Here is a 72,089-nt window from a genome sequence, read left to right on the forward strand (position 1 = left end):
GTAAACTCGCCTGAAAGACCCAACTCAATTTAATAATCACCATTTTAATAATTGCATCTGTGCACATCGAAAGGTTACCCGTCATCTGATGTGCAATCTATCATTCGAGAAGATGATAATTGCATTTAAAGCAGCCGTCCGTTAATCTGTCGTTCAATTTTTCTGGCGATTTTAGAGCGGATGCACCGCATCCCCGTTTTTAAGTAGAGAGAAATAAACGGATATTTTACTGAAAACAGTAACGCGGATAATCGAGAGCACAATATTAGTGAATCTAATATATAATTTTGAAAAAGACTTTGTATATATGTATGTATATATGCATATATGTAATATTGGTTGGGAATTCGTAAATAACACATTTGATTTTTTTTTTATTCATAGGCGCCGATTCGATTTTTTTTCGATTCAAAGAATTCGAAGGCCCGGGGACGAAGTCTTGAGGGGGCGAAGGTGTCAGGGCGAAGGCGCCGGGGGTCTGCTGGATTCTGATATACATATAATTTCGAAAGAGACTTAGGGGGCGGAGCTCTAGGGGGCGCAGGCGCCGGATTCTGCTATACAAATAAAACCAAACCTCCCCTCACCACTAAACCACCACCTCAACTCAATTTTTTACTTTATCTACACATGTACATACATAGTAGCAATAGATGAAGTTTTGTGATCATTCGAAAATTCCAACTCGAGATTTTGACTGATTCGCACTCAGAATCGATCACTGATCACTAATTTTTTTCCTCGGTTAAAAAAGTTAAAATTTTTTTGATCACGATTCTTTTCACGCCCCCATGTATGAACGTATCAAGCTGAACATTTATATTTGTATTCTTCATGTACTAACTTAGAGCTGACAAGGTTTTGGTCATAATCCGTAAACCAGAAGTAGTACTTATTTTTAACCCTCCCTCACCGAAGTAGGGTATGCAAGTGCCCCAATTTTTACGTTTTTCGTAATAACTATGTGGTTTTCAAATCTATCCACCCTATATTTCTTGTATTTATAGAATGAGCTATTTATTTATACCTTTATTTTAACCTTTCCTCCCCTGTGATATGTATTTACTACAACTCGACTCTAATAATGGGAATATCGATATGAAATGTAATAGATACGAGGTTCAGAATTTTTGTATTCCTCCGTAATATAATTACGAATTACGACAATGTGTACAAAATACATATCATCGGAGCGCGCGGATGTTTTTGGCACCGTAAGGGAAAGGTTAATAGATATTGTATGATTTAAAAAAGGGGTACATCGTAAAAAAATACATTTATACATTTCTACGTTACAAAGTATGATTTAAAGTTCTGTTCGCTTGCATATTCTTGTTGAGCGATGAATCAATGCGAGAGAAAGAGACAGCTATATTTTCGTAAGCTATTGCTTTCATCGCTTTCGGCGCGTGGCTATTGAGTCATGCAGTCGCCTGTTGGCCTTACCTATGTGCATTTGCGTGTTGATGCTTGTCGTTTTAATACAAACATAGTAAAAAACATGCTATAGGACTGAAACTTTTTTAAGTTGATGTATAAAATGATTAATAAGATATATATTGAACCCATTTGTATTGAGAAAATCTGTATTTTGATTAAAAATACCGGGGTCTTACTCGACCCCGGTTCGGGAGACTCAATCCTTCAAAGGTTAAAACAATATTTTATTTTGACCTTTTTTGATAGTTCCCAAAAATTGGGGCGAGACATTTGCATTGCCTTCATGAACACAAAAAGACAACTTACACAGTTTTTCCGTATTAATATTAATTGTGCATTATTATAATTAATTGTAATCAGACTTGGACATGTGCAGTGTCATTTTTCTTATATTCAAGGTATTGAATTGCGCAATGTTGATGGTTTTGGAATACTGAATGGGGAAAATCGATAGTGGTGTCATGTCGAATGTATTCGATGCCCTTTTAAGCGATGTTTCGGTATAGGCGAGTTGAGAATTCGTGGAAGGTCTTTCAAACTACGTTCAATTCGAATTCGAATGTTGACACTATTTGCCTCCATGTGTGTACAACGCTTAATCCGTGCATTTTTAAACCGAATTTTTATTTATCTTGGCAATTATCTTTTCTACTATCTTACTACTGTGCACACAGTAAAAATAAATAAGAAAGTTGTATTTCATTAAACATTTTAAATAGCGATCAAAAATTACTGTGATATGGAATCACGAAGACAGTTTAACGTTCAGTTTATTCCCATTCGAAATTCGGTCCACTTAATTGAGACATATTTCTTATATGGAATAATTAAACAGATTTCAATTCATCAAAAGAGGGTGTATTCAATTGTATCGTATAAAAAAAAACCTGGTAAATTGAATCTGGATAGCCATTATTTGGGACATATTATCTAGGATGATACTATTTATATTAAGATGTGTATATATCCTTTAAACCTTTCAAAAATATTCCTATCTATAGTATTTCCTTATATAAATTCAAGACTGCCATCAGGAGAGTCTTAATTGATTGATCCATTTCTATTTCTATTTCTATTATATATTCTTTATCCAATTATATTATATAACTTTATGTTTCATTATGCTATTTAGTCATATTTTAGTTTCATTTTTTTGTCTATATATACTAGATATATTATGTATATTGTAAAAATCTATAATAGGGCTCAGATGTTGTTTTATTATATTTATTCATTATTTTTATGAATTTCTACATCGGAGGCCTGTTGATTTTTTAATAAATAATATACCATATATCTCAAAGAGAGCTTGACTAATTGATTAATTTATTTATCTAATATATAATTTCGAAAGACACTTTGTATGCATGTATGTATGTATGTAAATTTTGGTTCGTAGAATCCGTAACGTTAAAAAATCAAATTTTCTATGACGACGATAACGATTTCGATTTCGATTCCGTTTTTGATTTCGATCCCTTTTTCAGTTCCGGATCCGGATTCCTTTTTCAGTTCCGGATCCCGATTCCTGTTTCAGTTTAGGATCCCGATTCCTGTTTCAGTTCCGGATTCAGATTCAATGCCGATTCCCTTATCAAATATATAATTTCGAAAGAGACTTTGTATGTAAGTATGTATGTAAATATATAGTTTTGGTTCGTAACATCGGAAACAAATCAGTTTCTATGACCATTCGATATATATTTTTTTCGTTTCAAATAAATTTAATAAAAATATAAATGAATATTTACTATTAGATTCGCCATGTTTAACCTGTTTATATTACAAATACTGAGCGAAGCCGGGTAAAACAACTAGTATATTTGTATATATAAAAATACCATTAGTTTCTGATTGGGCTGTCGTTGAATATAATTATTTTCGATTCAAATAAATTTAATAAAAAAACAAATGCATGTTTACTAGATTATTATTAGATTAGTCATGTTTTAACGGTTTATATTACAAATACCGAGCGAAGCCGGGTACAACCACTGGTTTAGTATAATTTAAACTTAGTCATCGTTCAAATGTGTCTGTTCGATATACTCAAATTTTCATGTGACTTCAATGCCAATGCGAATACACGATGTGAAGAATTCTTCAACGGTTATCAAGTGTCAGGTTGCGGAGTAAAATGAGCCTTTTGATACACAATCACAGTTCATATTGAAGGTCGTATTATGAATTCTTATGCTTGTGAATATCCACGTTATCACGCGCTAGGTGGGTAAGCCGTCGTACAACGGCTCATGCTTGAACGTATTCATTTCTCGGTGATGATTGCTTGCATTGAACATTTTTTAGATGTTGGACGCGAAGCTATAAATAATTGATCATCTTTGCCAACAATTTTCAGTTTTTTATAGAACACGCCTACCGAGATTAAAATGTGATGACGTCAGAATGCAACTCATTCATGCTAAATAATTTCACAATTTTTTTTAAATTGATCCGTCACAAGTGTGAAGAATCCGAACTCGTCATCAGAAATTCCTTATAGAATTCGCAAATATCAGTAATCAACACATAAATATTTGAAAAAAGGCCAACTTGCATTCTCAAGCTTCCAATTGTGTATTGTTGTGTTCGTAGAGAGCACTACGAAACAGCGCCACTGTGGCGGTAGTAAGCACATTATTGATTTTGTTTAATTTTCTTTGAAACTATTCAACGAATCTATTGATAACTGGTTTACCTCGATAAAATAAACGAATTTTTGTTATTAATCCACAAGAATAGTTGAAATATGATTTTTCTAAGTGGAATTTTATTTAACTCTCATATAAAGACAATTTAATATATTATTCCTATTAATTCAATTCAGATACGTGTAAATACTAGTACGAGATTTTAGCTCGCAATTTTACCAATTTAAAATTCAGTACACTTCCAACTAACCCTTTTAAACGAAAAGAAAAAATAGTGTGGCCAGAACACTATCCCAATAAACATATTTCAATAGAAAATACTCAATATAAAATATTATTAACCGTGGGAAAAAATACCAAGTGAAAATACGTAATTTCGACTTTTGATTTGAACTGGACGACTACTTAGAGAGATTTGAAAGCTAAAAATAACTACAAATGAAAGATAAAATACCCGACTATAGATTCCAATATTCATTTTGAACAGTAAATTGACAGATTTTGAGACATCGACCGAACAACACGAAGATATAGAAAAATCGCGCAATTTAAAAAACACATATATCTCCGAATCTCGAGCCAATCAAATTTTTTTATTACCAGATTCGTATTTACTGAGCATAGATCTATAAGAAAAGTTATATGTATCTCGTATCTGAACCATTTTTTGTGTCGAACAGTGTAACGATTAAACAATCAAATAGAGTTGTTGAGGATTTACAAGCCAGTAGTGTTAATTGCATCTTTTCTAATGTTTTTTTTTATATTTTGAATGTCTTCAGGAAAATATTCAATTATAATATGTTAAAATTAAAACGATCAAACAGGACTTGCTCATTGAGACTTGATACTTCTTTGAAGCTGAAAATTTCCATGAAAATACTCTATATACATACACGTAGAATTCAATTCGAAGGGACACGTGGCACATGCTAATGAGACTCGTTTAGCGCTTTAAGCCATGCTTATAACTCTCTGCCATTTGGTTATGGCATTATGCAGCATACCAAATTACAAGCATACACTCGACTCATTTAAGGTCCTCTTTCGTCCTGGATCCTGTACCTGTGTACCTATCTACAGCACAATGTACGTATATCATTATGTAATGGCTGCGGTATATTTTTTAATAAATAAATAAATATATATAAAGGTACAGGTACATAAATATATTTAATTATCTATCCGAAGTCGATATCAACCCTTTAATACTTTGAATGTTGACCAACGCCGATAGGCGTTGTATATTGTGCATGTACAAAGTAAACAAAATAACTACCTGATAAGCCAGCGGTTTCCAAACCGGGAGGCGCGGACTATTGCCAGGGTAGGCGCCAAAACTTTTTAATAAAAAAATAATACATACCATAATATCTACAAATAAATAAAACTTCATATCGTAGCTTAACAGTAAAAATTCAATACATGAATTTTTATTTTTATTTTTCTTTCATTTTTATATATACATTTAATTAGCAACCTTTCTCGAAGAAAACCAACACGAAGAGGCACATTTGTGGATGAACGATAATTTTATTGTTATATTTGCCTATTTGGTTGAAATTTTTGGAAAATTGAGCGGTTTAAATAAATCAATGCAGGGATCACAAATACATCCACTTGTTCAAAAAGACAAAGTAAAAGCTTTCATTAAAAAATTAAAGTTGTGGAAATCAAATTTACAAAAGAATGAGTTGGATATGTTTTCAATTTCCAAAGATTTCTGGGCCACAGCCAATATTGAAGCAAGTAAAAATCTTTTTACTGACCACTTGGATGGTTTAGTGCTGCATTTTTCCAATTATTTCAAAGACCTTGATTTCTCAAAGTTTTTGTGGATACAGAATCCATTTAACTACAATGAAGAAGACGAATTCGAGCTGACAACCATCGAAAAAGAAAAATTGATAGAATTATCATGCGATAGCTCACTAAAACAAAAGTTTCGAAATGAAACCATAATTAAATTTTGGATGAATCTTAGTGGAGAGTATGAATCTTTGTATCAAGTGCTTCTACCATTTGTAACGTCTTATTTATGCGAAACGGGCTTTTCGGCACTAGCTGCAATGAAAACCAAATATCAAGCCAGGTTAACTTTGTGCCAATAAACAACAACATCCTTCGCATTAAATTTTGAGCTAAGCCTTTAAAGGTAGCATTAAAAAAATGCATTGAATATGGGTCGCGTAATCCGTGTCATTCATTTGTCAACGTTTATAAGCCAGCAGTGTGGCTTAATGGTAGCGTGTATATTTAGCACCAAGTGATCAGTGGATTCGATCAGTGCTGGTTTTAGGAGGGGGCTGGGTCGGGCGGCGCACGAGGGCGCCAAATAAGTTAGGGCGCCGAAAGATGCACCAAAGGCGCTTTAAATTTTAAAATTAGAGCGCCAAAAGCCATTCAAAATTTTAGATTAGAGCGCCAAAGGCGTTCTTTCTAAGGGTGTTTAGAAAAAATTGCCGGGTGTACGGCCGGCACTGGGTTTGATCCGCCATACTGCTGGTTAGATTTGGGGGTATTTGTGACTCCAAATCGATCGTTTCTTATCAGAGTTTTGATGCCAATTTTATCTGATCATTGTTGAAACGATTCCTCAAAATTGGCAAAAAATCATCTTTCCTGTTGTCACAAATCTTCTGTATTTATTGTGTGTATAATTTGTAAAATGTATGTACAAAATATAAATCCATAGATGTCTCAATGGATTAATTCTGTAATTAATTAATTGTTATTTCGTGTTCTTCAGCTTCTGAAAATACAGTCATTTATGTAATAATAAAATGCTGCATTGTTTGTTATTACTTGCACGGGAAGGTGCATTGGGGTCTTCCTGTCAAGCCTTCCTGGTATATATGCATATGTATATGTAAAAATAAAATAAAATAAAAAATAAAGACTGGTTTACACCGGAATTTCCGAATTTATAACCATAGCAGAATTACCCGATGGAAATCCCTAACTGCCGAGTATTTTAAATTGTGGCTTGGCATTTAGATTGTGAGAATTACATTTTAAAAACAATGAAGAAGGTGGATCTAGTTTTGGAGAAATACATTCATTAATAGACTTCTTTTTTTTATTTTATATTGTTGCAAGATATATTAAAGAGTCTAAAAACACACCTTTACAAAACTCGAAATTCTCGGCGGTAGTTATCTAGGGTTTGTTTGGATTAGCTACAATTTTTATACCTGCTTTCTATTGGATGTCTAAATAATTCTAGTTGGAAATTTTCAGCGTGGCAGTCTTTCAACATCAAAGACGTCAGCACTCAAAGGGTTAATTATCTCCAATCGATTTCAATACTCGCATTTAAAGACCGATTGAATGAATTCTGATTGCTTGCAAACCATCATTCGGTAATTATCCGAGCGACCAAATTCAAAATGGCCGCCATTGACTCAGTCTTCTTTCTACCGGGCATTGTGATGAAAATGATTGCCATTTTTCACGTTTAGATTGACAACAGTGGCGACGAACCTTCGGCACGCGAGCACGTGCTCCATTTATCTATACACATACACACGCACACAATTGTGATCGTTGACAGCTCGGTCATTAGCGTCACGTCCATTCACCAGCCCTACATAATTATGATGACCAGCTCGGAGCTCCGAGTTCAAGGATCTGACCTCCGTCCGAGGCGCCGTCTATATAATCATCTCTGTATAGCAAACTTCAATCGTGAAGGCTTCAATCATACTCCATGTGCGGAATGAGACTAAAAAAACTCGATCGTATTCAAAACGATTCGTTTCACATTGGCCACATTCGAGTATAAAATAGTAAATAAGCCTGTTTTGCCGCATCTACACCATGGGCCATACTCTTGAACGCCAGTGCCTGGTGTATGTGCTGTGGCGTTGAAAAGGAATGATTTCTGGGAACCTTTAGTGCCCAAGATGGTGCTTTTGTTCAATGCTAATTGACAGTTTTGGCGTTAGTATATCGTATCATTTCATGTGGCCATGACTACTATATACCCTATAGCGTTTCTCATATGAGTATTATCTTGGATACATTTCGAAATCAATTATGTCAACCCCACGTGTGCTATGAAACCGACTTGTTTGTATCAAAACAATTCCCCTTCAAAAACAACCAATTTCATTGTATTTGAATGGAATTGTCTGATATGGGACGCCATTTTTAAATTAAAACAAAGACACCGAATGGCGTCAATGAAAGAAATCTTCTGCTATGGGACGCCATTTTTAATTTAATATAAAGACACCAAATGGCGTGAATGAAAGAATTCTTCCGCTATAGGACGCCATTTTTAAATTAAAACAAAGAGACCAAATGGCGTCAATGAATTTAATCTTCTGCCATTTTGAAATTAAAACAAAAACACCAAATGGCGTTGTGGCGGCTCGCTATATGACATGGTCGAGTTCGATCACCTTCCTGCGAGTTGGGACCAACTCGCCCGTGTTCAGAGTTGCTACCTGACTCCGCCTTCGGCTACCATAATAAAAGCACGTGCATCAACATGCCAGTCGTCTCATTCGTTCATCCCCTATAGCGTCAATGAATGAAATCTTCTGCTATGGGACGCCATTTTTAATTTAATATAAAGACACCAAATGGCGTGAATGAAAGAATTCTTCTGCTATGGGACGCCATTTATAAATTAAAACAAAGAGACCAAATGGCGTCAATGAATTTAATCTTCTGCCATTTTGAAATTAAAACAAAAACACCAAATGACGTTGTGGCGGCTCGCTATATGACATGGTCGAGTTCGATCACCTTCCTGCGAGTTGGGACCAACTCGCCCGTGTTCAGAGTTGCTACCTGACTCCGCCTTCGGCTACCATAATAAAAGCACGTGCATCAACATGCCAGTCGTCTCATTCGTTCATCCCCTATAGCGTCAATGAATGAAATCTTCTGCTATGGGACGCCATTTTTAATTTAATATAAAGACACCAAATGGCGTGAATGAAAGAATTCTTCTGCTATGGGACGCCATTTTTAATTTAATATAAAGACACCAAATGGCGTGAATGAAAGAGTTCTTCTGCTATGGGACGCCATTTTTAAATTAAAACAAAGAGACCAAATGGCGTCAATGAACTTAATCTTCTGCCATTTTGAAATTAAAACAAAAACACCAAATGGCGTTGTGGCGGTTCGCTCTTTGACATGGTCGAGTTCGATCACCTACCTGCGAGTTGGGACCAACTCGCCCGTGTTCAGAGTTGCTACCTGACTTTGCCTTCGGCTACCATAATAAAAGCACGTGCATCAACATGCCAGTCGTCTCATTCGTTCATCCCCTATAGCGTCAATGAATGAAATCTTCTGCTATGGGACGCCATTTTTAATTTAATATAAAGACACCAAATGGCGTGAATGAAAGAATTATTCTGCTATGGGACGCCATTTATAAATTAAAACAAAGAGACCAAATGGCGTCAATGCATTTAATCTTCTGCTATGGGCCGCCATTTTTAAATTAAAACCAAGAAACCAAATGGCGTCAATACAATATGAGCGAGATTAAGAAGTCAATACAATGGATAGAATTATAATGTTTCTATTGTCTTCCTGCACTTTTAGAAAACCAAATACAATATGGGGGAGATAAATATATGTAGTTTAGCGAAATAGATATATACTTTATCGGTTTACCACTATCTTACTAAAGAAAAAGACACGTTCAAAGTAAATTTGTAAAACATAAAGCCCGCCGTATTAACGTCCAATAAGTTCTTCCGCTTTTATGATACAGTGATATTTGGGGAGTAAGCACAGAAAACCTCCACTACTAAAAAACCACTTTGTAGTGAATTGTAATGGTTTTGAAAATAAACAGAGACCTCAGTCACTCGGCAAGGCCCACTCAAGTGTGTCAAATTAGCATGTAATTCGAGGTAATGACCATAAGTGGAGCACACGTTTTTGTCGAATGCAGGTGATGCAAGCCTGGTCACTCAATTAATCGGTGTCACCTTACCCGGTGACCTTTGAAGACCAGCCAGGACCGTAGTCTACCATCTTCTGAAACTCGTAGTACAGTTTGCGGTGCACACCTGAGGTCAATGCTGTATTGCAAAGCCATGACTCAATGTCAAGTCACTGTTACCCATAATACCTAATTCCGCTAAAGATACATTTTTCAGCTTTACAAATCGATGTATAATCTAGTATCAACACACATGTAGCTACAAAACAATTCTCATATCACAAATCATCAGTACTGTGAAGGTAAATACCGGGATTCATTAACTGACATAATATTTAGCGACGTATTCTTTGTGAATTTGTAAATTAGGGATTGGATTTGAATTAGCCACATTTACCGTGTGACTGTAATCTATGATCGGGCCTGACATTGCGACCATCTTGAAAATTGGGCCCATGTGTTGTCTTAAGTGTGACTTAAATGCATGATTGGGCCTAATAAGGCAACAGTTTAGTTGTTGAATCAGTTTGAAAATCAACAACTAAACTGTTTGGTTGGGCCTGATTATTCTGTTGATTTATTTTATTTTATTTATTTTATTTTATTTTAAAAAATCAATACCACAGAGACTTGACAGGTTGCCCCAAAGCGTCAATGTGATTTTAATACAAATAATTTATGAACTGGGTTGTGTAAATTTTCATCTGATCAGCAGCCAAATCGAAGATTGATTCCAATATGTTATCTAAACTGACTGTTTGTAGAAGTAGGCTTACTTAGGTATTCAATGTTTTAAAAATTGAAAAACATTGCCCTTCAGAACCGACGAGCACAAAAAAGTTATATAATAGCCGTAATGACGGTCAAAGATGATACTTCGCCGTCGGAATCAAATCCGTAACCACATTCGCATGTTTTTTTACACATTATAAATCATCACGATATGATTGATGATCGAAATGATTAATCGATGTATCTCATTGTGAGAAAACAAGATGGCGACATCTAGCGATTAAAATACCAAAAATTAATGCAAAAAATAAGCCAATGACCCTTCAAATTTAATAAACGGCAACGTAATTTTAAAGACCGACTCGAACTAACCAGAATATATGCACAAAGTTTAGAATAAAATGTTATTCGTTAACATTTTCTAGCAAAATTGTAAACTTTGTACTTTTGTTATGCATAAAAAATGAATTCTTTAAAACAAAATTTTATATTTTCAGCAGAATATATTATCATACCCGTTTTTTTTTTTATTATTCATAATTACAAAATATACATGTAAAAAAAATCATATATGTACAAATAAAAATAACTAACCATAAATTAAACAAAAAAAAACCACTAAATTACAACCGTTAACAGACTACGTTAAATTGTCGACACCTAAATTACACAAACGTATGTACAATATCGAAAAAAAGTAGAACTACAACATATGAGCCGTCAATCTGCATCCAAATCATATACACACATGTATATTCAAGTCTTTACAGAAGTAATCGACACCAACTGTAGGACGAGGCCGCATACAATAGCAAAAAATGTGTGAAAAAAGTCTACAAATGTGCACACTTACAATTTAAAAATATCAAAATCATCATAACCAAATCACCATACAAAGGCCTCGTCTCAAAGAAGGTGAGATTCCACACACCGAGGAATGTTCACAAATACAAAACAAGTCGTACAGATTTATTTATAATAAAAACTAAACTGCCGGTGGTGCCGACTATTGACTATCGACAGACTCTTTCAAGTCTTTTTCAGTCGGTCCGACTGTCGGTTCCGCGTTCAAAGTGACATCGCTGAAGTTTGCCGTCTCGTCTAAGACTTCGACACGCGGCGTTTTAGCATCGGTGTCAATTTGTATCGGTTCGGGGTTAGGAGCATTTGGCAGTGCAGGCACACCAGACGGATTCGGACTCCTTATGATTTTGAAGTAATTGACAGGCACGAGACCCGAAGTCTTCTGGTCGACGCTCGCCAACAGCCAACCAGAGTTCCACAGGTTACCCTGCACGGTCTGAGGGGCGATCGTCAAGATCTGATTGGCGCGGAATCCAATCTCCTGATCTGAAGACGGATGGAAGTCGTACTGAGCCAGAGCCTGCATTGGATTCTGCCACGTCGACGGATCGTTCACTGAAAAGTTTCAACTGATTAATTATACGAACTGCAATGCTATCGTTACAATGTGGATGAACAAACTGACTGTTTCCTTGAATCGTCGCGTTGATTGAACCGAGCATTTTGACGATGATGTACGGTACGGCTGCGATTACTGCAATGAAGAGAGCAGCAGGCCAAGAGCTGCCGCGAGGAGCGTTGCCGGCTTCCGTCGACGATGAACCTTGACCTTTAGTGTCCATGCTAGCTTCGGCCCAAGCCTTCAAAAACGCAACATTATAATATATTTTATAATATTTTATAATTTAAGAATAGATACACTCCATATGATTGTCGGAATATACTTTGAATTCGTCTTCGGTTCTTATGCCAAGGAGTACTAGTAGTTTTTTGATCAGCCAGTTGATCCCTCGGAAGACGGCGAAAGCTGACCAGAATTGAGCAAATAGAGTTCGAAGACGACCAAAGTTTTCGGCTACGCCTAAAATTTTATGGTATGTTAATGAATATTTAGAAGGGTGCGATTTAACTGCACATTGAGAAAAATACTTTGTATCTTAAAAAAAATGTTTGTGCATTAAAAATTTGCATTATTTTCGGTGCATTAAACAGTCTCGGATTGTGCATCGAATAAAATAGTTTGGCATTATAAAGTGACCATTAAAAAATATGAAACGATCATTCGAAAAAATAGATTTTAGCATTAGAATGGATACAAAAAGTGGCAACGTTGCAGTCTTCCGCTATTGACAACTGTCAACTGTCAAAAGTGTTTACTTTTGTTTACGTATGAATATGAATAATCATGTCATATTGAAGCCAAGGTCGTGCCGAAGAGTAAAAAAGACGGAATCCAGTAAAGAGAAGCGTTGGTCGTTGTCGGTTCGTATTTCTGTATTCGCGACGTTGCCAATCTGTCATTTTAATACACATTTCATCCGCTTTTTAAGTAGCAAATATCTGTATTCATCACTTAGATATGCACACAAACTTTTTTAATGTACAACAATTTTTTTAAATGCACATTTATTTTACAAAATGGACGTTTAAATTGTTCCCTTTTTAGAATCAGATTTTGAAATGTTGTTAAAAGATAAAAAGTGTAGTTTTATAGATCAATACAGATATGCATATCGATTTTTGATAATGTTTAATAATGATTAATTTTAGTTGTTTTTTACTACACATAAATGTCTATTGTGATTATTGTATTAGAAATAAGCATGTCATTAAATGTGATAAATTATATATGATAATAAGAAGTTTTAGAATTTAGTATTCCAATGATCATTCATTTAAAAGAAATGTAATTGATGTAGAAAAGTACATGTACAATAATGATTGTTTTTGTGAATCTCAGCTTTGGTAAAACTCATAAATTAAATAGCCTATATATGAATGTCAGATAAAGATAAATAAGAGGCTTATAAAAAAAAATCTACTTTTGACTGATCTACTACATATAATAAAAAAATCTAAATTAAACGATATATGCTAAGAGACTCAAACATGATGAAATCATAGCAATTAAACCTTCATACCATGTATAAACCTTACCCAAAATAGCCCTGAAAGAACTAGTCATAGCGAAGAATGTATTCTCGAGCATCATAGCTATACTTCCGACGGCTCCGACGACGCTTTCAATCGATTGAAAAGTCGGGCGTGATCTCTCCTCAGCCATTTGAATGAAACTAAAATTAAAAACAATTAATTATACAAATCGTTAAAGAATTGTATCAAATACGTACACGAAAATATTCAAACCGGCTTTCGACATCTCCATGCATTCCATTCATCCTGTTGAACCCACCCCCATACATCCCACCAAATCCTTGACTGCCGTAGCCCCCATACCCCGTACCGTAGCCACCAAGTCCACCCATGCCACCATAGCTACCCATACCACCATAGCTGCCCATACCACCCATACCACCCATACCACCATAGCCCATACTCGGTTGCATATATCCCCCGTAGTTAGACGTGCGGCTTGGATACGGCCTCGGCGGGAGCGCAGGTGGGAGAGCGGGCTGTATCGAAGCCGGGGGCACGATTCGATTTTCTATGGTTGGCCCGGGGTTGGAGAATCTCGACGGCTCGTTGTACGTTTCAGATCGACCGCTAACTCCGGCCGCCTCCCAGGGTTTCAGCGGAGCCGTCATGGTGCAGGTGTAGGATTAAACGAGTGGATGGAGTCTGGAAGTACATTGAATGATGTGATCAGTTCAGTGTTGATTGAATTTTGAGGTTATGTTTGGTAGAGAATTTCGAATTGCGTAAAATGCGATTCATTCGTGTTGGGTCTTTTTTCAGGTACAATAAATATCGATTTGTGAACCGTTTGAGTATTGAAAATGGTAATAAATGCTCAATTACGTGGAATAAATTACAGCTGTTGTAGAACTGTCAAATCGCTTCCGTCTGGTCAAAGTTCACGAAATTGACGTTTGATCTGAAGCATTTTCTATTGAACTTTGGTCGTAGCAAATTTTTCAACTGGCCATTTCTAAATGGTTTCAATGAATTTTCTATAATAATCTAATAATGGTTCGGTGATTATTCCGCAAAAGCGATCTCGCGCACGTCACAAATCTCGATCACGGAACATCTGGTACCTAAAAACTCCATCATGCGAAATATTGTACTAACGAAAACTCAAGTGCCAGATATTCCGTATTCGCGCCAGATTTTTGTGGCAACGATTTGCCCAATAAAGGTCTGTTCATACTTAGCAGCACTGCACGACTCCGTTTCAAATATGTCATTTTATTACATTTCTATTCATATCTACCTACACGTCGCGGTCACGTCACGTTTACAGCAATTTGGCCGAGTGCAAGGCAAAATCGGCTTACTTATACATTAGAGGCCATGACGATACGGTGCAATATTGCTTACGTCGTATTGTCGAGTACTTGCAATATGAATGCATACACGTGCATTCGTAGCTACGCGTCAGAATACAAGTCAGCAAAAATGTTTCGACGTTTATCGAACGAAAAATTATGTATAATCGCGCTGTTGTTGGAAGAAGAAGCTCAAGAAGGCAATAAAAAAGCACGGAGGCGTTTTGATGTGCATCCCATGTTAAAAAATAGAAAAACCGAAGGAGAGTTTTGGACACTAATTTAATTTTTTTTTAAATATTTCCGCCAAAACCATGTCGAAAGATTGAACAGCTGTCAACTGTCACTATCGATAATTGGTCCAAAACAGCAAAGCGGCAGACTCATGGCACGTAATTCGCGTGTATATTTCCACGATGGCCAAAAAAAACGGATACGATACGTTGACGGATGTTGCTGTAAGGTATGAACAGAAAATATCGGGTACTGCTGTAAGCCTGCCGTGGCGTAAACGTGACGGTTGGTATGAATATACCCATACAAAATGTACCAAAGAATACTTCTCGTACGGCCGGATACCTGCTGAAGTCGGTACGTGCTGACTAGGTATGAACAGACCTTAATCCGTTTACCTCTAATAATATCATACAAAAACTGTAAATAAAAATAGTCTGACAACCATTACATGTTTTATTCTTCTTAAATTGTTAAATAAACCCAGAGGCGTGATGAAACGGTTTCCAATTATTTTCTAGCCTTGATGATTATATTATACGAATATGTATAGCTAAAAAAGTGACACTTGAGAAGGGGAGATTTATTTATTAAAGGGAGATGCTGTCTACGGGTGACCGTCACCGCACCGACAGTCAAAAAATCGAAAATGTTCGTTTATCATGCATACATATGAAAAACGGTTAGTATATATATCAGTGGCGTGTGGTAAAACTATCTCTCCCCCCCCCCTCACGTCGTACATTCTCACTTAATTTGCGCGAACAGGATACAAGAGGAACAGGCTTTTCCTTTACACACATTAAACGAAGCTGTATTAATAAAAGAGAGATAATTTCACCGCATGCCACTGATATATATTATATATACATAGTACCGTTTACCATGCACCCTTTTTTTTGCTCTTTCGACTTAAGATCTTTCGATTTTCGATCTTTGCCTTTCGATATTTGCTTTTTCGATCTTTTGACTTTCGGTGCCGTACCGTGACCCATCTTTTATATCCTTGGTGATTATCCCATTCACTACTGACCAATAAATAGCAATACATACATTAATTTACTGTCAACTGATGTTAATGTGTTATTTTAACAATGATCCCCCTACCTGTACACTACAAGCAGGACATACGACATACAACAAACCATTATAAAAATTCTGTTTTATAGTACACTAGTTGTTTTACCCGGCTTCACATATTATTTGTAATATAAACAGCTTAAACATGGCGAATCTAATAGTAAATATTCATTTGTTTTTTTTTATTTATTTATTTGAATCGAAAAAAAAAATATCGAATCGTCATAGAAACTTTGTTTTGTTTTCGAAGTTCCCAACCAAAAATACTTACATACAAACTTATAAAGTCTCTTTCGAAATTGTATATTAAGATAAACCCAAATACAATATAAAATTGGAGCGATTTTTTTATCACATCAAAGTAGGTAATGTTAGAAAATGACAAAAACAAAAAAATTACCAAGTGACTTTATTTTCAATTTATACAATTTCTAATTCTCTGGTTATTTAAATTATATTATAAATAAACAATTTTAGTATATATATGTATATAATAATATACATAAAAAATCCAATTTACTCCTCTTCCTATATATCATCCTAAAAAGTAGAGTATTTATCATCCCTAAGAAGACGTTTATCATTAAACAATAGATTGGTGTCTCCCATATCAGCATTAAAACCGTATGCATACTGCCCGGGCCGCTCGCCCAATATTCTCTCCATTTCTACTACATCTTCTCCAGGAATTATCATCTCGGGCACGTCAAATCGCGGCACACAAAAGAACGTCAAAAATTGTTGTCTATCATTAGTGAAGTAAAGCCTATGATCGCTCATATCCTGATCATTGATGAAATTCCAATCAGACAATTTTTTATCGTGATGGGTGTACTTGTCGAAATCGATACGTTCCATGTCCTCTACTACAATGTCCATGTCGCCGGGCTCCGTCCAGTCGTACACGAGCAACTCCGAATGCACTCCGATGTCTTTCAAATACTTCGTCTTATATGCCATCTCCAGAGCCGTCAGATACTCATCAGTCAAAGCCTTGCTGTTTTGCTCGTGCGGATAATTCCTCGCTTTGATGCGATCCTGGATGACGTTAACGGGCACGTCGAGATACAGAACGAGATGGGGTCGGAGCAACTCTGTGATACTGTTCTTACGCTGGTCGTTGTATACAGACTTGGCGCCGTCACTAGCGAAGCCGCACTTGTTCATAGCTTCGATGAAGACAAAGTCGGAGAACGGTGACCTTTCCAACACGACTCCCTGGCCGCTGTTCAACATGTGAGCAAGAGCGTCTACATACTGCATGAAGCGGATAATCATCATGTTCAGTTGATAGCTCGAAGCCGTCGGATGGAATGGATTCGTGCAAAACTTGACGTGATCGTACGTGCGGCACGAGTCGGGGGCCAGGTGATCGAGATCTCTCTGATTGCGACCGTATCTATCAATGTACACAACGTCCATGTTCAGCTCGGGAAAGTGCTTCAGATCGAACTCTTCGGCAAGCTTTTTGGCGACGGCAGTCTTTCCAGAGGCCACCGAGCCCTCAACACATATCACCTTCGCGTTGGGGTGTGCCAAGCGGGCCGACGTGCGATCCATCCAGGTGTGCCAGACCTTCATTTCTTTTTCCAAATAGGGGAACGGCTTCTGTTGAGGAGGGATCTTTACCATCACGCGCATGCTCTTGCCATACATTCCTCTCTTCTGCATGGCAACAACCGGTGGTATATTCGAGGATGCGACATTATTGCTGATTATGGTCTTCAGTAAGCTTGTGCGGCACAATGTGGCCATCTTTCGGCTCGATCTATGTATCAACGTTCAATCCCAGTCGGTTTCGATAATTCTGAAAAATAATGACTTAATGTATTCATATATCATATCATATAGGTATACATATATGTATAATATCGCTATTCTGTGTGTCTGTATGTGTATTTGAGATAACGCTCGCCGTACTGTAATAGTCGTTTCAATTCAACATACATATGTAAGTCACAGCTAAACCAATGCCAATAAAACGTACGAATGTAATAATAAAATAAAAAACTTCTATATATATTGTTTGCTACTAATGTTTCTTCTAGGCTAATAGACGGCGCTAAGTCTCTATTTTTAATTTTTAATTGGTGTTTTATATTGTTTATATGTACATAGGTAGATAGTTAGTTTGGTGCTACTTTAGTATGCGGTCTACTTTCACATATCTACATTAGTATGCGATCTACCTTCACGTTAATACATTAATATGCGGTCTCACTGTCTCAGTTCTCGCGTTTGACACTGAGACTGAAGAATACCGACCCTAACAACCTAATCTTAAATGAATAGGGCCAACCTTAACTTAACCTAACCTTACCAGACCCTTAAATAAATAGGTGTTGGCTGCTAAGATATATATTTTTTTTAAGTTTTATTTCATCAATATTTTCACAAAAAAAAAAACATATCTAAGCAGCCAACACCTAATATTTATTTAAGGGTCAGGATAGGTTAGGTTAAGTTAAGGTTGGCCCTATTCATTTAATATTTGGTTAAGAAATATGTATCTGCTGACGATATTTTGATAGAAATGCTCCGACAAGATTATGGGGCGGCAGGAAAAAACAAAATTTCATTTCAAAATAAACATTTCATTGCTTTGATACTAATAAAAAAAAAATAGCCGAGTGCGATTCAAAGGTAGACCGCATACTAAAGTAGCACTGGTAGTTTTTACCATTGTTTTCATATTACAGAATTAAATATAAATATTAAATTAAATAAATATATTTAGAAGGTATTTGAAAAAATTCGACCGCGTGCAAATATTACAAATAAACTGAAATAAAAGCAGCCAAACTCAAACTATGAAAATAATGTTAAACCAAAATCAAACCTATCAAAAATAAAAATAAATAAAATTCTGTTCGGCTCGTTACGGTAGTGTAGTCTTGCGACTCGTGAAGTTATCTTCTGAACTTGGCCGAGTTAGTGTCGTTTCAGGGCCGAGAATCAGACGTACTCGAATTTAGTGCGTTTTCCCAGATGCAATTCTACCGTGGCCCATCGTAACCGTAAATCCAACGTGAAAAGTTACGAAATGAGAAACCACAAGCTACACAATTCCATCGATTCTGGGAAATAGTGTATTTCTAATCCTCCTTCACGCTAGTTCAGACCAACATCCTGCGCAATGTACCAATATAACAAATTCCTTGAACATCATTCCAGAGCTTCTTCTACCTCGTCATTTTCGTCTTTCATTCGTCTGACCACTTAAAAAGCCTTTAAGCCTCACTTAAATGCTCATTTTAAGATCCTTCTTCCAATTCCAATCATACTATTTTGACTACAATCAAATCCTACACACCAGCCGTTATATTTTCTATTGGAAGTCCAATTTCCAGTTCTAAAAACACTATTTCTGTTTGGCTATTAAATAAAATTAAAAATAAATTTTCAACATGCGTGTCTTATTTATGTATAAGTCTGCAGAAACATTATATTGACCAAGTGAAAAAAATCAACAATCCAAATAACCTGATTTTTTCATATGGCAACACTCTAAGAAAAGAACTGTCAGAGTGAAAATAAAATAAAATAAAAAACAATGGAACTATTTTTTAAATGTATAGGGATTTCAGGAAAACAAATTTCTATACGAGTGCAATGTATTTGAGCAATTTTTTTGACATGTGAAAAATTTGTAATTTTTTTCAAAATTGTATATAGATGTTATGGAAACATTGCATGAATGAAGCATTAAATTTTTAATGTGCTAATTTTACAAATAATGCATAAATAAGCGAAGGAAATTACCAAAATGCTCCAGAACCAAACAAGTCGGACAGCCACCGCAGTGACATAACGTGAGTGCACGTAACGAATAAAATGTCGACCATGTAGCGATCGACCAAATCAGTGGCGTTTTATGTTTTCAATTCATTTTTTCCAGTTTTTACATCAGTAGAGGAAGCACTACATACATAAGTAATGCTTAATAGGTCGTCGGCGACTGATTAAAATTTGAGGCAAAATCTAAAACTTTAAAAATAACTAGACTACATATGTGTCAAAGTATGGGCTTTGACGAAATTATCATCACGCACTGTCATCAATTCAATTTCAAACCATTGAAAATTCTCTTTGTGGGAGGACAGTGGCAATGGAGGAGGGGGCGCCAACGATAGGGTGGGCCACAAGTCATGCGCGTTGGCCCCTTCTTTGTATTTGACATTTAACCGGAGCGAACTGACAATCGATCTCTAGTCCGACTTCGAAAATGGGACACGACTCCCGCAGGACTCCGGTATGAGATCGTAACGAGCGATTATGTCAGCGAAGACCAGGGTGAACGTCCATTCCAAAATACCAAGTGGAAAAAATCGCACATTAAGCTCGAATTTTCAATTTTGCTTTTTTTATCAGCTGTCGTTGTGGCGTAGTCTCTTCGATGGATGCGAGGGCTCATGACAAGAGATCCATTAGCTATCAGCATGGCCAAGTTCTAAACACATGCAAGGCTACATCACCGGATGTTGAATTCAACAACATCGTCATCAAAACGGTGAGAGTCAATGTTTAAAATATCACTAAATCAGTTCACTGACGGAGATTTTTTTCTACAAACAGATCTCTCTTAGGGTCTCTGGTTACGAAATTTGTCATAGCTAGAGATACTACGAGAGTCATTTATGAGAATTAATTTTTCAAATTAAATTTTGGAATCAGACCATTATAAAGAGAACCACCTGATTGTTCGTATTGTGTTATTTAGAAAATTCTAGTCTGTTAGAGAGGTTGCTAATTTCTAAAAATCAGTTACGACAGTCAATAAAATGTCTGCAGATAAATCATTCCGTCAGCGGCCAACTTAATTAGCAACATAACGTGCTAATTTAAGCTAATCTCGAAATCTATCTTAAAGAATTTTAATTGTCTAATTTTTCAAATTGTCTTATTTCAGCTATATCATCGAATCACACGTAAACATACGCGCGCAGAAGCACAATTTATTATTAATAATTTATACTTAAAAATGGTGCTTGTACAATAAGTACTTACGCTCTTGCAGTAGATGATATCGTAAAAACCATCGATAATGGGAAGTACTTCGTCCAAGTTCAAGAAGTACATCCAAAATGGCGACGAATATGCCGCCATGCAGATATACCAAGGTTCTCTTGAGCTGAAGAAGAGCTTCGACCCAAACCTGAGCTATGGCGAAAGCAGACATCACAACACTGCCATGCACTATGCTGCCAGATACGGTAAAGACGATTTTATAACCATATCTAGTGCTTGATTAACTACCCGAATTAAATTGATACATAATAGTGGTACTTTTCCGCATTTTCCTCCTAATAAGCCTTATTAGCATTTCAAACATTATCTTCAAACTCACTAGTACCAGATACTAATTAAATGTTCGCAATTTTTTTTTGACTTATCATTTAAGTTTGATTGCTCTTAGAATTTACTGACTTATCTGGATGCTATTTTCAGGGATGAAGCATCTGCTGAGGACGTTTCTAACTGACCTTGGAGGTGATCCTAATAAGAGGAACGCTTTCGATGAAACGGTTCTCCACAGTGCTTGCAGTGCTGGCACCGCTTTCCCACCCACCGTCAATCACTTATCCATCAGCTGCGTCCAAGTCAGTGGTTCTGGAAATGTTGGAAACAATCAGGCGGAAGCCACTGGAAGTGGCGCTTTGACTGCCAGCGCCCAGGAGCGACGTGCCGCTTGCATAGCCCTTTTGCTTCAATGGCGTGGAGTCAGACTTCCATCTTCCGAAGAGAAGGAGAGGATCCAGATGGATGCTTTGGATAGGGTAAATTTTCTGATGGTCCGTACGCACCAAACCAACGACGATTTTGGGCCAACTTTTAAAACCAGTAGCGTACAAAATATCGAAATAAAAATTAAATAAAAAAATTGAAATTAAATATCAAAATTAAGCTAACGAGCGAGATTGAGATAAAATTAGATCATCGTTGATGTTTTGAATTACAACAATGTTTTGAATTACGACGATATTTTTTTTATTTTTTATTTATTTATTTAACATATTAGCCACAGTGACATTACAGAGATCTCCAACACGTCGCTGTGGCCGGTCATTCAGTAATAATAACACGATAACAGTAATAATAACTTATAATAATAACAATATTAACACAACATCATTAAAATCATAAAATCATAAAAAAAAAGAAAAAACATAGATAAAGTAATAACAATCAACCACTGGCATTCCTCAACAACCACTCAACCAGATTAGTATATTTTATATTGAAGAGGTCAATTTCACCAGAAATCTTGTTAAGCAGATATATCGCTCTAGATATAGGAGCCGTTGACAACATATTTGTGCGAGCCACAGGAGGAACAAACAAATCACGATTTCTCAAGTCCCTGAATTTACAAGGTGCATTAAACCTTAATTCCTTTAGAACCTGAGGATTGTGTATTATCCCATTCAACAGCTTAAAAAAGTGTCTTCCCAGTAACATATTCCGACGAGACTCCAATGAGTTGAAACCTAACGCCCCTAATAAGAATGCACTAGGATATAGCCAAGGATAATAACCATACTGTTTCAAATAAAGATATCTGAGAAACCGTTTTTGGATTCTCTCAATCTTCAATGAATGAGTTATATGGGTAGGATTCCATATAATAGAAGAAAATTCTAGAATACTACGTACTAAAGATTCATAAAGAATTTTAAGCACCAACGTACTCTGGAAAGGTTTGCTAACTCTTAGTAAGAATCCCAGCATTTTTGTTGCACGCAAACAAATATTGTCTATGTGTCGTTTAAATTGAAAATTATTCGAGAACAAGACCCCCAAATCACAATATTCATCTACAAACTTTAATTCAACACCACTTAGGCGATATGGATAAATCAAGCGATTTGAAGATCTTGTCACATTGAGAACACAGCATTTTTGAATGCTAAAAAATAATTTATTATCGACAGACCAACTTGACAGCGCATCTAAGTCCAATTGGAGAAGGGCTGCGTCACTATGAAACTTAAAAAAAATAAGGTCATCGGCGAATAAAAGATAGTCTGAATACTTAATTATTTTTGAGATGTCATTAATTTAAATTAAAAAGAATCATGCACAGAGTCGTCAAGCCAGGTTTCCGTTAGTACCAGGATGTCAGCACATTGAATAGCCGAGTTAGAACCTAATTCATCCAGTTTAGATTTAAGGCCTCGTACATTTTGATAGAAAATGCTTATATTATGCATTACAACCAGAGAAATATTATAATTACGAGCGAAAAAAACCTTGTTATTGTTTCTTATAAGTCGTCACGATACACCAACGTGTTTCGCCGTCGATGAAATATTTAACAAAAAAAATGTCGGTGATTTGTCAAAGGGTTTTTTTTTTCTTTCGTCGAAATAAAATTAATAATCACACATTATCCGATCAATTTTACCTCTGAGATGGATTTAATTATTTGATTTATTTCGACGAGAGAAACAATTGAAGACATTATCCGATAAAATTTACCTCTGAAATGATTTAATTAATTGATTTATTTCGACGAGAGAAACAATTGAAGACAAAAAAATTTCCTTTGATAAACCGACATCTTGTCGGGTTGAAACCATCACTCGGTCACCCATACTAACACATGATATATTCTCAGTAACTGCGCATTACGGGGAAGTAAAAATAATAATTCTTTGATTTTTTTTTCGATCTTAGTGCGTATCTACGTAAGTCAAAACATCTTCGACAAACAAAAGTCGAGGATTACCTGTATGTGATTGTTGATGATCTAATTTTAGGTCAATCTCGAAAATTTATTTAAATTGGGCATGTTCTGTTTTAACTTTCAACATTTTATTTTAATTTTAATATATTGATTATAATTTTATTTTGATATTTGAATTTAATTTTAATATAATAATAATATTTTTAATTTTGATATTTAATTTCAATTTTTAAATTTAATTTTTATTTCGATATTTTGTACGCTACTGGTTTTATCCTGCTGGTTAAATCGTTGGACCAAAATCGTCGTTGGTTTGGTCCGTACGCAGCATGAGAGACTTCCACTCTTGAAAAAATAGACTGTATAGATAAGAGCCTCAATGTGTACAGCTAGATGTTCCTAGGTGTGGAGTACTGTTGATTGAATGAATGTCAAAAAGTTATTACAATGTGAAGTACTATGTAGGTAAGGTTTAGTAATATGAAACGAGAATATACAGTAAGCGATTCACGTGAATTAAAATTAAGCTACATTTGTACATACATATATGCAGTGACGTCGCTAGGGGTGGTGTCACCTAAAACATATTTTTATTACTTATTAATATTTGTTAATTGTTATGACTTACGAAAGAGAAGCGCCAAAAGAGAAGCTAAATTCAAACGTTGTTTCTGAATTGCGTCTCCATCTGACTGAATCGGTTAACCTTCTTATATTAGTCTGACTGAATCGGTTAACCTTCTTCTTAGGTACATACACTGATTTCTCATGAATTCAAACAAATTCCAATTATGGCTCATATTTGTAGCTATATATTTCATATTTGAAGCTGTATACATACAGAAAGCTGTATATATGTATAGGTACACAGAAAAATAAACGACGCTACTGATATATGTATGTACAATGTGGCCAAAAATGGGATATGAAAAAAGTAGTACTCGAATATTAATACCCAAGAGATTTTAAAGGGTAGCAAAGCATTGTGAGAAATGGACATTCGTCCGAAAACAGTTTAATTTACGATTTATGGTGATGATTGGATGTATATTTGCATTGAAATTAGAATCTTATTTTAAATTTTTAACCAGGATGGAAACAGTGCTTTGCATCTTGCTGCTGGAGCTGGACTTGCAAGCGGTGCTCGTTTGTTGCTGTCAGCTGGAGCTAAGTCCTTAACTAAGGACTCTAGGAGTAGGACAGCAGCCCAGAGAGCATTAGCAGGTGGACACGCGCGTCTAGCTGCTCTAATCGAAAAAGCTATGCTCTTCGTAAGTCCGTTCATTATAGTAATAAAACATTTATGTAATAGAATGCTATTGTTAATTACTCATTTCTTTAGTCCGATGAACCAATCGAGTGGTGCACAGAGCGCTGGGGTTGGAGCAGTTCGGAAGTTGGCGAAGAAGAAGCCGAAGAAGCTCTTTTGAAAGCTAGCAACAATGCAGGAGACTCCCATGAGGGTTTGCGCCCTCAAGAGTTAAGGGAGGCCAAAGATAGACTTCTAGTAGACACTAGCGATATGTTAAGAGTGTCACTCTTCACGGCCGAAGCACTTTTAAGAGACAATGGTATATTCTGAGACTTCTGAGTTACATATATACATACATTTATACCTATCTTTATCTCTACAGTAGATGGATTTAATGGTATTATAGAGTGGTGCAGAGATGTCCTGGTGGAGCGTTGGATGAAAGATGCGACTGCTTGCTGCCAATCAGCCGGAGTTTCCTTACCTGGAGGATCGTTGGACAGTGAACATCCTGAAGAAAGTGCATCGGTGGGAGCTGATCAAAGAACTATAGAAGTAAGTGAAAAGAACTTGCACTCAAGTGAAAGATGATATATCAAGCTAGAATTTGAATTTGAAACTATTATGTACATGTATAGTGTAAAGCAGAGCACCACAACGTAAGTGCCCCGGCTCTTTTTGTACCGCGGGCATCACTTTTATCTAACGCGTGCAAGTGAGATCGCGTGTGAGGGAGAAAACCAATGTTAGTTAACGTTCTGTCACCTATGTATGTAGGGGCTAGCTAGCGACTGTCGATGAAGTACATATGTTTGTACGTAGCTGACAAACTCTACGAGTCGTCGAGTTTGTCAGCTACGTGTGCCACGAATATCAAGAGGTTGTGTGGCTCTGATGTAAAGGATATTTTACGGAATATTGTCGTATCGCGTTATTAATATTTTCTTAATGACTGCGTTTAAAATAAGACCAAAGTCGAAATGAACTGAACTTAAAGTAATAACGACTTTAAGAGCGAAAACACACAGCGATGACCGTGGCACATGATTTTTTTTAGATAGTTTTAAACATGCGAAAAAAATGTGGATTACCTTGCACATATTCATGGAACGCCGTGTTTTGTTGGTTTCATGAACGAACGTGTTTTGTAGGCTCAACTTCAAGAGGAGCAATCCGTTTTTGACAACACACAAGATGGCAAAACTAATAAGTAAAGGGCGGCGGTCAAGTTTCCATTGTCCACAAAAAATGGTTTACTGTTGTCAACTTTTATTTTCAACCTTTTTTTACTCTCTTGCTTTGTACGACAATAGTAATTGACAATAGTGAACCATTTTTTGTGGGCAATGGAAACTTCACCGCCGCCCTTTACTAATAAGATCCCAAAGTACTCACAAGACATGAGTAATCTCTACAATAATGATAAACTTTCAGTGTGGCATCTGTCGAGAGGAAGTATGGACCAGCGAATCTGGAGCTGGTGGCTGCGGTCATGCATTCTGTGCCCCTTGCTGGGGTCGTTACTTAACCGGCAGGGTTTGCGAAGGGGACCCTCGTCCAGTGTGTCCAGCACCACGTTGTAGGAGACCAGCACCTCCTCATCTTCTTCAAAGGTGTCTTACTCCACGCACTCAAAGAAAATATCTCCTGTTCGATATCAAGGTATACCCCAATTGAAAATTGAGCAGCTCTATCGTGAAAACTTTCCAAACTCAAACGTTTCCAAATATTGTGTCAGGCTTTTGTGGAAAGCTCCCGAGGGATGAAATGGTGTCCTGTTGCCGGTTGTGGGAGAGCTGTCAAGCTTCACGAAACTGAGCTTACAGTAAGTACAATCCTAATCATCCAAGTTAAGGTTGAGAATTTGATTTAAACATTCGATGCATTTTTACTCTCAGATACCCACAATACCCAACAACAATGGTGATGAAGCTGAAGACGAATGTCCTGGTGGCTTTCCTCCAGTTTCCAGAGGAGTTGATTGTGGAGATTTCCACTTCTTTTGCTGGGAGTGTAACTGTCAGTACCGTCTTACTTATGTCGTATATAAGGGTAAAATGTGTATTTAAACTGACTTTATGGAAACAGCTGAACCTCATCCTCCTATATCCTGCACGGCCTGGTCCAGATGGGTATCCCGGGCTGGTACTGCTCCACCTGCACCCGTAGCAGCTGCGGCAGGAGGGGCAGAAAGTGCAGCCTCATCTTTGTGGCTCCTGGCACACTGTAAACCGTGCCCTTCCTGTTCGTGTCCCATACAAAAGAACGATGGCTGCAACCATATGAAATGCACAAAGGTAAGTGCGCAAAGCAGATATGTAGAGAGATAAGCATGAAGATATACAAATACAGAGATGTGGAGGTACCGAAGCTACTTACAAGTCGAGATGACTAAAAATAAATAAATACAGTTCAAATCTTCAACAAAACATAATATGCAGAGAGTGCCTAGTATAGGTGTAATATATAAAACTTATTTTTTATATGCAGTGTAAGTTTGACTTCTGTTGGGTCTGCTTGGAGAGTTGGAAACGCCACGGTTCAGCCACCGGTGGTTACTTCAGATGCACCAGGGAAGAAGCTGCAGCTCGTGCAGAACAAACGAGAGGATCTGCTCTAGCAGAAGCCAGAGTTTGTCAAAAACATCTGATACATATTTGCTACTCCATAATAAAACCGTTTATACATAAATGGTGTTCAAAATTTAGGTCCAAAACGTGGAAGCTCAAGAACAATGGAGGTTTGCTGTACAGTGTGCTCGATATCGTCGTCACGAACAACGTTGGCTCACAGAAAGACCACTTATAGGGGCCACTCCAGCTAAAATCAAAGCCCTAGATCCCAACAGTGAGTAGTTATGTAACTAAGTATTGACCATTTCTACGCAGCTTGTCAAACTTCAATTTATTTAACAGACACTAGCGGGGGAGTTCTGGAAGCAGCCGCTAGGGAATTGGGATTATCCCGAAGGATCTTGGTAGGATGTTGTCCCTACACTTTCACACTTCCAGCTACAGCTCCACATAGAGCTGCTTTCCACTACGCTCAAGTAAGATTCCATTCGTAGTTTCAACTTAAAAACCCAAAACTTGTTTTCACGCAAAAAAAAACTCCAACAGGAAGAGTTGGAGAGGTGTGGTTCTCGCTTGGCGGCACTGATAGCTTGCGAGGTTATAGAAGCTCCACTGCTCGGTTTGAAAAGAGCTACTGCTGCAGCTCGCAGATGGAGGTTGACTGTTATGAGATTGGTTAGACCACCTGCTCCTCCAGCTGCACTCTCAGCCCAAGAACTACGCATGATGGTATTCAAAACTTCAAACTTCAAAATGAAATCTTCAACACACGTCTGATATCAATTTTATTTTAGGCTAGGTATCTGGCTAGAGGCAGACTCGATCCGAGAGATCCTTGGAGGTTCCCGTTGGGTCCTCGTGGAGAACCACTGCGCGTTCCAGATCCCTTGGATCCAGATCATACAATACTACAGGTAGATTTCATTTAAATATATTGTATGTATATACAATTATAATACAGTTTAAAATATGGTTCACCTTCTATCTTCCCTTCCTTTCTTTATACTTACTATGTATTTCCTCACGTTCTTCTCTTCCTTTTTTCTTCATTCATCTTCTTATTTACCTTAGATGGATTTGAGAACCCCAAAGTCCTTCAGAGAGAACCTTAGAAACTATTCAATTCTTACTAGAGTCGTCTCCCAATTGAGCCCAGTCTTTCATGTGTTAAGCTTATCTGTTTCGCCCAGCTCTTTCGATGTTGTTCCACTAATTTGATTATATTTTTTTTAGGAACCGCAACTGACTATACCTCCAAGGCCAGCTCCTGAAAGATCGACACCTTCAAATGAGGCTGATGGTAAATGATTCTTATATTTGATTTTATTGTTCAATATAAATGTGTTTTCCTCATTTTATCAGTTGACTTTCCATACATTATCTTCAATATCAGTTGAATGGCAACAGGCTATAGTAAAACGAGACGAAATGACTTTTCAGTTTATAGAATCAACGTGTCTGAATACAATATGGATCTAATCATCGCTTTGGAAATGTCGCGACTTCAAATGCTGGAAGAACAAGCTAGAAGGGGTCAAGAATCGGATGGATGTTCCACTTCACAAGGTCAATACCAATATCATAGCCTAAGCTTGCTGAATAACTGATTTTCAATGTGTATTTTTATTATTCAGATGCAACTTTACCCCGAAACAGACAACGACCTGCCAGACTCAACATATCCGTCTCCATTGGAGCCTCGTCAGATAACGGTATGCTTCCAAAAGTTAATAATTTTATCTTTAATAGTAGTAGTTACTAACAAGCTATGATTTGCGAAAAAGAAGACAAAAGCCTGTCTGAAGACCAGTTGAAGCTGGCCATCCAGTTGTCGCTTCAAGAACCGGCCCGCTACAGACAGAACGAGTCCAGCAGCGAGACGGATGGAGACAAGCGTCTCAACGATGGCTCCATGAACAGCGTTGACAGTAACTGCAGCGACGGCAACCCATCCTGGAGTGTCACCAGGGAGAGATGGGAACAAGACTATTCAGACATGGACTCTCACAGAAGCAACAGACAATCGGAACAAGTCAGTATCTATAAAAATCGTTTAACACTCAAAAGTCACAGAGTGACATTTCCAAACATGAAATTTCAGGACGAGAGTTGGTCTAGAGCAGCTGATATCACTGTCGGTTACTTCTTAAAAGCTTTGGGAAGAACACCTTTAGATTTGCCCAATCTTGCCTTGGGATTGGACCTGCTCAGTGCAAAGCAAGATAAATCCAAAGAACTCCTACGCAGACAAGTAAGTACTGATTTGAAGTGCGATCGAATATGAAAATCACTATAAAACATGCCATATTTGCAGATGATTGTTAACGAAGACGAAGCAGAAGCTTTCAGAGCTAGAGTAGGCGATTTGGAACAAGCGACGTGCTCTGGATTATCTGGATTTATCAACTACTGCAATGATGGTACAGGTTTTTCATTTCAAATTAAACCTTTTTCATTTCAAATTGACCCCTTTTCAATATGAATTTGAAATGAAAAATGGTAAATTTGAAATGAAAAGGGGTCAATTTGAAATTAAAAACCTATAATACTTCAGTTTCAAACCTTAATCATTATATCGTATGGATTGTAATCAATTATTTTACAATAGGTTTGAAGAGTAGACCACCATTGATCAGGTCTGGAGCTGCTGGACAGAGACCCCCTCTGCTTCGTCAGCTCGGTGGTAAAGTCAGAAGGTCTTGGAGCATGGGAGATATCTCTGTGAGGAGTTCCAGTACAGATGATACCACGTAAGATTAACCCAAACTTTCTCGAATACCAAACGTAACTAATAATAAATAACTCAAATTGCCATGACTATTATTTCAATACAATACTTCTTTAGTCGTTGTATCTTTTACATTTTGTTTATGAAATATTTTAAATCACTGCTTATTACAGTGTATTTCATGAATGATTATATTTTAGATACAGCAAAGTACCCGAAGAGACAATCATCATCACTAATACAGGTAAGTTTACTTAAGCTGTGTACATTTTTACAAGGCATCAACATTACAATGTATGCAAGCAATTGATATAATCATATCTTAAATTTCAGACCAGTTCCCACGGAAGGATTCTATTCTGATCCACAGAGATGTTACTACTCTTCCTCATCCTTCAAAATCTCAACAATCCAACTCAGATAACAAGAAAAATACGCTTACAAAAGCCGTACAGATAGACGCGCAGCACGAGAGCGAAGAAAACAAAATGACGCAGCCTGAAACTTTCAAAGCACCACACAGTGCCAAAGAAGCAGATGCTCGCAAAAAAGCAGCGCCCAACTTCTGGGGCGAGTTCTGCTGCGAGAGAAAATGCGTCAAGACTAAAACAGACCAAGCCACTCCGAGATACTACGACAAGAAGGAGAGGCACATGGTGCTGCCCGAGACTGAAGCACCAAAAACGGTGAGTGTGGACTGCAGGGGCAAAGTCAACCCCGAAATATTCGACTTCAGCGAAAAGACTATTCATTTGCCGGATCTAAATTCGAGCCATTTGAAAGTCAACACATATCTGACCAAGCTGGCTATCAACAAGCACATAGGACTGCTTAACGACAGTCTCAATCAAAACGAAATAGTCGGCGACAACTTCAGAAGACACTCTGACCACATCCCAAGAACTAGCGAAAAGTCTAACAAAGTTAAGGCTTCAAGTTCTGAAAAGCACATAGGAGAGAACGCAAGTAGAGGAGTAGATCTGAATCTGAAACAGAGATCAAATGATTCAAAATCACAGACGTCAAAAGTGGACAGTCCAAAGAAATGTATCAAAATCGACAAGATGGTCAAAGTGATGCCTACGCTTAGCATTAAAATATGCGACGAGTCACAAGACCAAAATGCAAACGCTGAAGAAAGCAACAGCACAAAAACCAAAAGAGGTCTAGAGACTGATAGTAGCAACGAGTGCGAGTCTGAAACTGGAATACCCAAATCTCCAACGCTTTACATATCGGGCGTGTCGATATGCAGGGAGCCTTCCGTCAAAGTTTCGGATCCTTCTTTTAGGTCTGAACAAAAGTCGCCAAAATCCAGATCTAAAATAGCTTGGAAGGAATACAAAGATACTACAAGTCCTGTCATAGTCCACGTGACTTCTCCATCCTTATCTCCGTGCAGCGAGAGAAATGCAGGTGAGACTATGACGACTTCTTCGTATTCTCCTGGGTCGCCTGAGCTGTACACTCCGTCTCTACTTCGATCCACCACTCCTACTAGTCCTTTGAAGCAAAGCCACTATTCGAACGATAGTCTGAACATGTTGGACATGCCTGTACTGCCTCCATCACACTTTAGCGACGACGTCTTCTTCGACGAAGACGACCCAGGATTGATGCTAGATTGTGCTTCAGACTCTAATCATTGCACTCTTAGAGGAACAGTCTACGCTGGATGTCACGGAGGCGGTATAATGATCAGCAACATGTCCACTTTGGCCACACTAAAACCAGATTGCACCATCTTAAACAAGAAGGCTTTTAAGCCGAAGAAAAAAGAAGAAGCACTATACGAGAACATATACCCACAATCGAATCAGTTATCGTTTGAAATGTCGCTACCCAACTCTCCGAATCTTTCCAAGAAGACCATCCAGAAAGCTTGGTCTGCGAGACCTCTGATGAGCGCGCAAGACTTTGCGGGAGAAGATTCCCAAGTTATTCCAAACAAACTCAAGTCTAAAAGCGCCAACGAGCCAGAACGAGACAGGGAGATGTTTCACTTTCCAAAGTCTTCTACCGACGGTGCTCTGAGCTCTGTCCTTCACGTCCAAGAGTCCAACTTGAGCTCAGACGATTTCCACGAAGCTCTCTTCTTGTTGGAACGCTCTCCAAAGACCAGAGACTCGAAGAGGCGCAAAAGGAGTAAGAAACGAGACAAATCCGATAAGGATGGCTCTAAAAAAGATAGAGCTGAACTTTTGAAGCAAGCTGAGGAAGCAGCGTGCAGTTGCATAGAAGAATCAAAAATTGAAAAGAAAATAGAGGTTGAAATCATTGATAACGATTCGCCTTCCAACGAACAAGATGAAGTCAGCTCAGCTCTGTAAGGTCCACACTGCCATAGAAAAAATATATATATTCAGATTTGAATTCAAATTATAATAAAAAAAAGACATACATATGTATGTATGTATATGGATAATTTTATAATCGTCATTAAAATATTCTAAAAAAAATAAAAACATATTATGTATGTATTATATTATGGTTAATTAAGTAAGCGTAGATCATATATGTAAAATGACTCGTAAAATTCACTGTATGTCTTCATATCTATATATATTGTATACATATTTTGTTTATTATTATTTAAAAAAAAACGCGAAAGACTGAGAAAATCAAAAGAGTCAATAAATACTCTAGTGAGGGCCAACCTTTCTACAACTCGTGTGCTATATATGATATTAATCTTTCTATTTTATCTATCTCTTAGATGCGCCAAAAATAGTGTATATAATAATATTTATCATTAATCCTACTGTGCATGAGTGAACATGAAAAGTTTCGTATTGATTTATAATGCAACACTTCAATACTACTGTTGCACAGCGAACATCATTTATGCACACTATGATTTTAAAGAACCGACACACTGTTGAGTTATGCGAAAAAAATGTTTTATTATTTATATTATTAACATACTTAGAGCTTCTACGAAATAGTTGAAAATTTATTCATAGTAAATTTAAAGTGTGTGCCAAAACGAGGTCGATGATTGCGTTCGTATCTTCGCTCAAAATTTTTAATTTTCGATTATTATTAATATAAATAATATTACACAAAGTAAGTCTTAGAAGTGTTCAAACAATGATTTTATATTACATGTTTATTAATATTATTATTATTATTACATATATGTATGTATGTATACTACGAGTATGACCAAAATGAAAAGAAAATTATCAGTTTCAACTAATTATGTAATTTATTTTTATTTTTATTTTGATTACAATTAATCTCGGTATCAAGCTTTATATTGTACGATTGAATAAATTATTTTATTTTATATATGTATTAATTTATAAATTTACGATTCTACAAATCATATTCAAAGTTGTGATATGCGTCAGTATTATTATCGTTTATTTTTACGAAATACGCTTTAATTATTCTGTGATTTCATTTATTATTATAACACAATATACATATATTTATTGTTATCTTCGTATACATATATGTAAATATACATATATTATATATTTAAAGATTTTATGTGCTGATGTAGCATATTATTATAACACACAATTATGATTATTATTATAAATATATTTGTACAGTTATTTCAATGAATAAACGTTTGTATGATTCGTTCGTTTCAAATTAAAAATGAATTCTTATGAAAAACCTAAATACAAAACCTTTGAAGGACGGAGCGTCGAGATCGAACAAGTGTCCCGAACCGGGGTCGAATATGACCCCACTATTTTTTAATCAAAATACAGCTTTTATCAATACAAATGGGTTCAATATATATATTATTAATCATTTTATACATCAACATAAAAAAGTTTTAGTCCTATAGCATGTTTTTGACTATTTTTGTATTAAAAAAAAACCGACAAGCATCCACATGCAAACGCACATAGGTAAGGCCAACAGGCGACTGCATGACTCAATAGCCACGCGCCAAAAGCGACGAAAACAATAGCTTACGAAAATATAGCTGTCTCTTTCTCTCGCATTGATTCATTGATCAACAAGAATATGCAAGCGAACAGTCAAGAACATGACTTATCGCTACCGCCTTTAAGTCATACTTTGGAACGGAGAAATGTATAAATGTATTTTTTTTTATGACGTACCCCTTTTCTAAATCATACAAAATATATTAAAATATATTTATTGTAGTTCATTCTAGGAATACAAGATATATAGGATGTATAACTTTGAAAACCACATTGTTATTAGGAAAAACGTAAAAATTGGAGCACTTGCATTTTGCACTTTGGTGAGGGAGGGTTAAGAACTAGGATCAATTTTTTGCCTACTTTATCTCTGAGGAATTTGGATCAGTTTAATGGAGCATAGACAGGCTGTAAAAGAACACATTCAGAATCAATTATAAAAAATCAGTTTTATTATTTTTTTCATTGAGAATACAAGTAAGACTAGCTGATAATAATGTTTAAAATTAAAATGAAAAAAATAATTAAATACAAAAGGCACGCTATATATGTATGTACGAAGTTGCTTCGGAACACAACCGATCAATTATAAGTGCACTAAATATTAAAAATATTGTAGGAATAATTAAAAAAATAATAATATAGATCATTGTTCACGTGCAGACTGCAATTGATATACAACGACCGCACTAAATGTCAGTCATTAAACTTGCAAAAACAATCAAATTTAAAATACATATGTATATACAATAATTCAAAAACGCTTACCCATCTATAGATATATAATATAATATATAGAAAAAGATGCCTCAATTATTACTCTATCATTATTATTGTGTACCAAAAAAATCTAATAATTATTATTTGGCACTGAATTTATCAATTTCGCTAACGGCAAGCCCCTAATATAATTCATAATATATTATACATATATAAATATAATAATAAAAAACAGTTACAATCATATTGCTTAGAATTTGCTCAGTGAGTCAAAATGGTTATTAATATCAATACAATAATACTAAATATTTATGTATATTATTTTATATATGTATATAATGAATGAGAATTAATTTATGTATAACAATTTCATATAGAATGTTCCGAGCGAGCGGTTAAAATTTTTAATTGAACTAAACCTTAATAATAAATCATAAATTTAAACTAAAAATTGATCATTAACTATTTTAAGAAAATGTAAAGTTTAAAATTTGGTATGTATCATTTATTGTAATACAATACATAGCTAGAGTAGATCCAATATATGTACATATGTGCATACATCTTCTGTCATATCTAGAAAAACAGCAAAAAAAATGTCAAACAGACTGAAAGCAATTCCAAGTAGTCTTCGAGAAGAATTTTTTTCCAAATATGACGGTAGATCTATATGCATTGATATCTTATATGCATATATAATTATGGTATTAGATTAACATGCGTCATAATGTAGAAGATTATATAACCAAACCCAACGTATCAGATCTAAAATAAAAAGCGACAAACCCTTTAAAATAGACATTTTTCGAACCGTCATTGTGTCAAAAAGACCGGAAGTAATCGTTTTTTGCATTTCGAAAATCATTATAAGTGGTTAAATCGAAAATATATTCAAGTTAGTCGAACGGCAACTATATATAGAAGTCTTTGCCACATTGCTAACATAGATTTCAAAAATGTGTCGACATCATCGTCACAATTCTCAAGATATACAAACACACCCGCTTGAAACACTAATCGCGTGATTAATATATGTATATATACAGCTCGGCAGAGGTGTGAGCTCAATCGACCAGTATAGTTCAACTATAACATCTTGCATAATTCATTCCACTATGTACTTAGGCTGTAAGCAAAGTGTGGATCTCAATTCCAATGAAAAACCGACATCATATAATTTCACATATGCACTGCGCAATATACATATGTAGGATACAATAAGAGCGCATTTTGTACAAAGCATAATACACGATTACTCGTTGTTTATCTGCCGACTACCTAGCTATGTGGAATGAATTGTAGGAAAGCAACAAATGATACGTGTCGAAATATAACAGTGTTGGATCTATTTAAAATAGTGTAAGTCGTGTCGTAGATACAACAGGGTGTCTCTACACGGTCAGTATGACGTTCTTTCGATGCAAAACTATTGCTATTGACAGCCAGAGCAGCACGGCGAGGGCGTTCATGGCGAGGAGTTGCATGTGCGACGGAAACTCCAGCTTCCACTCGAACGGGAATCGGCCCTTCATCAGGTCGTGTCCGACGTATATCAAAAGCGCGTTCCGGCCGGCGTAGTAAAACGGACGACCCTCCCACAACGTGTACATGTCGATTATGAAATACAGGAAAGCCTGAAAGGAACAATGAAGCATGGTTATATCAGCATATCATATATATGTAGGGTTGGAATTGAACGAAAGGCTGATGTACGGGCTATGGCTGAGAAAGAGCATGTTACGACTGATTGTGAAAAGGGGCAGAGATGTAACGGTTAGTCGTAGTTGGACCTGTGCTCCGCACGGTTGGTTGCTAAGCCTCCCCACGTATCGTCTTAATAAACAACATGACTGAAAACGCACGGGTTTGGTCTTCACCTAAGCCGCCACATCCCAACCGTGGTCCTGTATAGCGTCATCTATCAGGATTCTCTACCACACATATATATATATATAATATCGCTATTCTGTGTGTCTGTCTGTCTGAGATAGCGCTCGCCGTACTATAATAGTCATTTCGATTCGACATATGTATGTACGTCACAGCTAAAATAGTGCCAACAAAACGAACGAATATAATAACATATCAGGAAAAAACTTGTATATATACTGTTTGCTACCAATGTTTCCTAAAGGGCAATTAGTCTCAGAGCATTTAGCGCCATCTATTGAAAATTTATCAATTAATTTTTCTATAGATGTTTTATATTGTTTATACCATTTATTTTTTCATATTAAACAATTAAAAATGAATATTAAATTATATATATTTAAAAGGTATTTGAAAAAAATTCGACCGCGTGCAGATCAAACACATGAACGTCGACACATTTCTTTTAATTTGTTTTTTATTTAATAACTTAATATACCATAACCCATAGAATCATATTTCATTGGGTACAACACTAGTGGTTATATAATACTAGTGGTATATATACATAATTAGGTGAAATTTTATTTTAAAAATCAATACCACATAGACTTGACAGGTAGCCCCAAAGCGTCACTGTGGTTATAATAAAAATCACAAAAAAAAATAATAAAAATCAAGTAAGAAATATGTACATACATATAATAAAAAACAAATAAATAAGATTGAAAAATTATATCGTGTTATTTATGTAGGATGTGTTCGACCAACTCAACATGACTGGCATTGAAGAGGTCCAAGTAATGTGCCAGTAAGTTGAGCGAAGTCGAACAGCTATCGAGAGGGGGGAGTTCATGAGCACGTTTGATTTAGCCCTAATTGGCAAAAATGTGATGTTATGTGGGTCGTACCTGTATTAGGAACGCCAGACTGGAAGTCACCAGGCAGAATGAGATGGACCACAGGTTCTTGTTGATCGGAATGGGTCCGTTGTTCTCCGAGAAGAGGCATAGCGATCCGCCGACGGCTCCGGTGAACAAGGCCCACAGCATCCAACGCATCAAGCGAGGTCTGAAACGTCGAAATGGATAAAATCAAATGTCAATTGCAGCATTTTGCTGGGTATGACACTAGAAAAAAAAATTCAAAAGCATTTTCGCGACAAGAATGGGTCCATTGTTCTCCGAGAAGAGGCATAGCGATCCGCCGATGGCTCCGGTGAACAAGAACCAGAACATCCAACGCATCAAACAAATAGATTGCATGACAGAACAATTAGTATTAAATTTTGGGAATCACTGATATAAATTGAGCATTTGAAATTGTATAAAAAAAAGTAAATTTCAAACTAAATAAAGGAATAACAATTAATAATCAATTTACAAAACTTTTGTTGTTCTTTTTATACCAGCGAAAGTACAATATAATTAGATTAAAGTTAATACACAATTATAAAAGTTTTTTATTTATTTAATAATTGAGCACTAAAGTTACCTTCAAAACACATTTGTCATTTTCTATTAAATATTCAATCAATATTCAAAAGTCACCAATACCGTGGATGTGAGTAAGCCAAGAGCACGCGTGCCGCCTGGACGCCGAGCTGCACGACGAGGGCGCAGCTCAGCGTGCCGAGGAGACCTTCAGGATCGAAAGCGGCCGTCGCTTTGTACAGACTGCGGAACGACCCACCCTTGTACAGATGATCCTCACCGAAGACCAGACTAAAAAAAAAAAACAAAAACACTTGACATAAACAAACCCCAATAAACGGTCACCGTAAATGAAAGACGAGGAATTACATACGTGTCGATATAAGCGGCGGCTCCTCCGGTGCAATTCTTCGCCGTGGAGTTGTCGTGCAATCCACCGGGACCGAGATATCCCCTCGGACATCCTGGCACCGGAAGGCAGAGACTCAGAGCGATGTGAGCGCCTACTAATAGCAGAGTTACACTCCATTGCCACCACGTTGAACGTAGGTCTCGGAAGATTGCAGTACCTGAAGTTTCATAATATCGGTATTTATGTGTGTGTGTGTGTTTCTTTTTTCATTTAGATATATGTATGTACCTGGTAAGTAATTGTTTGAAGCGTTTATAGTGAAGCATTCCAGCGTGCCGACGATGAAGTAGGCCAAGCCTAGTCTCTGAAGCACACCGGGGAGTCTCAACTCCTCAATGATGCGGCCTTTCGAGCTCAACACTATGCCGAGGAATATCAATACGACCGAGCGTCGGAGGATCTGCAATAGGCAAGTGTTTTATGTTTGATGAGTTTTACTTTATCTATCTATGTATGTACGTAGTGGTTCGGTGATTACTGGTCACAAAGTCACTAAAATCTCTATAACGGAACATCTGGCAGCCGAAAAGTCCATCATACTAACGATAACTATCATAGTAACGGTAACTTGAGTGCCAAATATTGTGTATTCGCGATTTTCATGGCAAAAATTGTCTTTGTGACCACCCCAATGTGACGAATAGTCCAATTACCGTACGTAGTAACAATAGATGAAGTTTTGTGATCATTCGAAAATTCGAACTCGGGATTTTGACTGATTCGAACTCAGAATCGATCACTGATCACGTCTTCATGATCTAGAAAAAATGTGTGTTTTTATGTCAGTGGGTTTTTATGGTTTCAAAAAATTCAAGTATAATTCTTGCATCAATGTGATGAAAATATAAAAAAAAATCACTAAATTTAATAAACCGGAAGTGGGATTTTTTCCTCTTAGGAAAGTCAAAAATGTTGTGACCATGATTTTTTCCACACGCCTGAAAGTACCAAGCTGAAAATTTATAATTGTATCTTTATGTACTAACTTAGAGCTGATAACATTTTGGTCATAATTCGTAAACACGAAGTAGTATTTTTTTTAAAACAATATTTCATTATTTTAAATTATTTTTAATTTCTTGATATTTAATGTGTATAATAATTATAGTGATTTTAATTATTAAAAAAAATTGAACAAAATCTGACCACCAGAAGTAGAAATTTTTTCTTGTGCAAGTTTCCATACATTTGCGCTCAATTTGTATCGAAAATGCATCCATAACCGGAATGTGTAAACGTGTATGTATGTTTAATTATCGAATTTTGTGACCTTCTTATATTCCTTAAATATATAGATAAAGTCACGGGTTGGTCACATCCGAATTTTTTTTTTAAATTTGAAGCAAAAATTGTACATGAAAAATTTCAAACAATTTGTGTTATCAAACAAAGCCCAATGAATTCTTAATCAGCGTTTAATGTAATCAATATTTTGGTTAAAACTTCATATCAAAATTTCATAGGTTAAAATCAAAGCTTGACTTATTGAACGCTTATTGTGATCAACGTTTATTTAATGCGATCGTAGTTTGATATATATACATAGTTTAATATAATCAATACTTTGAGATAACCTTGACGTTATCAATAATCAACAAATTGATTGATCAATAATCGTTTAAATACGTCAGTTTAAATACTCGTGTAATCCAGCTTAATATAAACATCGTTCAATAAAATCAAATCAATCTCCATTTTGACCTGAAATTTATGTGATTAATAGATTTTTTTATAAATCGGGTAACACTTAATGTAATCATTAATATAAACAACGATTTCTATACCCAAATATCTGACAACACTATATCTAATTTAGTTTAGGATGATCAACATTTATTACATTCAAATATTTCTTGAAAACAACACTCAATCAAATCGTCTCTCTCTAAAAAAAAAAAAAACTCTTCAAAACATTCATTACTTGAAAGAAAGCGGTCTGTCGTTTCATCGCCGTCCTCAACCGAGTGTGCAGCGACAGACACAGAGCGAATCCCATGAGCCAAGCGAACCAGGGAAAGACTACATCGGCTATCGTGAGACCATTCCACGGCGAGTGACGCAATATGGAATATCCGCCGCCGCCATAGTTGACGAATATCATCAGCGCGATGGTGAAACCTCGGAAGACATCAGCGGAACGGAGACGGGTGCTCACGCGACGGATCGTCCCATTATTAGGAGAGCCTATCAGCAGCTCAGACCTCGATTCGCTAAAAACAATCGCACACATATAAAGGTCAAAGTTCTAAACCACAAAGTCTTATCTACATATGTATGTACATAAAGGCGAAAACGAAACGTCACACATGTTGACGAATCGATGAATCAAATCAAAACAATGCTTACGTTCTCATCAACCGATTCCAAATTTCCCACTGGCTTATCTTCCTGTAGGCGCCCTTGACCAAGTACCATAAGGTGGCTATGGAGAGCATGGTGACGACGGCCACGAGCATCGGAAAGAGCGGCTCGTCGGGCTGCTCGGTGACGGTGATGTTGGAGCAGCCGTTCTTGGTGACGTTCAGCTGATAGCGGCCGTACTCGCCGAAGTTGAAGGTGCCGTTGCAGACGGGGCCGTAGCCGTCCTCCACCTTGTACTTGACGGGCCAGATGGTCCTCACGAGCAGAGACCCCGTCTTGTTGCTGTCGAGCACCTTCGCATAGTCGCACTCCACGCACTTGGTGTACTGTCGCCATACCGTCACGTCTCGGTCCGACGCGATGTCGAGACACGCCTCGTCGTAGATCAGAGTGTGCGAGTTGCACTTCCTCGAGAAGAACTTGACGTTTTTGAAGTTGACGAAGCTCATGGTGGAGCCGTCGAGGCTACTGCATGTCTTCGGGAACGATCGACAGTGCGTTTTTGTCGATGCACACGTTCGCGAAGAAACTAACAATGGCGAATGACAGCGCAGTACGACAGACTTTGACAGCTGATTTATTTCCGGCTGGGTTTTGGACGTGACATCTCTTTTGACGGCCATGTGTTGGTTTTTTTTTTTCACTCGGAAAATATCGTTTCCGGTTGATTAAACGACGTTGAAAATTTTTTTACAATACAAAAAGTTTATATCTATCGTTCTTTTATTATAATTTATTTTTCTTCTAATGCCGAATCCGTATTCAGACGTAGGCGACTACCATGGGCAAACATCATTTATGGCCAGTTAAAATTCTGCCCTATTATGGGCAAGCCGCAACAATTTTTTAAGTCTGAATCTCATCCATGACCCGATGTTTCGGAGCCAAGAGAGCTTCTTTATTTATTTATTTATATATATATATATATATATATATATATATATATATATATATATATATATTTATATATATATATATATATATATATATATATATATATATATATATATATATATATATCTTAGCTATCAAGCTAATTTAAAAAAATACATCTTAATTACTTAACTCTAAAATTTATAATTAACTTATATGTACTGTCCGTCACAGAGGTGTCTCTTCGCACCTTCTTTCTCCCAAGCCACCGTTTGCCTTCTATTTTCCCTTCTATGATTGTTTGTAGAAGGCGATATTTGGGGCCACGAATAACGTGGCCTAAATATTTCATCTTACGGCGCTTTACCGTGTCAAGAAGATCTCTCTTTTTATGAAGAACCTGGAGGACCGGTTCGTTTCTCAGGTGCTCCATCTATGAGATCTTTGAGGAAGGTGGCAAAGCCGATAGAACCGGTGACACGACAACTCGTTCACAGATTTTCCGTAAACCGATGATGCGCTCCAGGCATTACGTATGCAGCCATCTCTTTCACAGACCATTTTTTCACCGATAACAGACGGTCTGTGAAAGAGATGGTTGCATACGTAATGGCATAGTAAACAAGATCATGGTGAACACACGGAGTGAGAAAGAGATGGCCGTATACGTAATGCCTGGAGCGCATCATCGGTTTACGGAAAATCTGTGAACGAGTTTTCAGGTAACCGATAGAACCACAGGGTTTGACTAATATAAATAATAAAATAAAAACAAAAATATTCATAACAATAACATTAAAAATTCTAGTAAATATGTGAAATTATCTTGTAAAATTGCTAAATAGAGTTTATTGAAATTAATCTATTACTATTAATTATTACTACGTGAGTTTAAGGAAACGAAACAACAAGGGGTTGTCCGATGAGTGCAGGGGCAGGACGGTAAACGAATTATTTCGCACATTATGATCACACACATTTTTATTTTATTTTATTTTATACAGGTAAAAACCCATTTCCGTACATCGTATAACATAAATTATAACAACAAAATAAAATAATAAAGTGTCGTTAATTATATGACATATGTATGAAAAATAGTACAAAAAATGAAAAATAGTACAAGACATAATGGATAAGATAAAATAAGAGGACACTAATAAAAAAAATTTGGGTGTGACCAACCCATGACTTACTCTATGTATTTGAGGAATATAAGAAGATAAACTATGATAGCGATACAAATTGAGCGCAAATATATGGAAACTTGCCCAAGACAAAAGTTCTACTTCCGGTTGTCAGATTTTGTTAAAATTTTTTTTATTATTTAAAATCAGTATAATTATTATACACATTAAATATCAAGAGGATAAAAATAATTTAAAAGGTCAAAATAAAATAATGAAATATTGTTTTAAAAAAAAATACTACTTCCGGTTTACAAATTCATAACAGTACATAAAAAATACAAATATAAATTTTCAGCTTTATACGTTCAGGGGTGTGGACAGGATCCAGGCGACAACATTTTTGACCTATCTAAGAGGAGAAAATCCCACTTCCGGTTCATTAAATTTGCTGATTTTATCTTAATTATACACAATAAATATCAAGACGCTTAAAATAATTTAAAAGGTCAAAATAAAATAATGAAAAAATAATGAAATATTGTTTTTAAAAAAAATACTACTTCCGGTTTACAAATTCTGACCAAAACGTTTCCAAATCTAAGTTAGTACATAAAGAATACAAATATAAATTTTCAGCTTAATACGTTCAGGGATGTGGACAGGATCCAGGCGACAACATTTTTGACCTTTCTAAGAGGGGAAAATCCCACTTCCGGTTCATTAAATTTGCTTATTTTATTTTTCATTTTTATTTAAAATCACTATCTTAATTATACACAATAAATATCAAGACGCTTATAATAATTTAAAAGGTCAAAATAAAATAATGAAAAAATAATGAAATATTGTTTTTAAAAAAAATACTACTTCCGGTTTATGAATTCTGACCAAAACGGTACCAAATCTTAGTTAGTACATAAAGAATATAAATATAAATTTTCAGCTTAATACGTTTAGGGGTGTGGTCAGGATCCAGGCGACAACATTTTTGACCTTCCTTCCGGAAGCTGCCGGAAGGGAAAAAATCCCACTTCCGGTTTATTGAATTTAGTGATTTTTTTTTATTTTAATCACATTGATACAAGAATTATACTTGAATTTTTTCGTGAAGACCACACATGTTTAAGGGGTCGAAAAAAATAGTGGAAGAAAAATCGAACAAGAGTAAACTGCCACTTCCGGTCGACGGACGCTTACCAAATTTTATACATAGCTTGGTATTAAGCTTAAACTGATCGATATGAAATTTCAGTTCGATAAATCAAAAGGCTTTTGAGAAAAACATAAAAAACCTCGATTCTCTAGAGTAAAAGTACTACTTCCGGTTCAGATAAAAATATTTAAAAAATATTAAATTATAAAAATTATTATTTTTAGTACATGTAAAAAAAATTCAGTCCGATTCAGTTAGTAGTTTGGGAGAAAATCGAATTCAAAAACTTAAAAAAAAGAGGACACCTATAAGGGGAGGTACCATTTCCGGTCAACTTAAAAATTTGAAAAAAATTTATGTAGTGTCTATAAGAATTTCAGTAACCGATACTAAGTTTCGGTGCGATAGGACTAACGGTGTTGAAAAAATCCCCAAAATACACAGACACACACACACACATTTTTTCTAGATCATAAAAACGTGATCACTAATCGATTCTGAGTCAAAATCTTAGTCAAAACTTCATCAAATCAGTCAAAATCTCGAGTTCGAATTTTCGCATGATCACAAAACTTCATCTATTGTTACTACGTACATAGATAAAGTAATAAGGAAAAACAATATTCTAAATAAATCTTTTAAACTGACCAAAAGTCACTCTATGTAAATATGTCGATATCCGTATGATCTATGGTTAAATAGCCCCATAGCTGTGCAATACTCCGATGTATTGAAAAGAATGCTAGATTTTACAATAATAGATGATAACAAAACATGTTTATGTAATAATTTTTAGGTGCATAAAAAATGAATTCACCGGAACGGACACACGACTATCGTTCAAACAAAAACCGCGAATACGAAATACATACATATATGGCAATCAAGTTTTCATTAGTATAATAGTTCGCGTGTATGACTCTCGATGAATGGAATTTTCGGGTACCATATGTTTCGTGATTGAGATTTTAGTGACATGTGCGAGATCGCTTTGTGCGGAATAATCAACGAACGTCAAAATAATGTTTTACAAATAAATAAGCTTGTAATTTTAATAATTTTATAACTGATTAAACGTTTTAATATTGAAAAAAAAATGTATTACAAATTATGAATGGCCCCCACCCTGCTAGTTTCCTGGGTCTACTCCTGGCAAACCAGAGAACGACTTCGATTCTTTTTATTTCGTTACATCATTCCCGTAACCATTTTTAGATTTACTTTTCGCTAAATTTAATTTTTTCCATATATTGGCGCTTTACAGCACAACTAATTTTAACCGAATAAAACTACAATTTGAGGGCTGCTAGTTATAGATATGTCATCAATTACTAAAAAAAATAGCTTAAACCATTATCGGTAGTTATTTCCATGACGATTAGTTTATCCTTGTCGCGTCGTGGCACATCGCATCTGTTTATGGCATTTAAATAGCTTTCATAGCCGATATCTGGCGATCTATACAAACAATTATACGCATTAAACTGATAAATAACATTTCTAGTGGCGCTTTAGCAGGGGCTTTGTGATATAATATTAATATTAATTTGTAATTGTACGTTTTTCCGCTATCCACAGTTTTCTATACTATTTCACCTTATGCCATAAGGCTTATGGCATCGGCATGCATATAAACTTAGGCTATAAACGGATCTGAATCCTTTGAAGGATTTTTTTACACACTTTCATCCATTCATAAACCAGATACCAATTAAATACATACAGTACATGCCAAACTCCTCAAACTGACAATACATGCTTAGATGCATATACGATTTCTTTATTTATTATATAACTAGTGGTTTTACCCGACTTCACTCGGTATTTGTAATATAAATCGCTTAAACATGACTAATCTAATAGTAAACGTTTTATTAAATTTATTTGAATAGTTTTATTTTATATAAAAAAATGATTTGAATACTCATTTGTTTTTTATATTAAATTGACTGTCACGAACAAACAAACATATATATGTAAGTCTCTTTCGAAATTATATGTATACCAGAATCCGGTGCCCCCCCCCCCCGGCCCCCCTCGGGACTTCGCCCCCTGGGACTTCGCCCCCTGGGCCTTCGCCCCCTGGGCTTTCGAATCCTTTGAATCGAAAAAAAATCGAATCAACGCCTATGAATCGAAAAATAAATAAATCGAATGTGTTGTTTACGAACCAACCAATATTACATATGTATATAAAGTCTCTTTCGAAATTATATATTTTATATAATTAAATAAAAATAGAGAAAACGCTACAATCACTGACCAAACAAAGGGCCCTACCAACCCCCTCTCCATACTATAGAATAAATAGAAATGCACTAGATTTTTTTTCCATAATATCTTGACGACATAACCGCTAACCGCTTTGTGGATTTTATCGAATTTGCAAAAAAATATTTTTATCTATTTAACACGCCCTACCAGCAAGATTAAATGATGAATGTATCACTGTTGACCAGTGTACATATACATATGTTACGGTGAAAGCATATTTCAAGTGCATATGCAGTGAAAATGTATCAAACAATGAATTTTATTTACAATGTTTAACTCTATAAATTTAATCCTAACAACCCAATCTTAAATTAATAGGGTCAACCCTTACTTAACCTAACCTATCCTAACCCTTAAATAATACCAACGCTAACAATCTAATCTTAAATGAATAAAACCAACCCTGAAAATGTAACTCGTTATGAGTTCACTGAAAATATATTTTCACTGTGACATATATGTACATAGTTATTGGCCACTTGAACTGAAACAACATGCTATCAGTTAGTAGCGAACAGAATCACCATCGAGGGCACAGTAACCGCCAAGGGTACTTAATTTTAACTTAAAAATCCAAGCGGCCAATAACTATAACAATAACAACCCCCTACTTCGAATTACATTTTAAAACGGAAGTAAGTAAGTCAGTTCGTATAATATATTCCATACTTACGTATGCGTACATATATATGTATGTACATACTCGTATTAACGCTATTTAAAAAATGTGACACTTTTATTAGCATGCGAAATGCATTATTGTGTCCTAATGGAGACCTAATTATGCGACCGACATTTGCTATACCTCTCGGGGTGAAATGAGTTAATTCGCTCGATAGAATATTATGTGCAAATTTCTTCTTATACATATGAATATTACGAAGATTTCGAGGGGAGGATTCTCTGCCGAATTATATAATAATAATTCGCGGATTAAATTAAATTCAAAATGGCGAACCTGCTTTGTGTCCAAAAGCCAAAATTATTATTATTAGAGTTGGGTGGGTCAAATCATACATAGTATTATGTATATGAAAGTATACATCCATATATATGTATGTATATATACCGCGATTGGGGATTTGCTAATTGATTTAGGCGAAAGAGGCCGCAGGATCAAGAAGTTATTCGGGTCGCTAACGACTCCTTGGCCCTCAAATTGCTGTGATTCGATCACACCCAAGTTTCCCAAACAACAACACTCGAAAATACTTGGCACCGTTTTGATCCGTTTGTATTTTATTATATCAATTTTGGAATGCAAATATTTAAAAACCCGATATGATTAAATATAATAATTCGTTGGATTTATAATTGAAACTGAATTAGCTGAAAATCCGATATTATGACTCGGTCGGGTAAAAGTTAAGTAAAATTAAAACAAAATAGTCTGAAGGAGTCCGATTTTATCACAAAACCAAACTATTGAAACATGAGATGATATCATGAGATGAATTAGAACGGTTGAGTTGATCAGTTAAGAACTTTTTAAGAATCTATTTTGTCATATTTTTTTTATTTTTCTTTTTTTTTAATGTATTTTACTTGTATTTCATGTTTTACTTGTAAAACATGTGTGACGAGTGTGCTTGATTAATTGATTTCTTATAAAAATAAAATAAAATATTTCAAACTCTATTTCCAAACAGTATCATTCATTAAAAGAAATCCATTTCAGAAATATGTAACTACTGTATCTTTAATTATTGAAAAATATCATAGTTTCACTTTCGATAAAAGCTTGATTTCTAAAGAAATTCTTTTTCATAAAATATTCCTTTTGTCAAAAAAAAATTATTTCCGAGGAACGTTGTTTATTAAATCTCGCCTGGAACCATTTCTAAAATACACATTCCATTCCAAATCTGATGTAGCGTGAGACTTACATGGGAACCTAGCTTGCTGTTGCATTCGTGCAATATGTTGTAACATTGAAAAGACGTAAAATTATTTATTTTTTAACTATATGTATAATATTATTACAATATAATTCAATGCAACGTCTTTAATGATATTACTGTAAGTTTTGCTATCCATAACATGACAATTACTTTTATGGTGAAAAAAAATATATAAAATGTATACGTATTCCATAAATAAATTAATAATATCAACAACTAACGTATTTTATATTAAAATTTTATTAATGTGAATATTTCAAAATACGAAACACGAACTTAAAACTAGAGAAAAATATAAAGTCAAATTCTATCGACCGCACGAACATTGTATGTAGTATTTCTTGACCAAAATGCAATACGAAACTGAAACGAAATGTAATTGGACATCGCGGGTTGAGTGGGGTGTGAATACAGCAATACAACAATACAGCATTTTTATTATACAAGTCGCTGAATTACGAGACACTGAAAACTCGCAAATTAACGAGACGTCTATGAATTCTAAATACATTTTTATTGTACATTAATCATACTCAAATAGTGGTGACATAGTAGGTAGGAAGGATTTTAGCCAAATTTTAATCGGAAACCGTTTCAACAATTAAATCAGAGAAAATTGGCAAACTCTGATAGGAAAAGATTAACCTGGAGTCACAAATATCCAAGTCTGACCAGCAGCACTACAGATATACTCAGAAAAATTATTTTCAATCGATGGTATCAAACTCTTGGTGTTAAGTCTTAACGATCAAGCTATGCTGATGATTCCTATTAAAACTATTCGGAGCACGGAGCGGAGTTGGAGCAAGTACTGAGTAAACGCATGCGCGCTTTATGTGTTCATGTGTTGTTGTTTATTTTGTACTTGGTTATGTACGGTGTGGTTTTTTTCTTAGAACAGTGATGTGCGGTTGTTCTTGTGCGATATTCATGAACAACCGTCTCGTTCTCCGGGGGTGGCCTCATGTTGAGGGCTTTAAGGGTCAAATTCCTTGACCTTTAAAGCGGGCTTAGAAAGTACTGAGGTATCGGAGCGGAGCTGGAGTAGAGCAACTCAAAAAAGTGATTGCTCCAAATCTCAAGTCAAAAAGTATTTCAAATATGTGATCATTGTTTATCATCAAACAATGATAAAACGTGTGTCATAAAATCAAACACCATAGATGGTGTGATTATCGTGAGTATCGGTGCAACGCGTTCGGTGCGTTCTCCCGAGTTTAAAGCCACCCCCCGAGTAGATACGTCTGGCAGCAGACGCGAGGGGGTGGGTTGGGGTGTTATAATGGGGTGTGGGGTGGGATGGGGTGGTGTGGGGTGTAGGTGTACCCCCCGAGGGTGTACGCCCGCTCGGAGCGCCCCCGCCCGGCCGCATCAGTCGGCCTCCGCCCTCCGGGGGGACGGGCGCGCGCTCCAATCCGATTTCGCACCTGACAACCGGAAGTTGCCACTCCACGAGACGATGACATTGAGGAGAGGGGGCCTCCGCCTCCAGCAAAGGTCCGTCAAACCCCATCCTTCGCCCCCTTACAATTTTTTCATTTTCTTCCCTCTTTCGCACTAACGTAGGTACACGTGTGCGACCGTCTATACGTGTTTTGATTTGAACTGCATTGTTCCATATACTATTTATGTATGCCTGGCTTCGCCCGGGTCAACTCTTACTGCGATTTAAACCTAATTCAATTCTTAATACTTTTCCGAACATTGTGTGTGTGTGTATAAAAATAATTAATAATATTTCGAATAAAAAATTTTTTCAACTATTTAAACTACAATCAATTATATAATATGTGCATATATGTATACACAAAGTTTATTTTGGGGTTGGTCTGGAGTCGAGAAATAATAGATTAACCACAATCGTGCTGTGCCTTCTTTTCGTTCGTTTCTGTCTCTTCAAGAAGGTATCGGAAAACTATCGCAGGATTCCCTTTCCACATTTTCATTTTATTGCAAATTGTAAAAATGTTGACATTTGAATAAAAAATGTTATTATAAAGTGTCATACGATGTTAATATGCCCTTGTCGAAAGGTTAACTTTTCTTAATAGTCCGTAACGACACAGACTCTATCAAATATGTATATATGTATGTACATATGTATATGATCGCACAGTGCGTAGTTCTAATATCATACTTGTAGTATACATTATATGTATTTATAATGTAATTTTATATTTATTATTATAGTTTTCATTAAAATTACGTACAGAAGATAATTTTTTTTTGTAAATAAATAATATTGTATTTCAACTGGTTTTTCTTTAGTTATATATATATATTTGTATTTTCGGGTTTTACTATAGGCGAGTCAAATGCCTGTCAAAATTGACGTGTAATCAAATATAAAAATTATAAATTTCTTTACTGAGTGCGCTTAATTGAAAAATATTTTCGTTTAATTTATTGAATACTAGTGATATTTGTAATATAAACCGCTTGAACATGGCTAATCTAATAGTAAACATTCTATTAAGTTTATTTGAACAGTTTTTTTTATTAAATTTAACGTCACAGATTCTACTACCCAAACCTTACATATGTAGTTACATACATTAAACCTTATTGAGTCTCTTTTTAAATTATATGTATATTAGATTTATCTTGCATACGAATCATTGCGATAATTGTAAAATCGTTGTATAATAATCTCGACGGCTTTACTGTGGCGCATGAATGACGATTCCATATTTATTTTATTGTTTCGCATTTAATTGTAATTGATTTTACTCATCGTGTGAAAAGTCGCGTGTTGTTCACACGATTTAACTAAATTGAGCTTTTTATAAATTTTTCGATATTATATTCATAATGGCGAGCGGCTCTTGTATGAACGAACGATCAAAGCAAACTTAATATAATTTGAATATTTTCAATATATTTTAAAGTTCATTGTACGGAAAAATCTTTTGTCAAAACTGATGCCCGAAAAGCGTGTACATTATACTATTGTAAATATATATTATACCTAAATATAATACATATTTATTTGCCCACGATGTATTTTTTATTATTCAAAATAAATTATATATTATACATTATGTTTTGTATTTTTAGATCACTAAGTTTACATTTATTTAATATGTTGAAAAACCCAGCGTAGGAAAATCGACGCTACAAATTTTCATATTAATTTTTATTTTCTATTTACAAGGCTATTTAAAAATCTTTGTTAACTTAATATGACTCTTAAAAACATAATGGAATATGAATTACTGGTCTTTGCAATAGACAAATTCGAAATATTGATTTCTATTGGTCGAAAAGATTTGTTTATGAACTTGGAACTTACACGGACAAAAAAATGCACGATTCCTATTGATCATAGTGCACCAATAGAAATCTTGTATTTTTCTCTCTACTCTAAATAGCCATGAAATTAAATATTAAATACATATAGGATCCGGATGTGAAGGATTCCAAGTGAAACGCAGATTAAGTCAGAACTATGTATTTATTAACACATCTTCGGGCTTGCTCTCCAACAAGTGACCATAACAACACGCATCCGGTCTTTCCCAGGCATACCACACACACTCTATCTCGGCTCGTTTAAAAATCAATTCTACATTCGGTCATTCCTGACTGTCATTCGCCCTCGGATGACATTCTTCGTCTTTTATATTTTTACAGCATTTCATTACAAATCAATTTTTCATTGAATTAACATCAATCCGACTACGACCGAGCTTGAAAGTGAATACAGTGTCCTTCGGTGTTGAAATTTTGACTGGGTCTCTTAATCCTTCTTGTGATTTAGCCATATCTTTCTCTTTGTCTTTATGTTTCTCCTCTTCTTTATTCTCTTCATCGTCGTCGTCATCATCTTCGTCTAAGTCCGCGAACCTCTGCATCTCCACGACAGTTAGCCGACGTAAAACTGACGCTGATAATGGCGCTATCGTTCTGGATATCATCATCGTCGTGTGGCGTGTTCGCTGACGTGACGTCACCGACGTCACGGGCTTCCGCGTTCTCGTCATCGCGCGCGCGTCCTAACCTCAACTGTCAAAACTCCGCGTCGTCGTCTGACCGCTTCTGGCTGTCACTGGAATGTCTTCGGGCATCCCGGACGAGCCCCCAAATATAGGATCCGGATGTGAAGGATTCCAAGTGAAACGCAGATTAAGTCAGAACTATGTATTTATTAACACATCTTCGGGCTTGCTCTCCAACAAGTGACCATAACAACACGCATCCGGTCTTTCCCAGGCATACCACACACACTCTATCTCGGCTCGTTTAAAAATCAATTCTACATTCATATACATAATATCATATTAAGTCAAATCATATTTACTCTGCTCATTATGTATGTATGTACATTCTGAAACATTAGTCACATTCAGCCTTATTAGCTTTGATGATATCAAGTCTGATCATATTATATAAGATTGATCGAATTGAATAATTGCCATAATACACACGGTTAATCAAATTAATTTGACCTTATTACCGTTGGCTCAAAAATATGCATCTTCATTTAAGACTTGTCTATTGCCGCGTAAATTAAACTCAGTTTCAACGAAAACATGATTATCACTTTGAAAACCTTATTTATGAAAAAAATCAAGCAAGTGATCAAACCTTTCTTAAATATTAGCCGATTGATTTTGAATATCAAGAAAATAATAATAATTCAAAATCTATCTTAAAAATATTAGTCCATGTTGTCCATTACTGGACAGAAGAGTGCTAAGCTTATAGAGCCACGTATATGTACCTCGACAAACGAGTTCAAAGGGTTCACGACAAATCCATATTGGACTTAAAATTAGCGTCACGGATAAAGTCCCGCACAAATACACATATGGATGTACATATATACATAAATAAATATAATACAATATATTTTCCTTAGAAAATGTCGCATGTCCTTTTATAATAAATTGAATCCCCCCCCCCCCCCATTAAGACGAATGTTGCTTTAATACCCACACGTATTAATAACGGTCCTCGATAATGATAAATAGGTTACTTATATTAATCTGCGAAAGTGGCAGGGTGAGGGGAATGCGATAAATTGGCAAATATTTGGAACACGAACTAGGGAGGGGGAAATACGGAGCCTTATTATTGAATTAATCATACGACTCATTTGGTCGACAAAACGAATCCAAACGAATATACGTATGTACGTACATACATATGTATTTTATAATACAAACGTATGATTATATCGAATATGGCTTTCAATTAAATCGTCGACGCGTGAAATCATCGTTTTTTTATCACGATTTCGAATTCGGTTCGACGACGATGACATTTGTACACTTTTTTTTTTTTAGAATCGTTGAAACGAATCCAATGAACAATTATGTGTGTATGTATGTATAATACTATTGGTTGATTAAAGCAGCGTGTCGGCTATTGCGATGGCGAATCAGATTTTTAAGATTATTGACCGTTTTGATCATCCTTCACCGTTTGATTCTTATGTCGTTCAAAAGATTGTTGTGTGATGAGCAACATGGCTTTACACTGTGTCGTTCCACCACCACTAATGCTGCCTGCTTTACAAATATTATCATGTCTAAGGTTGACGTTGATCAAAAAATGGATGTAGCCTACTTTGATTTTCGCCAAAGCCTTTAATCGTGTCAGTAATGACGCCCTTCTAATCAGGTTAGTCGAAGTGGGATTTTCACCACGTCTCCTTAAACTCTTTGCTTCTTATCTTAGTGATAGGAAGCAATTTGTCAGATATGCTATTTTTTAATCTCCTCCATTTTTTTTATCAGATCTGGTGTAACTCAGGGGTCCACTCTAGGCACCTTACTATTTGTTTTCTTTCAAAAATCTTTCTACTGGCCACCGTTCACCCTTATTTTTTACTGTTGGAATTAACCCAGGGTGATACATATGTTTAGATTATTTGCTAGCACTTTTTCATACATAACAGGACATACACATGTATGGAAAACCAAATTTTTGACACAGCAAATTTGTGAGAAATGTATTATTTAGATAACATTTTTACAAGATTCAACAAATTTGAGACGCTAATAACTTGAATTTTCGAGAAACTGAGGCGGAGAATACCGATTTATTGAATCCGTCACAGCAATTAAGCTAGAAAAATTGGAAAATTCTAGCAGGAGACGGCCGATCTGTGTTTTAATAACCAAATGATCTCGCCAGCAGCGTATTTGGACACGACCTCTCTACTGGTATGCAACAGCTCTACCAGTACATATATAATTTCGAAAGAGACTTTGTAAGTTTGTATGTAAATATTGTTGGTTGGTAACATCGAAAACAAATAAAAATTTTATTACGACAAAATCAATTCCGCTTTCGATTTCGATTCTGTTTCCAGATTACTTTTTCAGTTCTTTTATCATTTCCGGAGCCGGATGCCTTTTTCAATTCCGGATCCCCATAACTTTTTCAGTTCCGAATCCCGATTTGTTTCAGTTCCGGATCTCGATTACTGTTTCGGTTCCAGATCCCGACGTTTCAGTTCCGGATCCCGATTTGATTCAGTTCCGAGTCCCGATTACTGTTTCAGTTCCGGATCCCGATTACTGTTTCAGTTCTGGATCCCCATAACTGTTTTAGTTCCAGATCCCGATACTTTTTTTAGTTCGGGTTCCGGTTCTTCCTTCCTGTTTCAGTTCCGGATCAGGATTATTTTTTCAGCTCCGGTTCATTTATATATAAAAAAAACCATTCATTTCTGATTGGCTGTCATTAAATTTTTTTTTTCTTTTGATTCTTTAATTCGATAAATTTAATAAAATACAAACGAATTTTTACTATAAAATTAATGATTAACCACTATTAATCGGTTTAAATAATAAATACCGAGCGAAGCCAGGTAAAACCACTATTATAATATATGTAAGCACATAAATGTAAAATCCAATCGAATGGGACACGTGGCAAGTTTTACAAATTGGGACTTACAGTTGCCAACCCATACAATGACTTCATCACTTTACCATACGAACCTAACCATTCACCCATACGCATACATAATTTCGCATTTGTAAATTAAAAACCTTTGTACATAAATATACAAATTCAATTCAAATAATTCATATGAAAAATACCAATGTTACTAATTATATAATTCGATTTCATTTTTGGAATTTAATGGATTTGGTGGCCAATCCACTACAATTTTTTTAGCACGAAAGTTTCCTGTGACGCTTGAATTTATTTATGTAACTTGTTTATAAAGAAATTTAAACGTCGCACATTTTTTTTTATTTAATTTAAATAAATTTCATGATGCTCGCGTTCTCATCTTTGATTTTTCACGATTTCTTTTCTTGGCAATTTTTTGCCTAATGGGCTAAATTAGATTTAGCTCCACGTCGTCGCGTCGTCCTCATCAAACGCAGGATATTATGCTCGGCGTTATAGCATTCGTATGAAAGGATTTTTATGCGATTCCGGATGCTGCGGGTAATCGGAAGATGGGAGCAGGATAAGAAGGAGGGGGTAGTGGGGTGGAAATTTTCTATAAAGCTTTTTTCCAATTCAATATCAAATGCGCTTAGAAACGTGGCCATGGATACCTATTGGGGTAGTTTGTGTTCAAACGGTTATTGTCTGTGTATGTACCTAGACTACTTATGTACATATACACATTTATCAAACGCTGGTTCTTTATTCGTATGTATGTATGTGATACTAACGAAAGCTCCCAGCTCCGTTTAGATTCAAAATCGTATTATCAAAGTTTCATTATATTGGCCGCATTGGAACAACCAGCGACTCGTTATTGCCGTGTTGTGTAGTTATGATTCATTGTAAGATAGAATATCATTGATGAAACCATCACATTGTGTTCAAAATTATGTACATATGTACGCAAAACTATGTATGGTGAAAATTCGTCGAGTGAATTTTACACCCACAATGAACATTTAAAGATACATATAACCGATATGTACATATGTACATATAAAAAAGGGAAAAAATCATATGTAATAATTTCGCTCCGACAGTTAAATAAAATCACAAAATTCTCTTTATGGTTGACGTACACTTTATAGCTTCATTTGGACAGAACGTTGGTGGTGTTTAATTAAAATTAAAACCAAAAAGAAAGAATTCACAGCCGTGAAAAGTTTATAGACAGGTGGATGTGCAGGTACGAACAGGTGTAGGTGAATGCTACATATTTGTATCGATGCACTATATATGTATGTAACAATGGTCTATATGTATGTTTGTATGTGTAACATGATAGTAATGCAATAGCGGGTAATTTCATTTCAACGCTTTTATTGTGCAGCGACGGTTAATGGCCGACGAGTTCGCTGTTGCGATCTTCTCGGGTCGAGCACATCGATCTTTTCACCAGTGTCGCGTATCGCATAAATGAATTAAAACTAAAGGGTCGTCGTCGTCGTCGTATTGAAGTATCAGCAGCTGTTCGTTTCACGCTGAAATGCCAACATTTGAAAGGTTGCCTTTTAGTTTTAAATTTTTATTTCCTCTCAACCAATGCATAAAGCATCTGTGACCTATTTTATGTATTTATAATTAACATATACTCGGCGTTACCCATTGCTGAGACAAAATTTTATACAATTTATTTAATTTTACATGAAAAGACCAATGTGGCATGCTGTATGTGTGTGCCCAATACACAGTTCGTATGGGGGAAAATATGCTTTAGTCAATAAATAATGACTTAAACTCTGACCACGTGTCCAATCCCTTTCGATTATATTTTATTTTATTTATCTACATATTAGCCACTCTAACGCGTCACTGTGACCAGATATATAAGCATAAGATCATACATTTTTGAAATAATATTCAAATAGTGATGACATAGTGGGTAGGATGGTTTTTGTCTATTTGATGGAGGAACCGTTACAACAATGAAATCAGATTAATTGTTAAGATCTGATAGGAAACGATTGATTTGGAGTCACAAATATTACATATAAAAAAAGTCCGACTAGCAGCATTAAAGATTGTATTCATAATAAATTATTTTCAATTGCGGGATCGAACGCGGCTACCTCTCGGTGCTTAATATCAACGCAACCAACGATGCTGCTGGCTTATGTATGATTAGCTTAATCTAACCTAACCAAACCAACCTCTTCATTTGCGTCATATGTGTGGGCTTCTCAACATTACCTCCTTTAATAAAAAAATAGGAATTGTCTGCGTGTTATCCCCAAAATAAAAAGCTTTTATATTGAAAAAATATTTTTCATAAATTGAAATATGATGATTAAATTTAGATGACTCGAAATATTTGTTCAGTGAACGAGATCGCATACTCCATTAAATTCCAAAGTTTGCCAACTATTTTGAATATCATCGAATAATAATTACTCAAGTCTTAATGCTTAAACGGCCTATCAAAAGTCTCGCGAACTTGTCGTCGACTTTGCAAAACTTTGAATTATTCAAGCGCTCCGGCGAAATTCAAAACAAAAACCGGAAACGTGCCCGAGCCATCCCTTATTCTTCTTCTTCTCGTTCTTCTTTCACTTCCGGTTTTAATTATCGTTACACAATCCCGTCTGACTTTGCATACAAATTTCGCCGGTTAGATTACACATAATTCGCTACACATGTAGCATGTACACTATTAATAATACAATTATATACATACATACAATACAACCTTCTAATTTAACTGTAATTAATTTGTGAATGCTTCGTCTGTTGGGAGGGGGTGGGGGCACTATACTACCTTTTTAATTAGGCCAATTGTACGGGCAAAACGTGTGCTAACGACGTGTGTTTAATGGCGTAGACCTGTTAACAATTATGCCGCGTGAATTGAAATGCTTTGTTTCAATTTGTGTAATTTTTTATTTATTTTATTATACAAAAAAAGTTACATATGTAGTACATACAAATACAATATATTAGATTTGAAATTGAAAATATATAGATTATATTATGCAAAAAAATAATTGCTTATAAATTAAATTGAGTTATAAACATTATCAACTGTCATAAGATTATTATAAAATATTATTATTACAAATAATAAAATTTGTATTATATATCAAAGCCGTAAAATGGTAGATCCTGAATACGCACAAATAATTAAATGATTTAAATGATCTACTATCAAAAATATATTAAAAAAAATGTCTTAGGGCTAGGCCGCACCGTGCAACTTTGTCGGCCGACTAGTTCCGCGACACGAAAAAATGTATGGAAATGTGTGCGACAAACAAGTTGACGGGTGTAGCATGTCCCATCTACCTGCATGCAGTGGTCTGGTCGCCCTCAACCAAGTCGCTCGCAAGTCGCACGGTGCGGCCCGGCCCTTACCTCGTATAAAAACTTTGATTGTGGAATTGTGTATAAAAACACTGCCGAGATGAATTTGTGTCCAAAAACGTAATGACCTATGAAATATTTCCATCTTTCAAAGTTATTTTACACATCTGTTTTAGCTTAAAACAGCAACGAATTCTTAACAACTTTTCTATACTTTTATACCTGAACATAAAAAAACTACAAATTATGGAAAACCCAATTCCCAGTTTGCCGAAATTCTGAAAGGCCTTGTGTAGGTTATTGAAACTATTTTAAATAATATTTTATTGGTTTAAGACCTGGTCTTCGTTCATTACTAAATCTCAAAGCCACCGCTGAGTGCTGTACCTTTTTTTGTTGTTCAAAGAAATATACGCCCATTCTCGAAGAAAGTTTGGATAACACATTTATTTTGATCTTTTATAGAAATTTGAAATTCATATGGTTAGTTTTGAGGACAAAAACATGAATTAAAGAAAACCTTAAAAAGCCGGTTGATCGAGTCAACAAAGCCGGTTTTCGGTTTTTTGAAAAATGGTCAAAAAGCTTGCTTTTCGGTGTCGGTTTAAAACGCCTTGGAAGCCCTATTGCTGGACTATATGCACACTAGTGTTGTGCCCGTTGATATTTCAACGGGTAGTTTCGGAAAATGGATTATTATTTGAATTACAAGTATCGAAGTCGCAACCGAATTCGATTCACCTACATATAAGACTAAAATTTGTTCTTTTGAAATCTACATATATACTTGTTGATGTACTCACCACACATACACACACCTCCCATTTTTATATATATACCTTTTATTATTTATTTGTATCGCAAATTTCATTTTCATATCACGTCGTTCAATGAAAATATGTACACTTTCAATTTTATATTTTCGTTTTTCTCCTATAACATTTACATATATAGAATCAAAAGAAAAGTCTGTCATAAGTAAATTAAACGATGCCTAGCTCATCTTTGATAAAAGCATTCGAGATCAAACGAAAATTTTTGATCTTGTCGATGACAGCTGCCAATCTTTTTCCGTTTGAATGTTCTCAATCATTTCAAAGTTATAATAAGAATTCAATATGACAAAAAGTTGAATCCAAGCTCGTTTTGCATCATTTAATAAAAAAATTATTGTGTGTCGTTTATTCGAACATTACTTAAGGGAGATTTTGGCCATTAAAAAGTAATAGCGAGAGTTGATTAAGTTCATATAACGAGCTTGTAAAAATTTTCGAATATTAAAATGCAAAAAATCACCATTCTACATATAATAATAACTTAAATAAATTTAATGATAAAATAGGTTTTTCGTGATTAGTTCAAATTGATGAATATGGATTTGTTGTGTTTTAATACTAAAGGTCACATATAATATTCGTAAGCTTCATTGAATACACTTTAAAAAATCGTGAAAAATGAAAATTTAAAGAATGCATTTCCTATTGTTGAAGTGTTCAAGTGTGAAGTGTTAAATTTGATTTGTAAAATACTAAATTCTTTTGAAAGTGTAGAACTTAATTTGCCCAAATTATTATTTTTAATGAACATATGTATATTTTTAAACGTTCACGTAAATCATTATAAATTTCACGTAAACAAAATTATTTTTACTCAGTCAATTAAATAATATTATTGCTGTTTTATAATTTATTTATGCTTTCGGACTATTCTTTTTTTTTTGAAAATCAGTGTACTATTAAAATCAATATTATTCAGCGGTAACTTAAAATATACCGTAATGTTAACTCGTGAATAATTTCAAGACTCGCTTAGTTTCACTATAATAATATAAACGTAACAGTTAACATTTGGATGTTATTATATCGAAATATTATATCGAAAGAGCTGCATTTAAATATAAAATAAATATTATTTTTGGTGTGAATTGAGCCGGTTTTTTATTTATTATTTCCTAATTGAACTTATAAACGTACATATGTATCAATCTATATGTACAATGTAAGTATATCATTAATTATCAAAAATATTAGAAATCTTAACAAACCTCAAATGAATCAAATGTACATATGTAAGATAAAACAAAATTAGTTGCTCGTTTCTGAGAAAGAGCTACACCAAGTCTTACATAGCCAGAGATTTATCTGGGGACTTTTAAATTGAAAAATCTATCCGTCAATAGGCGGATAGATTGCATATGTACATATATATATTTCCACACAACAGTCTATTGGTTTGTTAACCCCCCAGGTGCCGAGTCGTTAACCCTGCCACTAACGTTTCTTTTGTGGCAAAGTTCGTCGACAACAACCACCACTACCACCCTTTATCTCACCCACCTGACTTAATTCTTTTGGACCTTTTTTGGTGGAGAGGAAAAGGCGGAATGTGTGTGGAAAGTTCATTCGGTGTGTTTCGGTCAATTATGGAAATTGGATCGAAGCGCGATGAGGTGGAACCACAATGAATCATGCACGAGGCCCGAAAACGGATCGAATCAATTTCCACGAAATTCACATTCACGAACTGTTCCATGAATCGATTCGACTTATTCGGACCCTGTCTGTATATGTGCGTGGATTGTGGGTTTCCAAAAAACGATAAGTCGGGTCGGAAATGGCACGACGTGACGCGACGTAACGCGAAATTACCGTCATTGTAGGGCTTCCAAGCCAGTTTAAGCCGAAACTGAAAAGCCGACTTTTTGACCATTTTTCAAAAAACCGAAAACCGGCTTTTTTGACTCGATCAACCGGCTTTTTAAAGTTTTCTTTAATTCATATTTTTGTCCTCAAAACTAACAATTATGAATTGCAAATTTCTATGAAAGATCAAAATAAATGTGTATATCCAAACATTCTTTCGGGAATAAGTGTATATTTATTTGAACAGCAAAAAAAGGTACATCACTTAGCGGTGGCTTTGAGATTTAGTAATGAACGAAGACCAGATCTTAAATCAATAAAATATTATTGAAAGAAGTTTCAATAACCTACACAAGGGCTTTCAGAATTTTGGCACACTGGGAATTGGGTTTTCCATAATTTGTAGTTTTTGTGTGTTCAGGTATAGAAAAAGTTGTTAAGAATTCGTTGCTGTTTTCAGCTAAATATATGTATAAAGTAACTTTGAAAGATGGAAATATTTCATAGTTCATTACGTTTTCGGACACAAAAACATATCAGCAGTGTTTTATTTCACAATTCCTCGATCACAGTTTTTGTACTAGGTAAGACATTATTTTTTTAATATATTCTTGATTTATATCATTTAATTATTTGTGCGTATTCAGGATCTACCATTTTACGGCTTTGATATATAATACAAATTTTATTATTTGTAATATTTGTAATAATAATATATAATATTGATCTTATGACAGTTCATAATGTTTATAACTCAATTTAATTAAATAATTATTTTTTGCATAATACATATATGTATATTTACAATTTTTTTTCGATATAAAAATTTAAAACTTAAAAAAAATCTGAAACCGGTCAATTGGCTTTTTATTTGAAAAAAAAACGAAAACCGGCTTTTTCTTTCTGGCGGTTTTTTGGTACCCCTACTGTCATTGATTACCAATGTCACCTCGTTGATTGGCGTCGCATTAATGTGTACAAAAATCAAAAATCGATAAGGTTGCACACGACGAAACCCTCCTCTATTTTAGAATTATCATATCATATTGAATGAGAATGAGCTTCAATAAAAAATAATTTGTTTTCTCGTTCGGTTATACAATGTCATACAAAATTTTAGCATGTATTATACATATAAAGTGGTAAAAAACAGTGTATCGATGAAATAAAATAAAATTAGGAACTAATTTGACATCTATATAATATGTGTATTAGGGTCGGAACAAAATACAATTTTCATAACTACATACATGTATCCATATATAATTTGACACTTGTTTCTCTTTCGTTCTTCGATTTCACGACACGAGTACAATACCTATGTACAGTATGACCTCAATACATAGCATATTATATTATATTATTCCAATATACTACGTATGTACATATGTATATGGACAATAATAAAAGGGATAGGAAAAATAACATTGCAGTGCTCCGGTGGCACGGGGAGGGAGGGGGTGGAAGAAATATGAATATAAAAAGAAACTGACAGAGCGTAAAGCAAATTTCCGTGAAAGCTTCTATTTATACGCTAATGCGCTCCTAAACGGCTCAATAACGACCATATCTCCCACTGCGTTCGTATCGCATATTATTTATCAAACATGCTCATACTGTCATATTGTATTTACATATTATACATGCGAATATATTGATTAATTTGGCTTAAATTCCAATCGCCGCATTTAGTTCATTCGAGTAAAAAGCTTTGTTGTCGCAAAAGCAACATAAATGTCGACAGAGTGTAATCAATAGATTAGCAATTATGTTTAATATTATAGTAGATCGATTTTGTCATTTTTTCGGTGGATTATTAACACTTATCATATATATAATAGCGCTATCCTGTGTGTCTGTGTTTCTGTGTAAGATAACGCTCGCCGTACTATAATAATCGTTTCGATTCGAGTTAAAACACTGCCAAAAAAAAAACGAATATAATACGAACATAATTTATTTTAAAGTTTTAGACCATTGTGGCATTACAAGAAGAACCTAATGCGCCACAATGGCCTGCTTAAGAAAATAAGAGAGGGAGAAAACAAAACGTAAAAAAGATGAAACGAAAAGCAAAAGCAAAAAATAGAAAAAAACAACATTTAAACACAATAATAAAAAAAACAGTAAAGTAATAAAATAGTAAAGTAATGAAAATTTAAAAAAGTAATAAAATACAAAGATAAATTCATAATGTAATAAAAATACAAAGAAGGGAATATCTTGCACCTGTAGCCTGTTCCGATAATTAAGAACCAGATAAAAAATAACAGATTAACAAAAAACTTCCCTATATACATACTGTTTGCTACCAATGTTTCCTCTAGGGAAATAAGTCTCTAACCACTTATAGCCGTCTATTGAAAATTTATTTAATTAATTAATTAATTAATTTTTCTATTGGTGTTTTATATTGTTTATATGTACATAGGTAGGTAGGTACAAGATTCTACCATTTTTTCCATATTAAACAATTAAATATAAATATTAAATTTACAGGGCATTTGAAAAAATACGACTGCGGGCGGATCAAACACAGGACCGACACGTTTCATTTAATTATTTTTTATTTCATAACTGCCATAACCCATACGATGATATTTCATCGGGCACAACACTTGTTTTGTATAGTTAGCGATTGGTAGATGAAGTCTATAGAAAGTGCCGTAGCTTATTTTTTCACAAGCCTCTTCTTAGTTTGCCTTCGCTAGTTCGTCTGACAACATTTAGATTTTTATTACATTGATCTGTTGTCTGTTTCAAACGGACACAACGTCAATAGTAAAAGTCAAAGTCAAAGACATTTGTTGCTTCCGAGTGTATTATATACATTCCATATGTATTATACGTAGTTCTCAGTGATACAAGGAACAATTGTTGCTTCTGTAGGTATTGTGTGAAACTTTTTATGAATTTAAAAGTTACACCTTTCTAAATATTTGAAAATTAAAAAATATTTCATAAAACTGTTACGAGATTACAGTTAATTGGCGGTAAATGATAAATGAACTTATGTATACGCAAATTGTGCTTCGCTTTAGTTCGAGCGAAAAGATTCTCATACATATATTTGAAGGCAACTTTCGGAAACCGCACTACCTTTCGGAAACTTCCGAAAGAGTCAACAAGACGCCATCAATAAGTGGCCAAGTTTGATGAGTTAAAGCGTCTCTCTCTATCAAGTAAAGAAAGTTTCGTGGGTGTGTTTTCCCACATGCGATTAATTGCTTTCGGCTCGAATCGATCTAAATAAAAGTTGCGACGTTGAGTCATCCATACTTGTTGAGTGATTAATTCGACCTTCCATCGCAAAAACCGATGACTTTTCCGCGAATTTTATTTGCAAATGTCATGCTAAAAGTATTCAGATATTGTAATTTTACACTAAAAAATCATACTTAATCTTCTTCCGTGGCAAAATTCCGAAGATTTTAAAATTAACTTGCGCTGTAACTGGATCGATTTCCCATTGTGAAAAGTGATCATTTTTCCGCGAACGAAATTTAACCTTTTCCACTTGAATTCAATTTCCGCTGGAATTCAAAAATATACCATCACTTACATACATACAATCTAAGTTTCCATTTGAATTTATGTAAGACTAGGTTTACTTCGTAAGCTCCTTGAATAAAATAATGTGCGTCTCTGATATTATCAAATTAAGTGAACGCTTTAAAAATCTGATTGTTGCTTGTAGGAAAATATAATATATGTATAATATCCTCCCCTTTCAACTTCTCGCAAATTCGTCATATATCGGATTTGTAGATTTTACCATTTCGTCAATAGATGACGCTGTTATATTGTACTGCAGCGGTTCCCAACCTTTTTTGACTCGCATGCCACTTGGTAGTACATTACGCTAAATTGTACTACCATATAAAAATAATTGAATTTCATGAAATTTCTTATTGTAAGTGTAATTATATAGTATTTGCATGGTAAGATTTGTTTTGTTAAAAAAAGTTAATCTAATATATAATCTCGAAAGAGACTTTGTAACTATAGTCGGGTGGGAAACGAAAACAAGTCAAAATTTCTATGACGACAATTTTTTTATTTTATTTTATTGTTACAAATCAATATACACTCGCCATTACAGATTTGCTCCAATGCGATGGGTGTACGTTAACGAAATACAGAATACATAAACAATCAGAATATATAGCATATAACAATTAATCAGAAATAATAATCATAGAGACATCTATGGATTATTTTTAGATTTTTTTTGTATACAATTTTTATACATACAATAAATACGAAATTATAGAGATGTCTATAGAGATATCTATAGATTTCAGATTACTGTGTATAATTATTACAAATTATACACAGGCAGATTTTGTGACAACAGGATTAGATCTAATACCAATTTTCAGGAACCGTTTCAGCAATGATCAGATAAAATTGGCAAACTCTGATAGAGAAACGATCGATTTGGAGTCACAAAACCCCCAAATCTAACCAGCAGTGGCGAGGACTCGAACCTTTGACCTCAGTGGTGCTAAATATATACGCTACCACTAAGCCAAACTGCTGGCTAATAAATAAATTCTGGTATACATATAATTTCGAAAGAGACTTAGTAAATATGTTTGTTTGTTCGTGACAGTCAATTAAATAAAAAAAAAAAAAAAATGAATATTCAAATAAATTTATATAAAATAAAACTATTGAAATAAATTTAATAAAATGTTTACTATAAAATTAGTCATGTTTAAGCGGTTTAAATTACAAATACCGAGCGAAGCCGGGTAAAACCACTAGTAAACTAATAAAAAAAAAAAAGAAGTTATTTGCGGAGTCACAATTATAATATACTCAAAGGTTTATATATGTATTTATCTACTATTTCGTCGTACTTCTATTAATGATAAATGGTTTTAATAAAAACACAAAATTACAAAGTACATATATAATATATTTTCTTTTCTTAAGTAAATATCCTTACAAAATAAATTTAATGAGATTCTTGTGCTTGTTTCGAGGAACGATTTTTAAAATTCGGTTTAAATGATGCGAGATATTCCCTTTAGTCTCGAGCTGTATTCAATCTATTTCTATATACATATATCTTTTATAAAACGGTATTAATTGTCGGATTTTCGATCATCGACTATACATATTGACGTCAAATATGGTTAGTTAAAATAATTTTTTTAATTATATAAAAAATATTTCTATTTATGATTGTAAATCTGAATGACTTACATGTCCGCCATTAATGATTCTTGCATGTCCGCCATTACTGATTTTTTTCACATACCACCAACAATCAAACACGTACCACAGGTTGGGAACCGCTGTTGTACTGTAATGTTAATGCTTATGTACAAAAAAATGACCATAGGTGTCGCCTTGGGCAACCTGTCATGGCAAGTATTTTAAATAAAAATGTATTGAATTTTGATGTGATTCATAACTAAGCTTAAGATTAAGTCGTAAATCTCACAAAGAACCAATTTATTATAAAAATTCGTACTAGGCCATTTAACATAATGTTAATATTATTAAAATGAAACAGAAAGATAGTTACTTGGAATATTATTTACTGAGTGGTACATAAGTTTGAGAATGGTTCCATTAAAGTTTGCGGTTAGTTTAATATATAAGAAAGTTTTCGATCTGGAATATAATATTTACATATGTATGTATATAAGCCGTAATACGTATTTGAAAATGGCGGAAGCTAAATTTTCAGTTACGAAAACACTTTTTATTTTTGACTTAGTTCACAAATTGCTTATCACTTATTCTAATTCGATATGTCCAGAATCTCAAAAAAGCAGAATAAACGTATTATATTACAGGCCACTAGTGTTTATAAATATTTAATGTTTTGCGAGATATGTATTTCTTGAAATTAGAAAAAAGTGGACTTTTGCCACTTTCAATTACAAGGGTCATATGTACTTTAATACAGGTATTAATATTCGAGACGAATCGTGGAGAAAATCGCGTGGGAGTGTTAGGTGTTCCTTAAAAGTCGCAAGACAATCTTTCACGTCGAATAGGGGGAGAAGTGGGGGGGGGGGTGGAATTATTCGACAGTATACTCGTAGATGGGAAAGGAATGGAAAGGAAAGGAAAGGAACGGTGAGCCAAAATCCTCCCGCGCCCACCCTACGAGTGTATGTAAGAAGTAACCCCTCGGAAAATTCTCTACTCGGGTCGGGAACTAATCAAATTTTTCCAATTTTCCGGAGAGCTGGATTCCCGAATTTTGTTCTAAATTAAATAAGCGCTCCCACTTAAGATAAAGGTTGACAATAACTTAAGTAAATAAAATTTGAAATCGCTTTGAATAAAAAAGCATTTGTGCGTAAGCAATGCATTCTTTATGACAAAACATATAATAACAGAGGTCGAAAATCAATCTGATGTGTATTGCATTATTAGTTTATCTATATTTTTGTTTAGATACCATGTATGTAAATTAATTGTATATAAAACTTAAACGGAATTTTTATTGATACGTCGAACACGGGTCTACGTGACGAGCCGGAATGTTAAATTACCGAAAACGCAAATATCGGAAGGCAAAGATCGAAAATCGAAAGATCGTAAGTCGAAAGATCAAAAAAAAGGGTGCATGGTAAACGGTACATACTCACTTAATTTGCGCGAGCAGGATACAACAGGAACAAGAGGAACAGGCTTTTCCTCTCGTATTCTGCGCGCGCACATTAATACGGGAGGAAAAGCCTGTTCCTCTTGTTCCTGTTGTATTCTGCTCGCACAAATTAAATGAGTATGTACCGTTTACCATGCACCCTTTTTTTATCTTTCGACTTAATATCTTTCGATTTTCGATCTTTGCATTCCGATATTTGCGTTTTCGGTAATTTCACATACCGGCCCGTGAGGTAGACCCAATATTAAGATATATAAATTATTATTTTGAATAAAAATACCAATAATTTTATTTTACTACCGCCATCTATGTATAAAATTAAAGACTACATAGACGCCACCCAGATTTATAAAATCTAATTAAACATTTAATAAATTTACTATTAATTACACTATTAACTATTTAAAATATCATTTAATTGCATCACTGATTCATAATATATACTTAGTTGTTTTCTCTTGTTTCCCATGCAAAAGGAAACGGTTAATGAAAAGAAAACCCTAAAAAATTCAGGCTATCATCCATACAATGATTTCTTAATATGTCATCTCACAAAAAGATCCGTCTTTGAAAAATATATTTTTTTAATTCAATCTTTAATTCATACCAGGAAGGCGTATCAAGCCCAATGCCATTATTATTAGTATTATACAAAGTACATAAATACATATCAATCATTATTCATAGAGACATCTATGGCCAAATTTGTAAATTTGCAGCATTTTAAACAATTCAGCAAAATTCAGTAAATATGTACATATCAGTAGCCCCAATGCGCCTTCCTGGGCAGAAACATTGTACATTTGATACAAATATTATTAGTATTATACAAAATACATATCAATTAATATCCACTGAGACATCTATGGCCAAATTTGTAAACTTCGAGAAATTCGAGATTGCTGAAAGCTCGAGATTTTGCGATAAAATTGGTAAGGTTGCCAATTTCTTGGAACGGCTTCAATGAAAATCAGATAATTTGGCAAACTCTGGTAGGAAACGATCGACCTGGAGTGAAATATCCAAGGTCTGGCCAGCAGGAACCAGTGGGATTTGAACCTGTGACCACACTGTTCAAAGCATCAAATGCTATCCACTAATTCTATTCTGCTGGTTACAATACAAAACACCCGTAAAGTAAAAGAATTGTTCACCCTTGCCAACTTGACTTCACACAATTAACCCTTTCGCCTCGTACGACATCCGAACGTCGTAAATATTCAATCGAAGACACAAACACCCGGGTCTGCCTGGTGAATGTTTAAGCCGTCGGCCGCATTCATTAGCCGCAAAATTAGATTGAATCTGTAATTTGAGATACATACTCGTATGTTCATATGTATGTACATACATATTTATACCGTGGATAAACGGAACACATATTTATGTATGACATTATTGAGAGGGATTATGTATGTATGTATCTCTAAGCGGTATCTTCGTGTGGTATGGGAGGTCTTGTCGAATTACCAATTCTACATAGCTTTAGTTTTATTATTCACCAGAGACCGTCGAAGGGTGGGCCGATGGGTCGGGGGTTGGAAAACGGGGAGGAGACGGTGGTATTCCGTGACCCGAAACACACTCAAAAGAAACAACGGTGCGCTGAAAAAGGGCAGAAATTCCAGGAATAACAGGCGAAAGGTTGCCTATTCTCGCCTAAATAAGAAAAAACACGCAAAATGTTGTAAACTTGACGATAAAAAAAAATAGCTTTTCGCATGCAGAATACGTCTCACTCTTATGAACGATTGAAGAAAATGTTATTTTTTTCGGTTCTCCCGTAGGAGTGTTGAATTTTTAACGTTTTTTTTTTAAGATTGAATCCGTTTCTCTTTGTTGTGATTTTTGTTTGTTTGTTTTTTTTTCTCGTGGTCCCACTGTGCTTTAAAATTGTATGTAAATGGCATATTTCGCACTTTTAGCTTGATGGCTCTTTTTCACATTGAACTACTACATTTACATATTACCGTACCTTAATCTTAAAATATTTACAATTCGCTTTCGACTTTATCTCACTCTTTAATATATATGTCCATCTTAAAAACATTTTTATAAAGTTCACTGCTTCTCCAACACTTCCATCTAACCCAGCGGCTTCCAAACTTTATGCTACTACGCCTCCCTAAAAAAAAATTTTTTTTCCGCGCCTCCCTACATTTTATTTCTTAATATATATATGTTTTAAATAATGAACCTTTATTTAAAAAAAAATACTGAACACTACAATAGACAGAATAATAAAAAGGTTTTGCTATGTTTAACGAACACGTAACATATATTTATTTTTATATTAAATTACTAATTAAACTACGTATAACACATCAAAATTTAATGCGAAGGATGTTGTTGTTTATTGGCACAAAGTTTATGAAATCTTGGGGACAATATGAAGAGTGACACTCGTAACTTCTTTTCGACTATTAACCTGGCTCGATATTTGGTTTTCATTGCAACTAGTACCGAAAAGCCCGTTTCGCATAAATAAAACGTTACAAACGGTAGAAGCACTTGCATTGCTTTGCAATACAAAGATTCATACTCTCCACTAAGATTCATCCACAATTTAATTATGGTTTCATTTTGAAACTTAGGTTTTAGTGAGCTATCGCATAATATTTCTATCAATTTTTCTTTTTCGATGGTTGTCAGCTCGAATTCGTCTTCTTCATTGTAGTTAATTTTCATAATTTCAACTTATTAATGAAAGCTTTTATTTTGTCTTTTTGAACAAGTGGATGTATTTGTGATCCCTGCATTGATTTATTTAAACCGCTCAATTTTCCAAAAAAATCAACCAAATAGGCAAGTTTAACAATACAATTATCGTTCGTCCACAAATGTGCCTCTTATGTTGGTTTTCTTCGAGAAAGATTGCTAATTAAATGTGTATATAAAAATGAAAGAAAAATAAAAATAAACATTCATGCATTGAATTTTTACTGTTAAGCTACGATATGAAGTTTTATTTATTTGTAGATATTATGGTATGAAAATTATTTTTTTATTAAATAGTTGTGGCGCCTCCCCTGGCAATAGTCCGCGCCTCCCAGTTTGGAAACCGCTGATCTAACCTCACTTATTTTTCGCCCGTCTCAATTGTGGTCTTTCTTTCACCCTTATACCACTTATTTTGTGCACTTTTTGACCATTCTTCTAACCGCGTGACCCGTCCATTACCATTACATTACTATATGAGCTACCCTTGTCACACTACTCACTCATGTGTTCCTCTTTCTGTTTCTTCTTTTACAGCATTTCATAGCTTTTAAATCATCTCTATATGTATGTGTGGGAATTTATGTAAGGGGGGATCGTGATGAGGGAGAAATTAAACAAGACTTTATAGCAAGTCTTTCATTCGATGTATATTGATACATTCAAATCCAGAACTCCATCGCATCAAATATGGTGCACTGACTAACTCCCGACCAATCACAGTGGCCGCACAACAATCGGTGTCTGGGGTACCAACTCTTAATAAATAACACTCACGTGCAACCACCGCTTGACATCACTCACATTAAGAACAATAATTTACATATGTATGTATATATAAAATTGAATGTCTGTTTGTCTGACTGTCTGTCTTATATAGGCTCCTAAATCACTCAACCGATTATGATGGAACTTTCAGGATTCGTTGTATGCATGTCCGGGAAGCTTACTGTGAAAAAAAAAGGGAAAAACCCTCTTAATAATAATATTCGTTATTACAATTTTACCGACGCGAAATTTTGAAGCGCCATTGTGTAGTCAAGGAAATGTGTTCGTTGGTGACCATGTTATCAGTTTGGTTTATGACGACACGGCGTTGAAGAGACGTTAATTGAGCTGAAAACCATCACTTGAAACGGAAACGGGAACGCAACGGGAATTGCATGCCTTATTCTGGCATTGCAACGCATGCCAGATAATTGATACAATACAATACAGAGAATTGGAGCGAAGCACGGAGCAGTGGAGCGATGAGATTTTCTCCGGAGCAGGAGCGGAGCGGAGAACGTAAAATTTTGT

The 72,089-nt window shown here is 35.1% G+C and overlaps 4 protein-coding genes across 4 annotated transcripts; 1 reads left to right on the plus strand and 3 right to left on the minus strand.

The window, feature by feature from the left end:
- Window positions 1-10,540: 10,540 nt before the first annotated feature.
- Pex13 (peroxisomal biogenesis factor 13) lies at window positions 10,541-14,626 on the minus strand. Its single transcript, XM_077428369.1, has 7 exons — window positions 14,521-14,626; window positions 13,909-14,340; window positions 13,699-13,835; window positions 12,486-12,622; window positions 12,227-12,401; window positions 10,675-12,156; window positions 10,541-10,574 (listed from the first exon to the last, which is right to left on the minus strand). Exons 2-6 carry the CDS (start codon window positions 14,304-14,306, stop codon window positions 11,744-11,746), a joined length of 1,260 nt encoding a protein of 419 aa, XP_077284495.1. The 5' UTR covers window positions 14,307-14,340; window positions 14,521-14,626; the 3' UTR covers window positions 10,541-10,574; window positions 10,675-11,743.
- A 2,070-nt stretch (window positions 14,627-16,696) lies between these two features.
- On the minus strand, window positions 16,697-20,135 carry ND-42 (NADH dehydrogenase (ubiquinone) subunit ND-42). Its single transcript, XM_077426871.1, has 2 exons — window positions 20,067-20,135; window positions 16,697-18,111 (listed from the first exon to the last, which is right to left on the minus strand). The coding sequence occupies exon 2, from the start codon at window positions 18,057-18,059 to the stop codon at window positions 16,845-16,847; it is 1,215 nt and encodes a 404-aa protein (XP_077282997.1). The 5' UTR covers window positions 18,060-18,111; window positions 20,067-20,135; the 3' UTR covers window positions 16,697-16,844.
- Window positions 20,136-21,348: 1,213 nt separating this feature from the next.
- Window positions 21,349-32,874, plus strand: LOC143909256 (uncharacterized). The gene is made up of 26 exons (XM_077427164.1): window positions 21,349-21,517; window positions 21,753-21,850; window positions 21,938-22,081; window positions 25,083-25,262; window positions 25,334-25,562; window positions 25,650-25,798; window positions 25,882-25,902; window positions 26,678-26,905; window positions 26,982-27,068; window positions 27,142-27,256; window positions 27,332-27,540; window positions 27,734-27,874; window positions 27,952-28,090; window positions 28,132-28,292; window positions 28,363-28,545; window positions 28,611-28,730; window positions 28,888-28,971; window positions 29,050-29,116; window positions 29,224-29,349; window positions 29,514-29,570; window positions 29,604-29,848; window positions 29,918-30,067; window positions 30,131-30,242; window positions 30,425-30,566; window positions 30,745-30,788; window positions 30,878-32,874. The coding sequence occupies exons 1-26, from the start codon at window positions 21,349-21,351 to the stop codon at window positions 32,872-32,874; spliced, it is 5,397 nt and encodes a 1,798-aa protein (XP_077283290.1).
- Window positions 32,875-34,883: 2,009 nt separating this feature from the next.
- Window positions 34,884-41,830, minus strand: LOC143923286 (heparan-alpha-glucosaminide N-acetyltransferase-like). Its single transcript, XM_077446892.1, has 7 exons — window positions 41,233-41,830; window positions 40,808-41,096; window positions 39,115-39,286; window positions 38,848-39,043; window positions 38,598-38,765; window positions 37,953-38,112; window positions 34,884-36,806 (listed from the first exon to the last, which is right to left on the minus strand). Exons 1-7 carry the CDS (start codon window positions 41,694-41,696, stop codon window positions 36,564-36,566), a joined length of 1,692 nt encoding a protein of 563 aa, XP_077303018.1. The 5' UTR covers window positions 41,697-41,830; the 3' UTR covers window positions 34,884-36,563.
- Between the last annotated feature and the right edge of the window lie 30,259 nt (window positions 41,831-72,089).

The sequence above is a fragment of the Arctopsyche grandis genome, chromosome 3 (assembly GCF_051622035.1).
Source record: "Arctopsyche grandis isolate Sample6627 chromosome 3, ASM5162203v2, whole genome shotgun sequence".
In the NCBI taxonomy this organism is placed as follows: domain Eukaryota; kingdom Metazoa; phylum Arthropoda; class Insecta; order Trichoptera; family Hydropsychidae; genus Arctopsyche; species Arctopsyche grandis.

Coding starts and splice junctions, on each gene's coding strand:
- Pex13 (XM_077428369.1), bottom strand. CDS start 14,306: ATGACGGCTCCGCTGAAACCCTGGGAGGCGGCCGGAGTTAGCGGTCGA. Junction 13,836..13,908: donor CATGGAGATGTCGAAAGCCG/GTTTGAATATTT, acceptor TTTTAATTTTAG/TTTCATTCAAATGGCTGAGG. Junction 12,157..12,226: donor CGCGACGATTCAAGGAAACA/GTCAGTTTGTTC, acceptor GAAACTTTTCAG/TGAACGATCCGTCGACGTGG.
- ND-42 (XM_077426871.1), bottom strand. CDS start 18,059: ATGGCCACATTGTGCCGCACAAGCTTACTGAAGACCATAATCAGCAAT.
- LOC143909256 (XM_077427164.1), top strand. CDS start 21,349: ATGGGAAGTACTTCGTCCAAGTTCAAGAAGTACATCCAAAATGGCGAC. Junction 28,293..28,362: donor CTGCTTTCCACTACGCTCAA/GTAAGATTCCAT, acceptor AAACTCCAACAG/GAAGAGTTGGAGAGGTGTGG. Junction 28,972..29,049: donor TCGTCTCCCAATTGAGCCCA/GTCTTTCATGTG, acceptor TATTTTTTTTAG/GAACCGCAACTGACTATACC.
- LOC143923286 (XM_077446892.1), bottom strand. CDS start 41,696: ATGAGCTTCGTCAACTTCAAAAACGTCAAGTTCTTCTCGAGGAAGTGC. Junction 41,097..41,232: donor TGGAATCGGTTGATGAGAAC/GTAAGCATTGTT, acceptor GATTGTTTTTAG/CGAATCGAGGTCTGAGCTGC. Junction 39,044..39,114: donor TTCAAACAATTACTTACCAG/GTACATACATAT, acceptor ATGAAACTTCAG/GTACTGCAATCTTCCGAGAC.